This window comes from Lotus japonicus, chromosome 3 (genome assembly GCF_012489685.1).
Source record: "Lotus japonicus ecotype B-129 chromosome 3, LjGifu_v1.2".
Taxonomy (NCBI): Eukaryota; Viridiplantae; Streptophyta; class Magnoliopsida; order Fabales; family Fabaceae; genus Lotus; species Lotus japonicus.
This window is the reverse complement of record NC_080043.1, coordinates 67,299,079-67,371,167: the sequence shown is the minus strand read 5'-3', so window position 1 is coordinate 67,371,167 and position 72,089 is coordinate 67,299,079. Positions and strand designations below refer to the sequence as shown.

The following is a 72,089-nucleotide window of genomic DNA, read 5'->3' as shown; positions in this document are numbered from 1 at the left end:
TCTTTGATAAACAGTTTGTTTAGTTCCTTTAGGAGATCAAGGTTGATCGGATCCTAGAGAAGACTAAGAGAGTGAATCTTAGTGTGAGCTAAGTCAGTGTAATTGTTAGTCACTTGTAGGTTTCAAGTGCAGTTGTAACTCTTACCTGATTAGTGGATTGCCTTCATTCTAAGAAGGAAGAAATCACCTTAACGGGTGGACTGGAGTAGCTTGAGTGATTTATCAAGTGAACCAGGATAAAATCCTTGTGTGCTTTTCTATCTCTTATCTTTAGCACTTAAGTTCTCGAAAGATTTGTCAAAATCTTTAAGGTGGAAGCTTTATCTTGAAAACGTTATTCAAACCCCCCCTTTCTACCGTTTTTCATACCTTCAATTGGTATCAGAGAGCAAGTTCTGATTACCACACCTAACAGTGTTCAGTGATCCGGGCCGGTGTGAAAAACAATGGCTGCCACCACCAGTGAAACTCAAAGAGATGGTTACAATGCAAAGCCTCCTATGTTCGACGGTCAAAGGTTCGAATATTGGAAAGATAGACTGGAAAGTTTCTTTCTGGGTTTCGATGCAGATCTCTGGGATATTATTGTGGATGGCTACGAGCGTCTAGTTGATGCAGATGGCAAGAAGATCCCAAGGTCAGAGATGACTGCAGATCAAAAGAAGCTGTACTCACAACATCACAAAGCAAGAGCAATTCTTCTAAGTGCTATTTCCTATGAAGAGTACCAGAAGATTACAGATCGTGAGTTTGCGAAAGGCATTTTCGAATCTCTGAAGATGTCTCATGAAGGAAACAAGAAATTCAAAGAATCAAAGGCATTGTCTATGATCCAAAAGTATGAATCCTTCATCATGGAGCCAAATGAGTCCATTGAAGAAATGTTCTCCAGATTTCAGTTGCTTGTAGCTGGCATACGACCTCTCAACAAGAGCTACACAACAAAAGATCATGTCATAAGGGTCATCAGGTGTCTTCCTGAAAGTTGGATGCCTTTAGTGACTTCAATAGAGCTCACGAGAGATGTTGAGAATATGAGTTTAGAAGAACTCATCAGCATTTTGAAATGCCATGAGCTGAAGCGCTCAGAGATGCAAGATCTGAGGAAAAAGTCCATAGCCTTGAAATCTAAATCTGAAAAGGCTAAGGCTGAGAAGTCAAAAGCTCTTCAAGCTGAAGAAGAGGAATCTGAAGAAGCATCAGAAGATTCGGATGAAGATGAGCTGACTCTGATCTCCAAGAGACTCAATCGCATCTGGAAGCACAGGCAGAGCAAATACAAAGGCTCTGGAAAGGCAAAAGGAAAGTCTGAATCCTCAGGTCAGAAGAAGTCCTCACTTAAGGAAGTCACATGCTTTGAGTGCAAAGAATCAGGGCACTACAAAAGTGACTGTCCAAAGTTGAAGAAGGACAAGAAGCCAAAGAAGCACTTCAAGACAAAGAAGAGTCTGATGGTGACATTTGATGAATCAGAGTCAGAGGATGTTGACTCTGATGGTGAAGTCCAAGGACTCATGGCTATTGTCAAAGACAAAGAAGCAGAGTCAAAGGGAGCTGTTGACTCTGACTCAGAATCAGAAGGAGATCCTAACTCAGACGATGAAAATGAGGTATTCGCTTCTTTCTCTACCTCTGAACTGAAACATGCATTGTCTGATATCATGGATAAGTATAACTCCTTATTGTCTAAGCATAAGAAGCTGAAAAAGGACTTATCTGCTGTTTCCAAGACTCCTTCTGAACATGAGAAAATTATTTCTGATTTGAAAAATGATAATCATGCTTTGATCAATTCTAACTCTGTGCTTAAGAACCAGATTGCTAAGTTAGAAGAAATTGTTGCTTGTGATGCCTCTGATTGTAGAAATGAGTCTAAGTATGAAAAGTCTTTTCAAAGATTCCTAGCTAAAAGCGTGGATAGAAGCTTAATGGCTTCAATGATCTATGGCGTAAGCAGAAATGGAATACATGGCATTGACTATTCTAAACCAATTAGAAATGAGCCCTCTGTGTCTAAAGCTAAATCCTTGTATGAATGCTTTGTTCCCTCTAGTACCATATTGCCTGATCCTTTACCCGCTAAAGTTGCTAAAAACCCTCTTAAAAAGGGATCCTTCTCTATGTCTAAATATCATGCAAATATTCCTTTAAAATATCATGTTGAGACACCCAAGGTGATCAGAACCTCTGGGGTAACTAACAAGAAAGGACCCAGAAAGTGGGTACCTAAGGACAAGATTATCTATGTTGCAGATATTCTTGATAGCTCCACTGAAACACCAATCATGGTATCTGGACAGTGGATGCTCGCGTCACATGACGGGAGAAAGGCGTATGTTCCAAGAGCTAAAACTTAAGCCTGGAGGCGAAGTTGGCTTTGGAGGAAATGAAAAGGGTAAAATTGTTGGTACTAGTACTATTTGTGTAGATAGTAGTCCATGCATTGATAATGTGTTATTGGTAGACGGCTTAACACATAACTTATTGTCTATAAGTCAATTAGCTGACAAGGGTTATGATGTTATATTCAATCAAAAGTCCTGCCGGGCTGTAAGTCAAATCGATGGCTCTGTTCTATTTAACAGCAAGAGGAAGAACAACATTTATAAGATCAGATTATCTGAGTTGGAGGCTCAGAATGTGAAGTGCCTTCTGTCTGTTAATGAAGAGCAGTGGGTATGGCATAGACGGTTAGGGCATGCCAGTATGAGAAAGATTTCTCAGCTGAGCAAGCTAAACCTTGTCAGGGGCTTACCCAATCTGAAGTTTGCTTCAGACGCTCTTTGTGAAGCATGTCAGAAAGGCAAATTCACAAAAGTCCCTTTCAAGGCAAAGAATGTTGTCTCAACCTCAAGGCCGTTGGAACTTCTGCATATCGACCTTTTTGGACCAGTGAAAACTGAGTCTATAGGTGGCAAGAGATATGGGATGGTTATCGTTGATGACTATAGCCGCTGGACATGGGTAAAGTTTCTAACCCGCAAGGATGAGTCTCATGCTGTGTTCTCTATCTTCATTGCCCAAGTGCAAAACGAGAAGGCTTGTAGGATTGTGCGTGTCAGAAGTGACCATGGTGGAGAGTTTGAGAATGACAAGTTTGAGAGTCTGTTTGATTCCTATGGAATTGCACATGATTTCTCTTGTCCCAGAACTCCTCAACAAAATGGTGTTGTTGAGAGGAAGAACAGAACTCTTCAGGAGATGGCTAGAACCATGCTCCAAGAAACTGGCATGGCTAAGCACTTTTGGGCAGAGGCAGTAAATACAGCATGTTACATTCAGAACAGAATCTCTGTGAGACCAATTCTGAATAAGACTCCCTATGAATTGTGGAAGAACATAAAACCCAACATTTCTTATTTTCATCCTTTTGGCTGTGTTTGTTATGTTCTCAATACTAAGGATAGATTGCATAAATTTGATGCTAAATCTTCTAAATGTCTATTACTTGGTTATTCTGAGAGATCTAAAGGTTTTATATTTTATAATACTGATGCTAAGACTATTGAAGAATCTATTCATGTTAGATTTGACGATAAGCTTGACTCTGACCAGTCAAAGCTAGTTGAGAAGTTTGCAGATTTAAGCATTAATGTTTCTGACAAAGGCAAAGCTCCAGAGGAAGCTGAGCCATAGGAAGATGAACCAGAGGAAGAAGCTGGTCCCTCTGACTCACAAACTCTGAAGAAGAGCAGAATCACTGCAGCTCACCCTAAGGAATTGATTCTGGGCAACAAAGACGAACCAGTCAGAACCAGATCAGCCTTCAGACCCTCTGAAGAGACCTTGCTCAGTCTGAAAGGATTGGTGTCCTTAATTGAACCCAAGTCCATAGATGAAGCTCTTCAGGACAAGGATTGGATTCTGGCCATGGAAGAAGAATTGAATCAATTCTCCAAGAACGATGTTTGGAGCTTAGTGAAGAAGCCTGAGAGTGTCCATGTAATTGGAACAAAATGGGTATTCAGAAACAAGCTGAATGAGAAAGGAGATGTAGTCAGAAACAAGGCAAGGCTAGTTGCTCAAGGCTACAGCCAGCAGGAAGGAATAGACTACACTGAAACATTTGCTCCAGTAGCAAGACTGGAGGCAATCAGACTGTTGATCTCTTTCTCAGTGAATCACAACATAGTTCTACATCAGATGGACGTGAAGAGTGCCTTCCTAAATGGTTATATTTCAGAGGAAGTCTATGTTCATCAACCCCCAGGTTTTGAAGATGAGAAGAAGCCAGACCATGTGTTCAAATTGAAGAAGTCACTCTATGGTCTGAAGCAAGCTCCCAGAGCATGGTATGAGAGACTCAGCTCATTCCTTCTGGAGAATGAGTTTGTAAGGGGTAAAGTAGATACAACTCTTTTTTGCAAGACTTATAAAGATGATATCTTAATTGTGCAAATTTATGTTGATGATATTATATTTGGTTCGGCTAATCAATCTCTATGCAAAGAATTTTCTGAGATGATGCAGGCTGAATTTGAGATGAGTATGATGGGAGAATTAAAGTACTTTCTGGGAATACAAGTTGATCAAACACCAGAAGGAACATATATCCATCAGAGCAAGTACACTAAAGAACTTCTGAAGAAGTTCAATATGCTGGAATCTACAGTGGCCAAGACTCCAATGCATCCTACATGCATTCTGGAGAAAGAAGATAAAAGTGATAAAGTATGTCAGAAGCTCTATCGTGGCATGATAGGTTCACTTCTATACTTAACTGCATCTAGACCAGACATACTATTTAGTGTTCATTTATGTGCTCGTTTCCAATCAGATCCAAGGGAAACCCACTTAACTGCTGTTAAGAGGATCCTAAGGTATCTGAAAGGCACCACTAACCTTGGCTTGATGTATAAGAAAACATCAGAGTATAAGCTTTCAGGTTATTGTGATGCTGATTATGCTGGAGATAGAACAGAGAGAAAAAGTACTTCTGGAAATTGTCAATTTCTGGGAAGCAATCTAGTCTCATGGGCAAGCAAGAGGCAATCAACCATTGCACTATCAACTGCAGAGGCAGAATATATCTCAGCAGCAATATGCAGCACTCAGATGCTCTGGATGAAACATCAACTGGAGGATTATCAGATCCTTGAGAGCAATATCCCAATCTATTGTGATAACACTGCTGCAATCTCATTGAGTAAGAATCCTATCCTGCATTCAAGGGCAAAGCACATTGAGGTAAAGTATCACTTTATTAGAGATTATGTACAGAAGGGCGTACTTCTTCTGAAGTTTGTTGATACTGACCATCAATGGGCAGATATCTTTACAAAGCCCTTAGCAGAGGATAGATTTAATTTTATTCTGAAAAATCTGAACATGGACTTTTGTCCAGAGTGAAGATGGATCAGAACCTCTGACTATGATACTTCTTGATCAGAAGATGTCTAGTCCAGAAGGTAACTCAATCAGAGTGTGTGTACCCATTGGTACTGACTCTGAAGCTGAGACAGCAACACGTGTGTCAGTATTTCTGATGCATAGTTCCTTGTGCCCGTGTGACAGTCTGTCATGTTGCGTGTAGATGTGCTTCTCTCCTGTGTGTGATATGTGTATTTACTGTTACTATCTATCTTTAATTTTCAACCGTTGATTTTAAATTGCTTTTTGAATCAACAACGGTTATTTGTCAAAACCCACTATACACACACGATCTCCTTCACTTTCGGTTTTTACTCTCTCTCTCTCTCTTCTGCTATTTCAAAACCGCTTACCCTCGATTTCTCTCTCGATCTCTCTTCATCTTTCAACCTTCATCTTCTACCTAAACCTTCAACCTCTCCCATTACCATCCAGTACAACCCATTATCTTCTGAACCCATCATCCATGAGCAACCAGAGCCTAACCAAACAGAACCTGGACCCAGAGCCTCTGATCACTCTGTCCCAAGAGCATCAGAACGTCTGGCTCCCAGAACCACGGATACAGACTCTTCCACAGCCCTTACACCTGTATCCTTCCCAACAAATGTTGCTGACTCTTCTCCTTCCAACAACTCTGAATCCCTTCGAAAATTCATGGAAGTTAGAAAAGAAAAGGTGTCTACCTTAGAAGAATATTACCTCACTTGTCCAAGCCCTAGGAGATATCCTGGCCCTAGACCTGAACGTCTAGTTGACCCAGATGAACCTATCTTGGCCAATCCTTTACATGAGGCAGACCCTTTGGCTCAACAAGCTCACCCTGCCCCTAACCAACAAGAGCCTGTTCAACCAGAACCTGAACCAGAACAATCTGTGTCTAACCACTCCTCAGTTAGATCACCCCATCCTCTGGTTGAAACTTCAGAACCTCACCTTGGAACCTCTGAACCAAATGCTCAAATGTTTAACATTGGCTCTCCACAAGGTACCTCTGAAGCTCACAGCAGCAATCACCCAGCCTCTCCTGAAACCAACCTCTCTATAATTCCTTACACTCACCTCCGACCCACATCTCTCTCTGAGTGCATCAATATTTTCTATCATGAAGCCTCATTGATGCTACGCAATGTGCAAGGTCAGACTGACCTAAGCGAGAATGCTGAACATGTGGCTGAAGAGTGGAACAATCTGAGCACTTGGCTAGTGGCTCAAGTTCCAGTTATGATGCAGCTCCTGCATGCAGAGGGAAGTCAGAGGATCGAGGCTGCAAAGCAAAGGTTTGCTAGAAGGGTGGCTCTTCATGAACAAGAACAGAGACATAAGCTACTTGAAGCTATTGAAGAAGCCAAAAGAAAGAAAGAACAAGCAGAAGAAGCTGCACGTCAAGCAGCAGCTCAAGCTGAACAAGCCAGATTAGAGACAGAACGACTTGAAGCTGAGGCTGAAGCTCTTAGATGCCAAGCACTTGCACCCGTAGTTTTTACTCCTGCTGCTTCTGCTTCCACTCCAGCTCCTCACGCTGCTCAGAATGTTCCTTCTAGTTCTACACAGCCAAACTCGTCCAGACTCGACATTGTGGAACAACGTCTTGACGCTCATGAGTCTCTGCTGATTGAAATGAAGCAAATGATGATGGAACTTCTGCGTCGATCTGATAAACCCTAGCTTTAGGATCTCTTCGTTTTGATTTCTTTTTCTTTATCTGTGTTTTATTTCGTTAACCTCTGGCTCTTTCTTGTTAATCTTTACTTTGCTCGTTTGTGATTATCTATGCATATATATATATATATATATATTTATATATATATATATATATATATCTGACATTATGTTTGCAATTTTTTTTTATTATTATTCATCATAACCGCTTTTACATCATACATTTTCTTTCTTTTTCCTAAAATCCTAGAATGGAGGATCCCTCCTCATTCTTCTGCACTCCTGGCGCTGCTCTGACCTTTCCTTCTCCAGACGCTCCAGTGCATACTGGATGTTGTTGAGCCTGTCTTTTAGCTCATCCCTCTCCAGAATCTCTTCTGCAGTCTTGAGCTTCTTTTCCAAGATCTCTTTTTCTTCCAGCAGCTTTAGTTCAAGCTGGCTGAGTTCTTGCACCTCCTCCACGAAGGCGAGAAATTCCCTCAAGTCTCTCTTCAACTCTGGACGCAGGTCCTCCTCCAGCAGTGTCCGTGTTAGCTCTGCGATGGTTGTTGTACCCTCTGGATGCCTAATGTTGAGAAACAAGTCCTCCTCAAAGGCTTTCTTTCTCAGCTCCTCTAATGCGATCATGTCTGACGCCATTTTTCTCTGGTATGATGTTGTGAAGCTTACCCCTCTCTCCAACGCTTTATATAGGCTTCACTTTCTCTCTGAAAGTTAATGCTCCTACAGTTTCTCGAGGTTAAGTTCTTGGTAACTGACCCTCCTCTTTACTCCCTTGGCCGGTGGTAAACGTTCTTATCTTGCATTAACTCTTCTATTTATTTCGCCTAACTCTGATTCATGCATCGTTTTCATTTTCTTTAAACTTAGACCTTCTCTAAGGGGGAGTACCTTGTACTTCAAGCTAAGTTTTTCACACCCCAAGCTTTTTGCTTATGACAAAAAGGGGGAGTAAACCCAGTTTTTGATGTGTAAGATGTGTTAGTGTGATTTCTTTTTCTTTTGGAGAATTTAAGAGTTCCACCTTTATGACCATAGATGTGTTACTGGGCAAATACAAGGAATACATTTCACTTCTTCTGAAGTGATTCTAATTTGACTCTGATACCTTGTCCGTGACTCTGATTACTTATGCGCTCTGATTACTCTATTTTCATCTATGTCATAAGTTTTTCACTCTGAACTCTTATATCATTTAGCTCAGAATCTAGACTTTACTAATGTTTTCATCAAGTATTAGATTCAGGGGGAGCTAAGCTCAGAATCAAGCAGTGACTTGAATTCAGAATGAGCAAGATAAACTATTCACATCAGGATAAGTCTTGTTCTATATCTCTAAACTCTGAGTGAATTCAGTTTAATGTTTAAGAATTGTTCATCAAAAATCTTAGTTTTGTCATCATCAAAAAGGGGGAGATTGTAAGATCAAGTTTTGATCTAGTAGTACAACTCTATGTTTTGATGATTACAAGTTAACCTTTTGATATGAACAATTGTGGTACTATAACGTGTTTTTCTGAGTGTGCTATTCACAGGCTCTGACCTCAACTCAATCTCACACAAATCAGAAGCACTGTGTATAAAGAGCGACCCAAGCAACGCTTTCGCATTCACAATGTTCAGTATGAACAGTGGAAAAGCTTCAGAAGTTCTGAAGTTATACAAACTCTGATGTGGACTCAGTCACTGAAGATCCAGAAGGTCTGATAACCAAGAAACACTGTAGGCTCAGATATTCTGATGGTGTAGAAGACTCTGAAGATCCAGAAGCTGATTAGTGAAATTCTGATGTCCAGAAGCAAGATACTCTGAAGACCATGTACTTCCCTCTGAGTTCAGAATCAGAAGAAACAATGGTCAGAGGATCTGGGCTTTCCCTCTGACTCTGATCAACCGGCTTCACAAGTTCCAACATGAAGCTTTCTCCTGATCAGAAGTCTCCTAGGTTTAAAGGTCAAGTCGCTATCCAAGTACAAAAGCAACTGTACCTTCCTGACGACCTACCTAACAGTCTCAGACACAGCAGAAGCTGGATTTTCCAGAACTACCCTCCAACGGTAGCATTTCCCATGCAACGCTCAACCCTAATCCTTGGAGTATATAAAGAGGCTGAAGACTGAAAGAAGCGGCTAGAAGCATTCACATACGCGCAAGACAAATTCAAATTCTTCTAAGCTTTCTTTCATCTGAAATTCATTGAGTTTACTATTAGCTTTTTAGAAGCAAATCTCTTGTAAACAATTCTTTGATAAACAGTTTGTTTAGTTCCTTTAGGAGATCAAGGTTGATCGGATCCTAGAGAAGACTAAGAGAGTGAATCTTAGTGTGAGCTAAGTCAGTGTAATTGTTAGTCACTTGTAGGTTTCAAGTGCAGTTGTAACTCTTACCTGATTAGTGGATTGCCTTCATTCTAAGAAGGAAGAAATCACCTTAACGGGTGGACTGGAGTAGCTTGAGTGATTTATCAAGTGAACCAGGATAAAATCCTTGTGTGCTTTTCTATCTCTTATCTTTAGCACTTAAGTTCTCGAAAGATTTGTCAAAATCTTTAAGGTGGAAGCTTTATCTTGAAAACGTTATTCAAACCCCCCCTTTTCTACCATTTTTCATACCTTCACCTACAAGTGCGTTGTCAACGCACCTGCAAATGCGTAGGCCACACACCTGCAAGCGCGAACAAATTAAAAGAAACAAACAAAAGCAAAATCAAACAGACACATAAACATACTCAGAGCTTAAAGGATCCAAACAGAAACAGAAACATAATTAGAGCATAACATAACAATGCATTAACATAAGGTACCTTGTGCATTACATAACCATAATCATAACATAGAAAGCAAAGATTAAAGGTTCCAAGTTTTGTTACATCAACACAAACAGAAAACAAAATCCATATTCCTTCCTCTTTTTTCCTCTTCTTGGCTTTATCTTGTTCTTGTTCTTGTTCTTGTCCTACCCCCTCTCCTTCTTCCCATTCGCCACCAAACAAAGCTCGCTCTATCATTCGGTGCATCTCATGGTTAGCATCACAGATTTGAGATTCCTAAACATATCCTAGGGTTGTGGGGTTCACAATTACCAAGCTCAATGTCCTCAGGTCCTCTAAAATGGTCTGATAAAAAGTAGAAGACAAATGTAACACAATATTTAGAACACACATACCACAAAACAAAGAGAAAATAAACATAAACAAAAGTTCTAACTGACCCCGACATTCGATACAAAATCGGCTCTCATATCCGGAGAAATTATTATGGAGTGAGAGACCGCACGGTACCACAACATGTAACCATTGGTTGTATGCCCAAGGTATGTGGCGAGATCCCCCTGCTGAATGTGATGGCTAGCAAAGTATGCATACATCTCATCAACAACCTCACAAGATACAGATGCGGGTGGCAAATTAGGAACATCTTGAATCCAGCCAAATTGGCGCAAAACTTGCTCCGGCAAATGAGGCCTAACCATGCTGCTGTGTCGGATGAACCCAGTGTAGAGGCTGGTCTAGGGAAACTCCCTAGATGCTCTGTGTCGGGTGTATGGTGTCCAAGTCACCATGCCTGTTGTAAGGTCATCCAAAGCACACATTTTCTCATGGAGTTCCTTATTCCCCCGTTGAGGTATCCATCGCATAGCCCTCAACATATCTTCACTATAATTGAGGTTCGACCTCCTATCGAACACTGGGCAGGGAAAGTGCTCAAAGATCCAGGCCAGTACCCAAGCAAAATAAATTTGTACTCTTCAATGATTAAAAATGCACAAACATCAAAGGTAACAAAATCAACTTGTGTCAAACCTCTACTTGAAATAGAGTCATGTACCCTACACAAGCTTTCATGTAGTCCTTGCTTGCATCCTCCAGGTGGTCATAGAGATAGGCTAATGCAGCTGCTCCGCATGCATAATTGCCAACATTGGAAAGATTCTCGAACAACTGCAAGTAAGCAACAACATCAACCTTATTGTGGCTCTTGTCACAAAATAAGGTCATCCCTACCAAGCGCAGCAAGAATGCCCTAGCAGCTTGATCATCTTTGTTCTCATTTGCCTTGGCCTCTACAACCCCCAGTAGCCATGAGTAGCGAGCAAAAGGTCCATATGTCTTTTGAACCTCATCATATTCATCTCGATGAATGGCATATGAAAGGACGACGTCTAAAGATGCCACCTTTCTACGAATGTCGTCAACATGGCAGCATCCACATGGGGATAATTGCAGTACAGTAAAGACTCCAGACCAGGCCTTCGCACCACATGCTAAACACCAGCACTTAAGTACACTGCCGGACCCTGTAGATGTCGGCCATGGTAGTAAAATTTCAGCATATCCCCGCAAAGCTTCTTCTCTAGGGCCATGTAATGCTTCCATATTTGATTGGAAACATGAGTTTTAAAACTTTTCAGGAGGTCCAACTTATAAGGACCTCCTTTGAAGTAAAAACCAGCCTCAGATTCCTCCTCAGACTCCCCCTCCTCCTCCTCAGTCTCATCATCATCATTACGCTCTTGCACAACATGTTGAGGCTCCCTAACCACCACCCCATGTGAACGGTATGTGGCGGGATCCCCTCGTTGAGGCTCCCTAATCACCACCCCACGTGAACGGTTTGCTTCCTCCTCCCGCTTCTTGCGGTTCGACCTCGTGGGACGAATACGAGCGGGGGCTACAACGCCTGATTGATCCTCATCAACCACTTCTCTACATTTGATATTCAAGTTCTTTGTCCTTGGCGGCGCCTGAATCACAAAAAAATTCATTTCAGATAAATGCAGTCTGCACACGCAACGCACTTGCAGGTGTGTAGGCAGCGCACATGCTAATACGCAGTTGCAGGTGCGTGGCCTACTCATTTTCATGTGCTAATGAAACCAAAACAAGAGGATAATTGGGAAAACTAACCATGAATGTTGCACGGTGATGAATGCGGTGGTCTACATGGTGGCTGAAAGCTAGAGCTGGGTAAGCGGGTCGAAGTCCGCGGGTCGGCCCGCGAAACCGCGGACTAGCGCGGGCTATAGCCCGAAAAATAGAGGACCGCTAAAATGCGGGCCTACGCGGAGCGGGCCAGCGCGGGGCGGGTCAATGCGGGGCGGGCCTAGAAGGGCAAAAAAGGGGTAAGAGAGGCCAAAGTCCGCGGACCAGTGCGGGCCATAGCCCGGAAAATAGAGGACCGCTAAAATGCGGGCCTACGCGGGGCGAGTCTACGCGGGGCGGGCTTGTGCGGGGCGGGCCTACGCGGGGCGGGCCACCCGCGTACCCAGCTCTACTGAAAGCTGTGGTGAGCGTCGACAGCAGGAGGCAATGACACGGTGGCGGTGGCTTGTTGGTGGCAGTGAGAAGAGGAAGAAGAAGAAGAAGAACTTTGTGAAAGTGAAAATGTGTGAGTGTGGGTGCGGGTGAGGGATTAGGGATTTGAAATGTGTGTGTGTGTGGGGGGGGGGGGGGGTTGGTAGTTTTGGGTGGTTATGGGAAGTTTTTTATATTAAAGGGGTATTTTCGCACTTTTTGGGGGGTGGAATTAGATGATGGGAGGTGGCAATAACAATTACCTTCCTTCTTTTATCTGTAAATGGTAGATTTTTCCTTCTATTTCTTTACTACCCTTTTAAATATAATGGTTTCAATGGTTTTATTATAATAATTTTTAAAAATTTACAATTCAGTCTTAATTGTGTAAATAATGAACCGTAGGATATAAATTCTCTCATTTTCAGAGGGTGCCGAAGCAATGCCCCTAAAAATATGATTAATTCATTTTTTAAATAACATATCAGTCAATCTATGCTACATGAGAAATTTATAGAAATAGAAAAAAATCAAAATGAAAGAAAAGAAAGAAAGAAATTGACATAAAGTATAATTCCTACCCTTTTTTCAATTAAAATAACAAGGTTTGAATTTGAGGTTTGAGCTAGTGGAAGCATGCTATATTCGTAAGGTTTGAGGGTGTGTACAAACTATAAAGGAACTCAACTAGGTCTCTAACTCGATTCCTTGCGAATAGCATCCCCTTGGAAATGAGGGTTACTCATATTGTTCTGACATCTGGGGTCGCGAAGTTCTCTTTCCACTATTTTCAAGACTAGAAAAAATTAAGGTACGAGTTTAATAAAATGTTGACTCTTGGGGAGATTGATGAACACTATCTTTTATGAAATTGAGTTCTAGTTAATTATGATTAATGAGTGAGAGAGATTATGTTTCTGGGCAATTGGGTCTGTGTTTTCAAAAAATATATATTAATGAGTGAGAAAGTTGATGTTTTTTCAATTATATAATTTAGTTAGCTATATTATTTTTATTTTATCTCTTAAATGTTTGTCTCAAGATAATTTTTTTTCATTTGTGATAAATTGATTATTTATTTATTCTATTTATGTAAGACCCCGAATTTAATTCAAGGCCATTAGAGTCTTTTTGAGGGATATTATTAAATAAATAGTGTTTGAACTTTTCTCTAGTAGAGAAATATTGGTTGCCTTATTTGATTATCTTTTGGGTTAGTTTATTAGGGGATAAGTAAAGAAAAAACATATGAGAAAAATGATGATGCACCGATGGTGTAAAGTTTTTATACACCGTCAACCAATCAGATTTTAAGGATGTGTCACGTCAATTAATGAAATTAAATAAAAATAGAGGTTTTCTCACATCCTTGAAATCTGATTGGTTGATGGTGTAACATAACTTTACAACTTCGGTGCATTGAAATTAAACTCAAAATATATATGTATAAAACGTGGGATTCTAGTTGCTAATCAGATATGATCGGTTTTAAATGCTCCAGTTTGTCTGTTGAAATGTTGTTAAATAGCAACATTGTGTTTATACCAAGTCATCCAAGTATGAGCCAATATAGCAGAGTACCTACAAAATTTATGAAATATATCAGACTTTGTATATACTTGAGTTAATCAATAAAGAATTATTTAATGGTAAAGGAAATAGAACAAACCTTAAACCAACAACAATAATTTTGCATCATATGTTCATTAACTTATAATATGTAATAGTCATCCGGTTAACAACAAAATAAAGTTAGGTCATACTGAAATCAATTTGTATTAAAATAGTATAAAGATAAAGAACTAAGCTAATCACTCATATGTTCTAAAAAACTTCTTAGTAGACAACATTGCGCCTAGAGCTACCCCCATTTTCATCTACAATGATTACCTTCAGCACTTTTCTAAATTTCACCCTTAAGAGAGCAACATATAGCTATCCATGAGTAAACACAGGTCTCGGAAGGTAGAAACCCACATGAGAAAAGGATTGACCTTGACTCTTGTTTATAGTCATTGCGAAGCATAAAGTTATCAGAAATTGCAGTCGAGAGAATTTGAAGGGAAGATCAGAGCCAGGTGTTAAACTTATCCTTGGAATGTAGGTTATTTTACCCAACATGTTTCCTGATAAAACAGTTGCAACAATTATATATTGAGTAAGATGAATGACTCTCATTCGAGTTCCATTACTCAAATTTGAAAGGAAAACATAAAAAAAGAGGAACAACTATCTTTGAATGGTTTAATTTTAGCAAACTGAATGACAACAACTGCATTGGTCTTGTCTCCAGAAGCCAAATGTCCCAACACCTTTGCAACATAGTTGTCGAAAAATGCACACTCCAAAAGAACCCTGAACAATAATCCATAGTACAAAAACATTAAATCGTTTGGGAATCAAGGTAAAAAACAAAAACACAGTGTTGATAGTGTCTTACTCATTCTGCTCAATCTGAATGGTCATCTTATTTTGTTTTTTGCCATCCTTTTCGAATTCTTTCTCTTCGCTAGCCCTAGTTAAAATACCAATCACATATGGAATAAAAAAAAACATATTAAATGAAGTACGACAATAGACACGGTGTAAAACACGTTTAAAATATATTAAAGAAACAGTTAATACACACACCTATTAAATATGATGAATCGGGGTTGTTGAACACGACATCATTTAAAGGTATCAAAGAGTAAAGACTCATGTTGATTGGCGCGTCAACAACCAACTGCACAGAGGTATTAAAATGAAAATTGATTTTGTATGCATGGGAGGTTGTTTTGAAATCTCCTTCGCTTTCAGACACTCCAAAGAAGGAAATTTTGTAAACGCGTCATTTGGTCAGCAAAGGCTGAAACTTGTATATAAGTGACTTCCTTAGAGAAGCGTGAATCTTACATCCCTGATAAAAAATTAGGCAAAAATTAGAATTCCAACATACTTTGGAGATAAATTGTATCCAACAGAAAATAGGATCTTATTTCTACCTTTGCATCCATGAGAACTAATTCATCTATGAGTTGTAAAGTGGAGTTAGTTCTCATGGATGCAAAGGTAGAAATAAGATCTTATTTTCTGTTGAATAGTTTATCTCCAACGTATGTTGGAATCCTAATTCTTGCCTAATTTCTTATCAGGGATGTAAGATCCACGCTTCTGTGAGGAAGTCACTTATATACAAGTTTCAGGCTTTGCTGACCGAAGGAAGAGTTTACAATATTTCCTTCTTTAGAGTGTCTGAAAGCGGACGAGATTTCAGAACAACCTCTCATGCATACAAAATCAATTTTCAGTTTAATACCTCTGTGCGATTGGTTATTGATGCGCCAATCAACATGAGTCCTTACTCTTTGATGCCTTTAACTGATGTCGTGTTCAACAACCCTGATTCATCATATTTAATAAGTGTGTGTGTATTCATCGTTTTTTTAATTTATTTTAAACGTGTTTTGCACCGTTTCAGTTGTCGTACTTCATTTAATATGTTTTTTTATTCCATATGTGATTGGTATTTTAACTGGGGCTAGCGAAGAGAAAGAATTTGAAAAAGGATGGCAAAAAACAAAAGAAGATGACCATTCAGATTGAGCAGAATGAGTAAGACACTATCAACACTGTGTTTTTGTTTTTTACCTTGATTCCTAAACGATTTAATGTTTTTGTACTATGGATTATTGTTCAGGGTTCTTTTGGAGTGTGCATTTTTCGACAACTATGTTGCAAAGGTGTTGGGACATTTGGCTTCTGGACACAAGACCAATGCAGTTGTTGTCATTCAGTTTGCTAAAGTTAAACCATTCAAATATAGTTGTTCCTCTTTTTTTATGTTTTCCCTTCAAATTTGAGTAATGGAACCCGAATGAGAGTCACTCATCTTACTCAATATATAATTGTTGCAACTGTTTTATCAGGAAACATGTTGGGTAAAATAACCTACATTCCAAGGATAAGTTTAACACCTTCTGACTTTGGTCTTCCCTTCAAATTCTCTCGATTGAAATTTCTGATAACTTTATGCTTCGCAATGACTATAAACAAGAGTCAATATCAATCCTTTTGTCATGTGGGTTTGTACCTTCCGAGGCCTGTGTTTACTCATGGACAGCTATATGTTGCGCTCTCAAGGGTGAAATTTAGAAAAGTGCTGAAGGTACTCATTGTAGATGAACAAGGGGTATTTTCAAACTCCACGCGCAATGTTGTCTACCAAGAAGTTTTTGAGAAAATACGAGTGGTTAATTTAATTCTTTATCTTTATATTATTTTAATACAAACTGATTTCAGTATGACCTAACTTTATTTTGTTGTTAATATGATGACTATTACATACTACAAGTTAATGAATAATTGATGCAAAATTATTGTTGTTGGTTTAAGGTTCGTTCTATTTTCTTTACCATTAAATAATTTTTTATTGATTAACTCAGGTATATACATAGTCTGATATATTTCGTAAATTCTGTAGGTACTCTACAATATTGGCTCAAACTTGGATGATTTGGTATAAACACAATGTTGCTATACTTTATGATTTATCTTACACAATCCTGATTTGTGCTACTATCACATTATTTTTTCTAAGATTAATATGTGTTCTGAATGCTTTATTGGTGATTCCTTATATCTATTATTTGTGCTATTGTCTTCAAGTTCATGGAGAATGTGAAACGAGTTCCCGTTGATCTGCACCAAGATTGATATATTTTACTAAGGGAAAAAGACCTTTCAATACAAATTTGACTTATCAAAAAAAAAACTAAGGGAAAAAGAACTCGCATAATCACGCTCATGAAGAATGTTTTCTCTTTTTTTCACTGTAGATTAACTTAGCTATTGTTTATTAGCCATTATTAAAACCATACTCCAATATGTTTTGCAGAATTTGAAATTTGGTTAACCAATCTTTTTATTAGTTATTCAATTGTACGAATTTTAATCTATGCAACAAGTGTTTCAATTTAAGACTTTTTGTCCACTTTGGTCATCATTTCTGACTCTTCTATTTTATTTTGTTGTTTATTATATTTTCAATGATCAAAGAATTGATTGATGTATCAAATACAATAGACATATTCTCCGTACAACGCACGGGTAAAAAACACTAGTATCCCTAAAAAAGACTCAATTTATTTTTAGTGAAAAAAGCCAAACTGTGAAGCTTGATTTTGTGGCTCTTGACAATGTCAAGATGAATTATTTGTCTTTGATATTAGATGCTGAAATGCATTTAGATGCAAATTGTCATGGACATGAAAGAAGGAAATATCACATCTAACCACAATTAACCAAGTTAAAGCTAAAATTATGATTTTTCTTCATCACAACCTTCATTTAGGGTTAAGAATGAAACACCTTGTAATAAAAGATCCACTTGATATTTGGAAAAACCTGAGAGAGAGAGAGAGAGAGAGAGAGGGGTTTGACTATCAGAAAACATTTATTTTGCTCAAAACTCTTTATGAAGAGCTGCATTTGCGTTTGCAATATTTCAAAAATGTAAGCGAGTATAACTCTGCTTTAGTTAGAGTCATTCTCAACTAAAGTTGTGTGGAGAAAACGTTAGTAAGACAAATATATCAGAAAAATATTCTCCACTTTGCATGCATCTAATGTGGTCTTGTAGCAACAATATCGAGAAAGAGGTTTCAAAAAACTCTGAGTTAATCTTTTATCTTCCGTAGAAGAACAAAACAATGAACTTCTCATGAAAAATCATCACTCTCGACCTACTGGTAGTGCTCCGACCATTTCATGAGGTGAATGTAAGACATCTTTTTTATACTAATGAAAAGCTTATTGATGGAGCACTTCAAGGAATGAATCACTATCGATAGGTTGGATTTCATGAATTTTTATGAGAAATTCATTGTTTTGTTCAGCCACGATAAGGCAAGAGATTAACTTAGAGTATTTTTTATAAACTTTTTTTTGATATTATTGCCATATGAGCACATTAAATGCATGTAGTTTTTTTTTTTTCTAAAATGCTTGCATCACTAACATTTTCTCCACACAACTTTAATTGAGAAGTGATTCTAAATAACACAGAGTTATACTCACTTACATTTTTTAAATCTTGCAAATGCAAAAACAGTGATTCACAAAAGAGTTTTGAACAAAATAACAGTTTTCTAATAGTCAAACCTCTATCTCAGATTTTTTTAAAGATCAAGTGTATCTTTTATTATAAGGTATTCAACTTTTAAACTTTTTATGAAAATTGGGACAAATAAAAATCATAATTTTAGCTTTAACTAGGCTAGGTGTAGTATTTTCTTCTTTGATTGATCTCCAATACCATTTGGATCTAATTAGCATTTCAACATCTAACACTTAAGCCAAGTAATTCTTCTCAATGATGTTAAGATCCACAAAATCAAGCTTTGCAAGGTAAGGTTCGATATTTATTTACTAAAATAAATTAATTAATAATCATTTTACCATAAAGGAAAATAAATTATCATGAGACAAACATTTAAAGGATATAATAAAAAAAATAACTAATTAAATGAAATAATTAAAAAATTAAACAACAATTAGTAGTCGAAATTCGCATCATAAAACTTAAAATCATATACCCTTTAATTATAAACCATATAAGAAAGATGATAATGAATATATTATTAAAGATTCTAATCAAATATTCTTCACTAGAAACGAACGGGGTTAGTTTACTAATAAAGTGGTCCATATATATATATATATATATATATATATATATATATATATATATATATATATATATATATATATCTTTTCCCTCTTCTTTAAATCTCTCATTTTCCCTCACTCTCAAACACGTAACTTCTTCATGTTCCTTCTATTATTAAAAAAACAAACTACTTTTCTATTACTAAAAAATAAACTTGTGAGTGTGAAGAAGTTTGCTAAGGATAACAACATATTTTTTGAATTTCTCTCGTGTTGTTTAATCATATTATATAAACTAATAAGTGGTCTAATAGTAAGCAAACTAGACATTCATAAAAGTTAATCCATAAGTTAAAATTCCAAAAAGACATTTGTGAAACATGTAACCATTTCCTAAACAGGGTGCGACATTCGTCAAACAAAAAAATTCACATGATATAGACCAACCCATGATTAATAGGATTGTTGTCAAAGCTTAAGATAATGTTTATCAGTTTCCAAATATGATTACTCAATCCTATAAAATATGAGTTGATGTAAATCATATGATTCTTTTTACGCATAACTGGTTCGAGAAATAGTTTTGTATATCTCTCCAAATAAATGTCTTTTTTGAAATTTTAACTTTTGATGTAAGTCTTACGAATGACTAGTTTGCTTACTATTAGACAAACACCTTGTATGATCTATATGATATCATTTAACAACAACTTGTGATCACAACAATCATCTTATGGTTTTAATGCTTTTCAACTCGTATATTTGTGCTTCTAATAGTAGTTCCTCATATGCTAAGCAAAATCAAATGCTGGGACACCTTACGTACCTACACGACATGTTCTTAACCTTTGAAATATTTAGTGGGTGTTTGGTTTTGTTTGGAAACACACGCATTCATTTATAAAGTGAAATCTCACTTTCCCAAGCATCAAATATGAAAGTAAAAGATGGATTCTTGTTCAGTTGAGTTGAAAACAACTGAAAAACATACATGTTTTATAGTAGAAGGAGTAGACGCCAAAGTAAGGACCAGGACTTATTTTTAAATTTCTGGTGAATGATTTCATGCTTATTCAGTATTGGATTAACTATCAATAAATTTGTCTTTTTTTTTTTCTCCATTGATTACAAAAAAACAATGATCTGGTCCGTGATGTTCAAACATACCAACAAATATGAGAATCATACACTAGAAATAAGCATAAAATCATTCAACATAAATATTGTGCCAAACTAAATTATAGTAGGGAAAAAGATTACTTGGTTAATGTAAAAAGAAGTCTTGATCCTTACTCTGATGTGTGTTGCTCTTTACTGTTTCTATCTTCTACTATTTCCAGTAATATCGACATGTCCCTGCTCTCCTAAAAAACTTGAATGTGTACGTGTACGTGTACGTGTATATTCCTTGTTGTACGTGTATATTCCTGGAAGAATGTAACTCCTTTTCCCCCTCTTGAATAACTTCTCCTAATGAACCAAGGTTCAAAGTTGAAACATTGGCTCTGTGTGTTTCCTGAACTCTCATCAAACGTGTCTTTCCACCATCAACTCTCTTCTATTTATAATTGGCCCCCTAGGGTTTGTTGTTACTAATTTGTTAAGATTTATATTTTATTTTGAATTTTTATAAAAAAATGATAAGTTTTGATTTAATTTGAAAAATTATCCTCGAATCTTATGATCAAACCGGACCAAGATTCATTCACATAATTTTCTAATTATTATTATCTCCTTCTAATTATTGTTAAACAAATAATCGAATAAAATTAAAGATTAAATGAAAAATAAGTTGGGCAAAATTGGGCGCTGACAAACCTAATAGTATAAGAATGATCTTATTATTTTCAAAAAAAAAAAGAATGATATTATTAAGCCTGATGGAATAAAGTCTAACAAAAATTTAATACTATCAAACATTTAGTTATTGTATAACATGTGAACCAATTTATTTTTCCCATATATTTAATATCGGATTGGTTGATATTGAATTTTTTTTTACACATGTTAGTTCTTTTTTTTTTGTTTAACCACATGTGTTCTCTTTGAAAAAACCATGTTCGACCATAGTGTGGTAAATGCCAAACTTCCATACTTCCACATATCAAAACTTTCAACTTCCACATAAGTTGCCAATATCATATTGGTAACTTCCACACTTCCATATAAGTTGCCGATATCAATATCAGTGACAACTTCCACACTTCCACATGCACACACCAGGGCCGGTCCTATGCCTGTGCAGGCAGACCCACAACCCAGGGCCTCCAAAAAGAAGGGGACATTTATTGGGCCTGTTTTATTTAATTTACTTATTGGTCCTACTTTTGAGACATTCATCCAAAATATTTAATTATTTTCAAAAAATTGCTGCTAGTGGGACTAACACGGAACTTCATGGAACCAAACAACAAGCTTTACCACTGATTTGGTTATTGGAACCGTTTTTTAATTATTATATGTTAACTTTATATAGCATTTAATTTTTATTACAATTTAAATAGATAATGTTCTTTAAAAAAAATTTATTAGGGGTCCATTTTTTTTATTTGCCCATGACCTCCAAAATGTCGGGACCAGCCCTGACACACACACTCCACCAACCATGAGAAAGAAAGAAAACATAGGCCAACGTGCAAAGAAGAAAGGGCATAAATTAAATCAAGTTTTCGGCAGCACTCAAAGGTGGAGAGAATCAATTCTCTCTAACGGAGAAGCGACCAAGAGTTACTTCACGGAGATCCACATTTAGAGCTAAAAAAGATTTCCAAAATAGAGCACCCACACATCAATTTTTACTCGAGATTCTTGTTTGATGCCCTAGACTCGATTCTCAAAGAAGAGGACGCAGAACCAAACAACAAACACACTCAAAGTCTCCCCAATAGTCCGTCTTCTAAGGATTAAACTCTTGACTCGCGTTTAAACAACCACTTTTAACCACGAAAGGTTCTCGTACAAAATTAATGTAATTTTACAAAAATTGTCACATAAGAGATAAGACATGAAATAACTTATTTAAATATATATTTTTCGCTTGCCGCTGGTTTTATGGTGGAAGCAGTACCAAACAAGGAAACAGCAGAGGTAGCAGAAGACAAGGTTAAGAAATTGGTTTCTCGATGGATTTTCTTCCTCACATATTCGTCTCTACAGCAATCATCATTCTCTCCCTCGCAATCGTGCCTCTATCTCATTTCCATCCAACCTTTAACTGTAAGTCTTTAAGCAAACCAACTCTTACTATAAACAACTAAGAAATGTAACAGGGACACTGCAACTGTTGATTTATTTTCGTTTACGAGCTGAAAATTCAATGAATAGCATAAAATTATGATTTGTTTCTTTTTTGTTTTGAATTCTTGTTTTTTTGTTTACAGATTTTTTGGCTTGGAAGTCACCATTGTCTCAGCCAGTGGCCAGTTTGGTTTTAAGGAATGGGGTGATATTTACCAGTGATGACACTCTTCCATTTGCAGAATCTATGGCAGTGGCCAATGGGAGGGTTCTTCGTGTTGGCAACCATTCATTTGTCCAGGTTTGTCCTTGTTTTGCTGCTAGCAGCATCACTTCCCCATTTGTTGAAAAATTGAAAAAGAGCAACTTTGATTGTACCTGGTTGTTATTGTTGTTTCTGTTCATGTATGAGGCTTCAAACTGCAAACTGGTTCTGACCCAGATGTGTTTTTCAACTTTTTTGTAGGAATTGGCAGGTTATGGAACTCAAGTGTTGGATCTTGGTGGGAAAGTTGTGGTTCCTGGGTTTATTGATTCCCATGTGCATTTCATTAATGGTGGATTGCGGGTTAAGAATATTCCATTTTCTGAATTATTCTTTTTCACATTCTTACTTGCTTTAGTCTTTTAGTTTGTTTATATTTTCTGAAATGATCATATGGGCATGTGGTAAATTTGCTTTAAACGTTTGATAATCATGGGAATTTTCATAAGAAGAGACTTATTTAGAGCTGCTAGCTATTAATCATGTTCAGTACAGATGTGAGCACATCAGAAAGTCGAATTGTTTGAGATGAATGTCCGTTTTCTGTAAACTAGGAAGCTGGAATCATTTGAATATTTGAACCTAATCTTTCTTTTACTATCCAAAACTTCCTGAGTGTAAACCTACAAAATGTTTCCTGTTTTAAAATCGTATCAGTAGTTGCAGATGACTCAGGTGAAACTGAGTGGTGTGAATAAAAAGGAAGAGTTTGTCAGAAGGATCGAAGTTGCAGTACAAAGTAAGCCTTGAGCTTCTGCATGCTTATTTCTTAGTTTTGTAGGTGAGATAATTTACACAAAATTTGTAGTTCTTGAAGATGATCATGTCTCAATCCAACTCACGTTCTTGTTTGAGTACTTGCCCAAATGCAAACTGCGTTGCATTTTTCAAACATGATTGAGGTTCCAAAGTTAAAATTACCTTCCAAGTATTATATTGATGCAACTAAAATAAGGTTGATGATACTTGTTGCATTTCTATGTGTCAAAGCATCTCTTTGATTATTAATTCTTAGTTTAACTCCATCAAATATCTAAGTCTCATCTTGCCTTTTCATCTGGTTGAAGTTTAATTAAGTTGGCTAGTTTTACATGTTGCTTGTTAAAGATAAAACGACTAATGACTTCTTGGAATTATTGCTATTCTTCTTTCTCCAAGTAAGAACACTGAAAAAGAAGGCATGAAAGCAAGTGGTTGAATATGCACAATTATGTCCATTAAATGGGAAATATTACATGGAACTGTTTTCAAAATGGACTCACTTCTGAATTACGATATCTGATGTTTACTCATTTCATACACTTTTAACTTTAGGCACAAAACATAGTTCCTGGATTTTGGGTGGTGGATGGAACAATGATCTATGGGGAGGAGATCTGCCAGCTGCTTCTTGGATCGATGATGTTACTCTTAACAATCCTGTGAGCCTTATCTTTACTTATGTTCTTCTCATTTGAAAATATTCATTCACCGCAATGTAATCTTACTTGAAGTGAACAAGTAGGTTTGGCTATCAAGAATGGATGGTCACATGGGCTTGGCTAACTCAGTAGCATTGAGATTGGCTGGGATTACAAATTTAACTGATAATCCTAGAGGAGGATCTATAGTGAGGACTTCCAATGGAGGTAATTACTTATTATCTTTGTATTGAAAGTTCTGATCATTCTAGCTGATTCATTGCTTTGTAGATAGAATGACGAAGTGAATTTATAACGAATATAAGGGTCTTTCGGTTTCCATTTTCTTTTTCCATTTTTTTTTTCTATTTTTGTGCAAATCTTTGACAACAGAAAACCAAATGAAAACAAGGTGGCAGGTTTCTAATTAAAACTGAAAACAGAAAATGAAAACAAGGTGGTAGGTTTCCAACTGCAGGTGCTGGATGTTCCTTTTGGCAAATCCAACTCTTTAATTGACCATGTTTCATTGTGATAATAAAAGCTATGATTTGGACAATGGAATTTTAATAATATCAATTAGACCATTGACGAGTCTCCGCCAAATAGCTCAAACTTTTCTAAGTTACTCCGTGACGTGGTTTTAAAGCTTCTATGGCCAAGTTCTCGTGATTTATGAGTTCAATCCTTGTGGCTCCCCCCCTATTCTGAGTTAAGTTGAATTTTACTCAAGGTGAAGAGGGCTTATGTATTATTCACACCTCAAGCTCAAAGAGGTCTTGTTTGAGGGGGCACTTTGAGAGAGTGTTGGTCTTCGCTACATTAATTATATACATGAAAAAACACAACCCTATCATTTTATTCTAGGAATCAAATCAAATCCCTTAATTATATACAAAATAAATACAATATCAAATCTATATGAGGTGATATGCTCTAAAACACGAAAGTAGGCAACTAGAGATATTCAGAAGTACTCAATACACACACACACACACACACAGGCACACATATATACCATTCATGAGCCTCTATCTTAAGCTTTTCGGAGACTTGGTCCTTGACAAACAAATTATCTTGTCCTGTTTTCATTCCACGCCAACCTTTATTGGCATTTCACGTGGTATTTTCTTACCAGGTTATCACTCTCTGGTTTGTCAGACCGTGTCATGTATTTTTCTGATGTGGACTGCATGTTTTGGTGCTATGTTATTTTCTTTACATGAATTTATTCCATCAATGGAAAATGCTAACTGCCAATGTCATTTCAAATATTTTCTTTTTGTTCTCTATTAGCTAAATTGGTAAAGTATAATTAGATGTTTGATTGGATTTTTGGCATCATGCAGAACCTACTGGACTGCTAATTGATTCTGCAATGTCACTTGTGATCTCTCAGATTCCAGAGGATTCAGTGCATGATAGGAGGGAGGCATTGCTTAGAGCAAGCAATCTTGCCCTAACAAGAGGGGTCACAACAGTTGTTGATATGGGAAGATATTATCCTGGGGTTTCAGCAGATCTTTCTTGGGAGGATTTTTCAGGTTTAATCTAAAAGTTTGAGTTCTATTCATAGCTAATCTATTATTGTATTAAAATTGATTTTTTATAAATGTCATTATGTTTCTTTTCATTTTGTATATCAACTAAATGCCAACTTAGTCATAAAGGGAAGACTGTTTAATTTATAAAAAAAGAACTGATATTAGCAAGCAGTTTCTACAGTACCAAATATTGAGCTATACTTGAAGAGACCCACTTAATCCATTCAAATGCTACATAAAATAAATTAATGGTTTAATTTAACTACAATGAAATTAGAAGGTTTACATTATTCTGTTGCAAATTTCATTTGTGCAATAACTTGAGTTTATCTAAATTATATTACTTAATATTTAAATTAATTAAAAAAAGGAGTAGGACACATAATGGATGATATAATTTTCATCTGACTGATACAATTTTAAAGAGTAGGAAATAATGAATGATATAGTTTTAATCTGCCTGATACAATCCTAAAGCCAAGGATAAATGCCTTTTCAATTGTGATTGACATTTTCTGCTGATTTGTAAAAAGGCCTCATTCTTTAGCATGGCTGACTTTTTTTTAAAAATTGTACAGACGTTTATCAATGGTCTAGTTCTATGTCAAAGATGAAGATTAGAGTGTGTTTATTTTTTCCAATGGAGACATGGTCACGTTTAGTGGTATGGCTCCTGTCAGACTTATGATTTATAGACTCCTTAGTATATTTTTTTCTGCCTCAATTCTTAGAGCTTATTTTATGGCTCTTCTTTTCTACGTTTTTGCCTTGTTTGCAAATGAAATTCTTCATTTGTCAAGGGAAAATTTGAAAAAGGAGAGAAGTATCGATTGTATCATGTACTATGCTATCTATAAGACTCATTGCCAACGTTCCTCACACTGTTCAATGTGTGAATCTTCTCACATTGTCCAATGTGATATGAATCCAAATACGTATAGAACCTTTGAACCCATAACAAGTTGTGTTCACACCGTAAGAAAGATAAGAATCAGGTTTGGTGATCCATTCACCCTTGAGTACAAGAAACAAGGATCCAAAGTATCGAGGATGCCACAAGAATGACAAAATCTTGATGACTGGAAGAAATTCAATGAAGTGAACCAAAGAAGCTGAATTTCATGAATAATGTCATATTAATTTGGAATACATATATATGCAATTTAGCTTTTGTAATTGCCGACCTTGTGACTTAACTAGATATTTAATCAACTCAAATATCCTTGTCTGCACTAAAAATTAACTGATAAAACAGGACTAATTGAAAAGACATGACTAATAGACTAAACTCGTCCACATACAATAACGGATCTTAAAACATTATTTTCAGCTCAAAATAACATGAATAATCTTGAATTCAAACAGCCTATATGGTCTATGACCCAAACTCCTTAATTTGAGTGGTTCTTGCCCAAATCTCCTTCAACAGCTCTATCTTTGGCACAGATGAGTCTAAGGACATAATTAAGCTCAAATTCAGAATGGAGAGAATTTTGTTTAGCCCAAATGTCTTGAACAAGTGCATTTAATACTTCCTTGATCCTCTTAGGCTTTAGCCCTTGCTCTTGTAATTGGTCCACTTGGAATTTGCGAAGGATCTTTCAAAGAGATTGACTTAGCTTGTTCCAGCCCTTGATTCACATCACAATGTGATAGTTTATGCAGTAGATTGTTTCTTGAAAGAGCTCCCTTTAGAACACTACGATGATAGAGTCTAGTGGGTGCTTGCTTTACATGTTATTCTTGTAGTATTTAGATTGAGAGGAACTGTTGAATTTCAGGAATATGGGACAAGTTATTGCATGTGTCTCGTTTTCAGAGGATAATTTACTTAAGGAAATTCTACCAGATGATATATATATATATATATATATATATATATATATATATATATATATATAGTTGAGATTAGGGGTCCTGCTAAAATAATTTATCTTGTGTTACTTTTTGTTCAAGTAGTTTGAGGACCGCCGTGCCTCATATTTTGACTTTATTGGATAATGGCAGAAGATTAACTTTTCTTTGAACTAGGTGATTCAGACTAAGAAATGTCATAGATTTCATACCGTGTTAATAAAACATAATTGTTATACAGCTTAAAAATTAATAACTGGTATACATCTGAAATAAAGCATATTCCACTGTATGACAGTTTCTAATGAAAATTATTAGACCCTAGTTGTTATCCTGCAAGGATTAAAAATCTCTTTTTATACTAAAGCTGTGGTAAGACCTAGGTGGCTAGATATCAATATTTATTGAATTATGTTGATTCATAATTCAGCTTGTGCTCTCCTCTGTCTCTCTTGTTGCAACTTGCAAGTGCATAGTATCACATGAGTACTTGATAATTCTGATTTTATTTTAAAAAAATTACTGGAATATATTTATTTTCTATGCAGTAAATTTTAACACCTTTGTCCTGAAGTCTCATTTTTCCTACTCAGGATGTGATTAACAAAATGGGCCATACCTTGAGCGAATGGATTTATTTGGGTGGTGTCAAAGCTTTTGCTGATGGATCTCTGGGTTCCAATAGTGCATTGTTTTATGAGGTGAGATCAAGCATTCATATTTTCCATATAAATTCTTTCAAGTTACACTGACATAAGAAGTGCAGTAGATAGAAATATTTATTATACAAACTCAGATTCTGCCTTGACCCACTATGGAACAAGGTTAATCAGTCTTGTACAATTGAGAGAGGAATTCGAGAGGCTCCTGACAGTTCTGACTCACGAAAACAACTCCTCTAATTCCCCCTGGTACCAGTATACATGATAACTGCCTTTTAACCTCTCAGATGAACACCTCCCTATCCAGCCCATTTCTCCTATGTTTTCTAACATAGACTCTGTTAATTATTGGTTTGCTAACGAAATAACTTTTTTTTTTAAATCTACTTATTGTCATCCATTTTCTGACTGCCTATGGGTTATAGGTGACAAGGAGAATTAGAGAAACGGGATTTAGCTCCTAGTTTAACCATGCTCATCTAATCATGCAGTTGTCATTGTGATTAACTATGGTATTTCAAATTTTTTAGCCATATATTGATGAGCCTGACAATTATGGTCTTCACGTGACTGAACCTGAAGCTCTTCTCAACATGACGTTGGAGTCAGATTTAAATGGTCTACAGGTGATTTCTTCTTTTGTTATTAGCTACCAACTTCTTATTTGTTTATATGAAATTTCAGTTATGGACTGGCTGCCTTCCTGTTGATTATATCAGGTTGCTATTCATGCTATAGGGGACAAAGCAAATGACCTTATCTTGGACATATATGGTTCAGTTGCTTCTACAAATGGAATGAGAGATCGAAGATTCAGGGTAACATTTTAGCAAAACAATGGAAAGCTTCAATAATTTTCCATTTTACTTGTTGCGATCTGGATGATGGGAAAATTTTGATTCAGTGCTATATATTCTAATTAAATCATTGTGACATCAAAGAACTGAAACTCTGCTTTCAGATTGAGCATGCCCAACAGTTGGCATTTGGAACTCCAGACCGATTTGGCAAACAACGGGTTGTTGCTTCCATGCAGGTTTCTCATGATCATTATCTTGTGGCTTTTTTAAACTATAATATTAAAAATGATACTAGAATAATCACTAGAGTGGCTACATTGTGAAATTAAAACGAGAGGGTACCTGACCTATCTGCTCAACCCATTAATCACCATGTCTCTCTTTTACGATGATTATCTCATTTGGACTATACTGAGTCTATTTTGTAAAAAAATTCTAGTGTCTTGCTAATCTCAAGAGCATAAAGGTAAGGAAAATAAAGTCATACGAGTATCATTCGACCTTTGATGCTGAAAGTCGGAACTGTTTACAAACACATAAAAGGGAAACTATCATAATAAGAGTCGCAAATCTGAAGAACAGATATTTTCTAAATCTACCATCCATACGGGGCTTAAAGGTTCATTCCTAACAGCTCTGGGGAAAAAAGACCAATAATTGTATACAGTTCTGTTGCGTCAAGAAAGTGGATTTTCCAAATGTTTTTTTGCAGAAGCTGATATTTCAAAATCCTAGTACTTTGCATTGTTATGAAACCTCTTATTTTTACTAGTCTGTGATCCCCAAACTAACCAGTCCCTTCTCCTTGCTTCAATTTGGCGGATTATTGGCCTCACCTAAAAAGTACTTAGTATGAGCCCTTTTAAATGGATTATGTCCACTCCATGTATTATATGTTTGGGTAGTACAAAAATGTTCCTTTCAAGGTTTGTAATTTTTTATTGCCAATCATCAACAGCCAGACCAATTATTGGATGATGCTGAATCTGCAAGTAAAAAGCTTGGCAAGGATAGAGCTGAAAAGGAGTCATATTTATTTCGGTCACTCTTGGATAGCAATGCATTATTGGCATTTGGTTCTGACTGGCCAGTAAGCATGTCACATTTATCAGCACTCATCACTATGCACATTTCCTGATTCCTTAACATGAATTAATTAAGAGGTACTTCGCCATTACTATGTCTGTTTTGCAGGTGGTAGACATCAATCCCTTAAGTGGTATTAAGACAGCAATGAGAAGAAGGCCTCCCACTTGGGAAAGTGCATGGATTCCATCAGAGTGCATTTCTTTAGATGATGCGATAAAGGCGTAAGCAGCATTAAAGCACTCATGTTATTCTGATTTTACGTTCCTCATTAATATCTTGCCTGCTTGTGGGATTAGAGCTACTTTTGGTGGATCCTGGCAAATTTTTACATTTGTCAAACAAAATAAGAATGGTTTGTTTTTCCGTTTGCATTAACTTTGTAAACTTAATTTCACAGATCTCAAGGCACAAACAGAGTAGTAGGATTTTGTTGGGTTGAGTTCAGCAAAAATCAAAACACACATACGTAGTCAAAATATCCATGGCATTAGGTTATGATGTTGATGCCTTGCTCATCTGTACTAAGAAGAAAATAGAATTTAGAGAGACATGAGCCCATGTTTTTTAGGAGTATAGTAATAAAACCGTATTTATGTGTTCTGTGTGATTGCATACTCAGACACTAAAATTCTTGCATCTAACATTTATGTGCATGCTGATAAGCAAATGAAGGATAAGATAATATATTGGATGAAGAAGAGGGAATAAGTTACACAGGGTCTGGTAATTCGAGAACCAGCCTCTCATTTAAACATCACAGCAGAAATTCTGAATAATAAAAATCACACACACCTCCTACTTAATAACCCACCCCTAGGCAGTTTTAATAAAACATAACTAACATAAACTGTTATTATACTTACTAATAATAACTCACCCAATTCAAATAACTATTCCTAACTGCCGTGTGCTAGTTGTGTAGCTTCTCCTGGGCCATTAGTGGCTGCCACGCCACCCCCTATGGTGGTGGTTGATCCCAATTTCTTCTTTCTGCGGCTGTAGACATGGATAATTGGGGTTCTCCCCCTATAACTTGATTTCTTCATATAACATTATTAGTAATTGTATTGCTAATGTAGTAATGTGTAATCTCTAGACTGCTTGCTCAACTGATTGGAGCTCTTCACTTTTTTTTTTGTCAAATTCTACTTTCGACATCATATATATGATTTTCTTTTGACTATTTGTGCATTGATTCTAAAACTCTATCTCCTTGACAGTTACACCATTTCTGCTGCTCGTGCAAGCTTCCTTGACAAGGATCTGGGGTCCTTGTCTCCGGGGAAACTGGCAGATTTTGTCATATTATCGATGGATTCATGGAAAGACTTTGCTGAGGAAGCATCTGCATCTGTTGAAGAAACATATGTTTCTGGTGTGAGAGCATATCCTCGAAGTTGAAGTTCTTCCATCGTTAGTTGATCAAGATTTTCATACTGAATATGTGGACGCAAAGAATGGTGGTAGTGGCAGTTTTTCGGTTCAGATGAACTCAAGGGGCTGAAGGGGCACATCCGATATAGCAAAGAGTCAAAATTTTATGGCAGCCTCAAACCATAGAAAGGTATTGTTACTATTGCAATGTTTCAAGAGGTTTTTTTTTTATAAAAGCAATTTAGATTCAAATTATCATAATGATTAATGGTGCTCCCAGAGATTGTTTCTTCAATACCAGCAGTATAACGTTTTAAGTTGAGCTTGAAAGTGATATCATCACTCAAAATATCGGTTTAGTTAGAATTGGATGTCATATGCAATGACTGTATTCTGTGTTGGCAAGCACATTTTTTAATTTATTTATCCAAGTTTATATTGTCATTTTAGTTTCTAAATTTAAATATTAGTTTTAACATATTCTTGGCTTTAGTGAACACATGAATAATACTAGCAGCGCAGTTTTTATGTATTTTTAACACATTTTTTATTAGATAAAGTTTATGTGGATCTTATTAAATAAAATGTGGTTTCAGGTGTGACCGTATAGTTTCACTAATATATTAGAAAGAGATTAATGCTAAGCATATGAAAAATGTGATGGTTTTAAACGAGGTCAATATCAAGAGACATCATGTTCCCTGATCCCTGAAAATGACCATACAAACACACAATTCACGTAAAACCAATACCCAACTTCTCAACTTGTTAATAACAATGATTTACATAGGTAGTTTCTTTAGGCCACTTTTGGGTTTGGTTGGTTTCCCAGCGTCTTCTATCTCACTTATCATGCATTGTGTTTCTTCTTATTCGTTGCCCATCATTTGGAATGGTATTCGTTTGCCTTCTTTTAGTGCTATTAGGGGGCTTAGGCAAGGTGACTTGCTCTCGCCGTAGTTGCTTATTCTTTGCATCGAACAACTTGTTCTTATTCTTTGTGTGAGGTAGTATGGGTAGGTGGAAACCCGTCGCAATTTCTCAAGGGTGTCCCACATGCAACTTCTCATTTATTTTTTGACGACGATGTCTCCCTGTTTGTTAAGGTGGATGTAGCTCATATTCAGGTGGTTTAGAGGGTGCTTGAGGTTTTGTGGTGCTTCTGGTCTTAAAATTAATTTTGTGAAGTCTAAGACAATGGCATCTTGGTATTTGGGTGAGGCTTTGGAGGAGAGGATTGTGGTTGTTACTTTCATACCTTTTACTTCTAATATAGGCAAGTGCGTGGGCTTCCCTACTCTTCATGGTCATGTTATAAAGGATGCTTTTGCTTTCATTGTGATCGAGTGGACTCAAGCTTATTGTCTTGGAAGAGTAACTTGGTGAATAAACTTGCCCTTATCACTTTGGCTAAGTCAGTTTTGTCCGTTATTCCTATTTATGTCATGCAATTGAATAAACTATTTGTGATAAAACGGATGTCGTTACACGTCGTTTTATTTGGGGTAGTTGCAACCAATTCGGGTATTCCTTTGGTGGCTTGGGCTAAGATGACGTGTCCTTGGAAGCAAGGGGGCCTTGGTCTTCAAAGTGCAAGGATGAACGTCGTGTTGTTGGGCGTACACTTATAGAGCTTGATTCAGCGAACTGATAAGTTTTGGACTTAGATCATGACTCCTACGTCTACTGCTGAAAGCGATTTACTAACTTGTGTGGACAATACAAGCTCTCCTTTATGGATATTGGTTTTAAAAGCTAGAAATGTGTTGCAAGATAGTTTTAATTTTTTGTTTGGTTGTGATGATTCATCATTTTGGTATTCCAATTGATTCCTTCGTGTCCCTTAATGTGAGAAGGTTTTGCATGTTGATATGCATGATTCGCATGTTATGTTGAGGGATGATTTCCCTTCTGGTCATTTTGATGCTTTTCAGTTATTCACTTTTCTTCCTCCTAATCTGCCTCATTCTTATCTTAGTTCCAACAAGTTCATTTTTGTGTCATTGTTTAGATGGTCAGCAAAGTGCTTGATTTTGTTCGTTGGTCTTCGGGCGCAAGCTTCTCGTGCTTGAGAGTATTCACTTCTTTGTTTGGAAAACTACTCATGACGTTGTGCCCACCTTTTCCTTATTGTCTCGTCGCAGGTTAACTCTTTATGATACTTGCAAAATCTGTTCTACAACTCTTAAAATGCTCCAACGTTGTACTCGTGACTAGGACTTCGGTGTCCCGAAACAATTCTTTGGGCATGCAATTGGAGGTTGTCGGGATTTTGTGGTACAATATTGTGATTTGAGATATCGTTTGGGTTCTTGGTTATGTTTGTCGGTCACATTGGTGTAACTGATAGCCTACATGCTAAGATGTTAGCAGTTCATAACGAGTTGGATGTTTGTTGACAACACAATTTTAATTTAGGCAAACTGGTATCTTTTATGATTCATTTTGTGCCTTTTAAATGATATTTGTCATGAGTTTCATAATTATGCATATATTAGTAGTAGGATTAAAATAATCTCTTAAGTGTGATTGAGTTGTGTCCTGCCATCATTTGTTTGACAAGAGTAATGATGTTGTGAAATTTTTGGCTAAGTTTGATACTTCTTCTTTGTCTTCATTGATGATTTGGAAGGTTTATCTCAACAAGATTTTTCACCTTTATTGTCGGTAGATTCTTAAGTATTGCATTTGTTACATTGTAATTTTTTAGTTTTAAACAAAATAGAAAATGAAATAATTTGAGCTTGAATTACTAACAATAAGTGAGAGAAATGAAGAAATAGGATAAAAATTAAACATATAATAAATAATGTGATAAAAAATATTTATAAAAAATAGTGAAAATAAGACAAAAGAGAAAAATATACATAATCAAATCAAAATGGAAAACTAATAAATTTTTTTTAGATAAGCATGGAAAACTATTAAGTGTAACTTGAGCTGTTTATCTTTTTACTGATCCGAACACATGTGTAGAAGGCGAGAGATTATGCCCACATCAATATCAATCCAGTTGGCTAAAGACTAAAGTACCGAACATGAAAAAGTGGTATCCAACTTTGAGGTGTCTAAAGGCTTCTAGAGTCATAGGCCTAGCTAGCTTATAGGGTAGAGTATAGGGTAGGGGCTATTTATTTGCTTCGAATAAGGCAAATCTATGACGCAATTATAGAGCTAGCTTAGGGTGTCATCATTACCACTCTCCAACTCTACAATCCAATACTAGTTGTATAGATTGTAGGATGGTCCCTTTGCAACCTTTTTCACGTTGTTGCTTTAACTATTACTGAAGTACTGGAATTATTTAGCTATGTTTGCCAAACTTGCTAACCATGTCCCCAGTTTTAATAACATGTCGTTGCCACCCTTCATTCACAACATCCCGCCGTATGCGGAAATGGAGGACAATATCTTTGAGTTCATTGTATTAGGATTTCCATTAGGAGCTTAATTCAACTCTAAACTTAACTATTAGCATGACTGTTTACCAATTGAAAAAAAAATATGCATGGGTAATGTAAAGTTATTTTACACCGTTAATTAATTAAATTGTAAGGATGTGTTATGTTAATTAATAAAATTAATTAAAAAATTAGATATTCTTACATCCTTGAAATCAGATTAGTTGAATATGTAAAAAAACTTTACATTGTTAGTGCATAAAAATTAAACTCTTAACATGTTTAGGGGGTTGGAAAATGTAAGTAAAAAGAAATACTATATTCAAATAAAGATACTATAAGATACAGAGACGGATCAATAAATTTAATGTCGTGGGAGCAATATATACATGTAAACTCGTAATAAAAAAAATAACATATACTATAAGAAGTGATGACATTTTTTACCAAAAGGGATACAAGTAAGAGCATTTTTACCAAACGGACTATAAAAAACTACATGCTATTACTATCAAGTGAGGACATTTAGTAATGTGTGACACAAGTGAGTACATTTTTTACTAAATGAATCGTTTAAAACCACATACTTTTACTACTCAATTTTTTTTTCTGATGAGTTTTGTCAAAATTAAGTGACGGCATTTTCTCTCATAGCTCCTAATATGAATCCGTCATTGATAAGGTAGAGGGAGAGCTAAGGTGAAACTCACCACTTTTTGCGATCTCCCCAAATTACGAAGAAATGAGGTGGAGAGTAAGTTTTTTTTTTTTTTTTTGCCAATTTTAACTATATACTGGGGATTTAAAACCTTTAGAAAAGTGTCTATCTAAACCACTAGAAATTGTCAAAGTTGAATAAAATTTAATTGTTTTTTAATATAAAAAGTAATTTTCTCTCTTTCTCTTTTATCTTTATCATAACAAACCAACCACCTATAAAATCTACTATATTTCTTATTTATTTCTATCTACTCATCTTCCCACTTCTCTCAAGGTAGAACTTGCTCAAAATGAATTAAGGAAGCAATGTTATTCGAGTCGAAAATATTTAGATCATGGTAGAACTTACTCTAAAAAAAATCAATTATGTATTACTTGAATTAATCACTCATTCATCAATTTTAACTACGCCGGATTATTTAATTTAAAAAGAATGAATCTCACTTTTCTAAAATAAAAATATAAAAGTAGGTTATTAGCTATCTTTATATTAATGAGAAGAGGTGTACAACCAACACACTCTTTTAAAAATTGAACATATTTTTCTACATACTTTCAATATTTGGTTTATTTTTAAAAAGTCACAATGTGTGCCTCACTTTTTTAAAATGTGTTAGCTTTTTAAAAAATAAATCAATAACATATAATATGTTGAAAAGTGCATTTAAAAAGTGCATTCATGTAGCTATGTAGGGCTATCGAAGTGAGCCAACCCATTGCGGGTCTGGAGGCGAAGTGGGCCAAGCCAACCCGATAATTTATAAACTATATTTTTATCAATTCAATTTATAAGTATGTATTTAGATGCACTTTCAACTTGTACCAAAAAAAAAAAAGATGCACTTTCAACCAACATTAACACATTTTTTAATGAAAAAATACACATTTTTTTTAATGAACAAAAAAGTTTGATTGAATGAATGAATTTTCACATCAACCCAATATCAATAGAAACATACCCTAAGTGAGTTATATGAGTTGACTCGGCTATAGAAACACTTTGACACTACATATACTTCAAATAAAAAAATTTGCCACTTTATGTGAGTATGAAACTGCCACGAAAATAGATGTCAGGATAATACCATAGTTTAGTGCTAGTGGACAATGGTACAAAACTTTTTTGTAGCCCAATTTTAGAGATCTACACATTCCAGTTCAAAGAAGTAACTTAAAGATAAACACATTCAATTAATAAGTTTTAAAGAGTATTAACCAACCATTTTAAAATTAAATCTTTTAGTAAACATTTTCTATCTTAAGGCAATTGGTTGGTTTTGGTGGTCTTATTTGTAATGTTTTAACCTCTTGGTAGGGTGATTTTTTCGGACTCATCTAATAGGTGTTGTGGCTCACGGCTGAGCTGATGACCATCAAGTTTGACATTCTCTTAGTTTGGGAGTTGAGTTTTCAACATGTCATTTGTGAGACAACTCGTTTGATGATATCTAGATGTTAGATTCTCCCCCTTTAACTTCACACTTGGGAGATAGTTGATATTTCTACCCGGTTGTGGCTTATTAGTTTCCTACGTGTCCTACATGAGACTAATATGTGTATTGATAAACTTACTTCCTTAGATTTGTGATTTCCGTTTTATCTCCAAAACTAGTCCTTATCCCCGATTAAGTTGAGTCATTTACTTGCTTTATATTGGACAGAATAATGTTTCTTCCACACCTCTTTTTAAGGTGGAATGAGGAGATAGAAAGAAAATAAAAAGTTAGAGAGAGAGGAGAGAGTATGAGATGTGATAAATAATAAGAGGGGAAAGATAGAAATAAAAAGACGTGGAAATAAAGTGTTTAAAAAATGACGTGTGTATATATCATTATTGGATCATACATTGTTTGCTCATTTTTTTTGGTTTGTTGTTTTTTGTGTTTAATTCATTTATTAAAAAAAGTAAATACTACTCATTAGCCATGGTTCAGTTGAAATTGCTTATTGGCCACGTAACTCCAACAACCATAATTACCCCTTTTCCAAATCAAAGAATTGAATCTGGAAGTGGAGTTGTGGTGTCAGGAACCAGTAGCTAGTAGCAGTGGCTTTTTCTCCCTATTCTCAAACCTACTCTACTCACTCACCTAAAGACACAAACATATAACCAAATCAAATATTGCACATCACACAGAATCTCAATCTCAGAGTCTCTGTTCACATTTCATTCCCTCCATCAATACATAATTAAGCCTCAACATTCAACATCTTTTTCCCAAAATCCAAAAACCTCAGTCTCACAGACCTTGTTGCTGTTTCCATGAGCATGTTAGGCTTTAGAGACCTAGTTTTCATAGCTCCAAACCCTTCTCAAGCCCAACCCTTTTCAGCAGACCACCATGCCAACCTTCCTTTACCTTCATCATCATCATCAGCAGCACTCAGCGTTGGTCTTGGCATTTTCCCACTCCTAACCGCCACTCCTTGCATGCCACAACCTCAACCTCAACCTCAACCTCAGAGCAATACCAATGATAATGTTCATAATCATAATCAAGATTGTGGCAATGGCAACAACAACCCCAGCTTCTGGAACCTCAAGATGTGTCCACCACAACTGAATTCATCTGACAGAAAAGCAGCGATGATTATCAACGTGGAAGAGGAAAACGGTGGTGTCTATGGAAGTGACTACAGAGTGTGCCAGGATTGTGGAAACAGAGCAAAGAAAGATTGCAGCTACAAGAGATGCAGGACATGTTGCAAGGGGCGTGGATTTGACTGCAACACTCACGTGAGGAGCACGTGGATCCCTTTATCTCACCGACGGGAGCGGCATGCGGTGGCTGATGGTGGTAGTGGGGGTGACAGTGATGGTGGTGGTGCTTCTTCTGGAGCTAAGAGGCCAAGGTCATCACAGAATGCTGGTGGTGCTACCTCTCACAGTTCCACCGCCACTAATGCTGCTATGTCAAGGAACTTAAGCTTAGATACTGCCTCTTGTCACCAAGGTAAACCATTTCCTCTTCTCTGTGTTCAAATTTCATGTGACACATGAAAAATTTGGTACATGCTTGATGCTTTCTCTTTGTGCACATTTAATTAGTAGATGGAGTCTTTTAAAAATTTATAGATACTAAGAGAGAAACAAATATAGAATTATATACTTAATCAATATTGAAAGAATTGTTGGTTCAAATGCTACATATGCAATGCAGTAGGGGAGAGAGGAGTGGGTGAAGGGAGGGGGACATGCTGCTACCTTGGCCCCTCAAGCTTTCCAATTTTATTTTATGTATGTGAGCTGTAGAAACCATCGTAGGCATGTCATATTTTGTGATCATGTTCCTCCCCGTCTCAAATTCCTTCCTCCGCCACTGATTGCATGCTTAATTCCTCTTAATTAAGGTTTCACTTTCAAGTCATATATGTAAAAAAACAGACCTGGGTTGCTGCAGTCAAAATAGGGAGCAATCAGCTAATTAGAAAATCGAGATCAGACGGTCTATAATTAGTCATAATAAATTGGAATTAGAACATGAATTTCAAATTTCAACCGTTCAATCTCCATCCAATAGCTACATTTGATGACTGCACTGACTACATTATATTTTGACCACCAAATCCAAGTCGTGAAAAAACCCCACTGAGAGAGCTAGTATCACTGAGAGATGGATTATCTCCTGTTGAAGGTTATCTGTGTTACACACAAAAATACACTTCATGGTTACTTTTTTAGTTCCTTGTTCTCTATAATGGTGGAAGTTGATTAATTTTTTTTGTATTGAATTGCAGATGCTGGTTTCAAACAGTGTTTACCTGGAAATATTCGTGCACCTGCTGAGTTTAAGTGCCTTAGAGTGTCTGGTATTGGCAATGGTGAAGATGAATTTGCCTACATGGCCACGGTCCGCATTAGCGGCCATGTGTTTAAGGGGTTTCTGTATGATCAAGGGGTTAGTGGGAGAAATGAAATGCCTTGTGTTTCAGAACTGCAATTGGGAAACAATGGCAGTGGAAAGAGTAACAGGGAATGTGCTTCTCCAATTGGAGTTCCAACCAGTGTTTTCCCTGCTTCTGCTTGCTGAGATTGCCTAAAGGTAAAAAACTCACCAAGCTTAGCTTAAAGTATCATTTTGAACTCCATTATGTATGAGAAAATAAAATTGAATTCTACAAGATTGTAAGCGTTCGTGTTTAGATCAGCTTATTTTCTCTTAGAGTCAATTCGGGCTCTCAGAAACTAATCACGTAAGTTTCTTCTTAGAATTAATTATGTCTTAGGATATATCAATTGTAAAAGGGTTTTCAAATATGCCCTTAGTCTCCAATGAAAAGGAAATCAGCTATCTGGTTGTTGATAAGAAAAAACTTAGAAGATTCTTGAACCTCATCATTTTACTGAGTGAAGTAATGGTAATTTTAAATCAATTCAGGGAATAGGTTTCAGTTTCTGGCACCTTGATGCTCTATAGAATGTTCAAAAAGCACAGCACAAGACAGGGAATAGGTTTCAGTTTCTTGCATAGGATAGAGACATTTGATGTTGCATTGTTGTGGGATCTTATCTTCAATGCTTAATTAAAGTTTTAAACTAATAGGCATTTAGCCATTTAACAATTTAATTGCACCAAAGTTTGAGTTTGAGCTTGTACATGGAAAGATTAGTAAGTATGAATGAGAGTTCGGTAGAAATATAATGTTTTGACTGTATTTTTTTTTGAAAATGTTTTGACTAATTATTGTTTTTGAAAGAGCCAATCATATTAAGAGAAACAAAAGAGGCCATGGGCAATTACATCATAAGCAAAAAAAGGAGAGATCTTCGAAGGTGCCTCTTCAATCCAAACAGAATTAAGAAACAAAGACGTGTTTTTGGCTAAGTAATCAACAACCTGATTATCAGCCCCACGCACAAATGAAAGCGAAAAAACTAGGAAAAAAGCGACGACAATTCCTTCCAACCCTAGTGATTGGGAACTTAATCAAACTAGTGATATTTTGGTATATTGTAGATTTCACTCATTTTTGGATAAATTTGGGATCCGCCCATCTACTTCAAAATTTTGGAGTGTGAAACACAAGGATAGCAACAAGAAAATGACCATTATCTTTCTGCAGTTGTGTAAAAATATGAACTAATATTGATCAGGTTGCACATGTATAGTTAGTTTCTGGAATTATGATCCACGAAGAAGAAGCAGAATTGAGGGGTTCAATGAACATTGATTGATGTTTTCTGAAAATGTTGATGGAGCTAGATAATTTTGTAAAATTATTACAAAAGGGGACACCGGTGGCTCGAGGGACCATGGAAGTGAAGATTGAAGCTCCTTTTTAGATCATTTACAATGGTTTGTTGAGAGGGGTTAATTTTGGTGTTGAACCCTTGCAATGGTTTGTTGAGAGGTGTTGAGAGATGATGTGGTGGAGAGAGATGATGAAATCTCTCAACATGTTGAATCTGCCAAGGCTGGGGACACGTGGCGCCTTTGGAGTGGTTCGGACCAGGCGCGTGCAACTCACGCGCCGACAAGGCGCGTGAGGCGTCAGCACGCGGAGAGAGAAACTTCATCTGATTTTGGATAGGGACGCGTGTCAGCTTTTGATTGGTTGTCTGAATTTTTATCATTTTAATCTTTTGAACTCAATCATTTTAGGGTTAATCGTCTACTTGATCCCTGTCTTTGTCTCGCCGTCTGAAATTAGTCCCTCCCCGAAAAATTTGAAAATCTAAGTCCTTGCGTTTGGAAAGTGTGTGGAGCAGGTCCTCGCCGGAGTTGGGAGCTCCGGCGAGTGATGAATTGGCTAGCTGACTGGGATAAAAATGTTGACGTGGATTTAAAATAAAATAAAATAAATAACACATCAAAATTTTAATTGAATTAATAAAATAAAATAAACAAAAAACCTTCCTAATGATTAAGTAAACAAACTCTTCATTCCAAATCAATTCCAGAAACATGCCCACCTAAAAAATTAAAAACCAAAATACAAGATGAATTCATACTTTTCCAGGAGAACAAGTAACGCATGAAACAACAACCTGGTATCATCAAGCTTGCCACCACAGTAACAGAATCCAACATCTCCTTCATCTTCTTCCCACTTAAAAAACAACCCAAACCCAAATCTAATTTCAAAACATCTTCATCTTCCTCTTTTAACACTTCACCGATTCAAGGGAGTATTCCAAGCCCTCAATTTCGTTCCTTGCAACACCAATTGGACAAGGTTTGGAGTGCTCTCTGATGCATTCGTTTCTCTTCCTCATCACCTCACTGCAACATCACACACAGAGGAAAGAAACACCCCCACCCAGAAACCCATTCCAGATACCCATCTCCACCTTCTCCTGCAACCCAACCCCACTCATAACCCACCCCTAATTAACCCAAATCACCCTCTTCATCATCATCATCATCATCATCTTCTACCATGAACCCTAAACCCAGCCACCTGCAACCTCACCCTCTCCCCCAAACCCCAACCCGCTGTAACCTCACCCTCACCTACCCCCAAACCCCAACCCTGCATTTTACACTCCTCTGCCTCTCTTCTCGACCATTAAACCAACAACCTTGAAGCCACCTTCCCTCCTTCAAACCCAGCCACCACCACCCAAACCCGATCGCCCAGGGCACCTTCACCTGCAACCCAACCCCACTCGTTACCTACCCCCACCTTCACCTGCAACCCACCCCACCTTCACCCCTACTCGTAACCCACCCCACCCTCACCCGCAACCCACCCTTGAAACCCATCTCGACCCAGAAGAAGGGGAAGAAGGAGAATGCCTTCACGATCGACTATGTCGCCAACAACGGCGGCTCCAAGCTCGCTGTCCTCAGCGACGCCACCGGCAGCGAGATCGAGGAAAAGTACGGTCTCGTCTGCGAGCTCGGGAGAGGAGAGTTCGGAATGACGTATCTCTGCACGGATAAGGAGACCGGTGAGGAGTACGCGTGCAAGTCGATTTCGAAGAAGAAGCTGAGAACCGCCATCGACATTGAAGATGTGAGGAGCTCTGTGAGGGCAGAGCTGGGTTTGAGAGGATGAGAAGATGAGAAGAACTCAGAAGGTTCTGGGTTTGAGAGGAAGAAGCAATTGATTTAGGGTTTTTTCTATTTTTATTATTTGGGGGAAATTGATTTTTTAGTTAGATTAGGTTAGATTTGTTAATGAATTTAAAATTAGTTCATTTGATTAATAAATATGACTTGTTATTTAGTTTTTAATTTTTATTTTTTTTAAAGCCACGTAAGCTTACTAACACAGTCAGCATGTCATATCATCACTCGCCGGAGCCCTAGGCTCCGGCAAGGACCTGCTCCACACACTTTCCAAACGCGAAGACTTAGATTTTCAAATTTTCCGGGGAGGGACTAATTTCAGACGGCGAGACAAAGACAGGGACCAAGTAGACGATTAACCCATCATTTTATTGCAAAAAAAAATTTCTGGAAATTTTTTTTTAACCAAAGTTCATGATTTTTTTTTCCTCTATAAATAGAGACTTGGTTCGTTTGATTTGGACACAGAAAAAAAAAACCAAAATTTTCACTATTATTATTATCTTTCTATTAGCCTCTGTTTTGAAATGGAACCCAACAATTACCATTTCAACACCCAGAATTCTTGTTGAGGATGAACGAGATTTATATTCTCAACGTTGGACCGATTTTGAGCAATCTAGGGAAAGTGGATCTAGTACACTGCAACCATACTCGACCGAGGTGTTACCCGCTTTTGCAAATCATGTGCGTGCTAGATCCGAGTTGCGTGATCCAAATGTTCATCACGAACTGCAAGCAGATCTAGCGAAGCACATCTGGGCAAAGTTTGGAATGTTTCCTCATTGAAGATAATTTGTATCGTACTAATTACGTCATTTGTGTGTTGTGTGCTTAGTTTGTTGTCTTGCATTTTAAGTTAAGAAAATAAAATAAATTATTGTGTGCTTAGTTTGTTGTCTTGCATTTTAAGTTAAGAAAATAAAATAAATTATTGTCTATATTTAAAAAAAATTAAATTGTTAAGTGTTTATTGTTTTAATTTAATTTAAATCGATAATTGTAATTTTATGTAATCATAGAAACAAAAATATAAAATTAAATAAAAATATGAAATAAAAAAGTGGTGGGGTAGGGTGTTGAATGAAAAACCATTGGAGTGGGTAAAAGTTGAATGAATGTTGAATTGGAGAGAGAAAATGATGTGGAGTGTTAGGAAGATGAAAAGTGGTGTTGAAGGTTGAAAATCATTGTAAATGGTTATAAAAGGAGCACCCTAGTATTGGCCCTTAAATTTAATATACAGATGATAAATTTATAATAATAAATAAATGATTAACCATTCCTCTTCCCTTCAAAAATCTCCTCCCAACCTGACTCTGGGCAATTACCAATCCAATCTGTTCATACAACGGACTTGATTACATCACTAGTTTTGTTCAATGCATTTAGGTCAAAGTTCAATGTGTTTGTTTTTGGTCAAAAAAGTTCAATGTGTTTGTGTGTCTCTTGCAACAATGTCAATGTTTGTTATGCTCACTGCGTGCTGGACCAGGCCCACTGCTCTCTTTTTTTCCAACATTAAGTTTGTTACCCAAAAATATATTAGTCTAAGTTTTTTGATTTCTAAAAAGGTATTCTAATTTGACCAAAAAAAAGTGATTATGAATTTAATATTTGCCAAAAAGGAGTTTTAAAGATATACTAAGGGTGTGTTATTTTCCAAGTGTAAAATAAAACCTAACAGTGTGTTTGTAAGTTCTTAGGAGAGAGATGGAGAAGAGGGTAAGCTCTTCCCTTGATTTTGATAAATATAAATTTAAAAGAACAGAATAAAACTAGAAACAACAACTAGAAGAACTACCCAAACGGCAACAACTGGAGAACCTCACTAGGAGGAGGGTCCCTTGTTTATAAGTTCCAAATTGGTCTAAACCCCCAAATTTGGGGGAACTCCACAAAACTCTAAAGAAGTGTCTTGGTCTTGGAGGGGTTTTGATAATTTCTAAAACCCTTCCCCTCTTTTGAAAATCTCTCGAATCAGAAGAGAGCTTTTCATGAGTCCCCATTCTCTTCTGTCCAAAACTCAACTCACAAACATACTCCAAAATATCAACGTCTTTTGCCCCTAAATCATGTCTCCATTTTTTTATCGCATTGATAATAAATTGTCATGTTAATTAAAAAGTTCATGAGTGAGATGATTACAAATTTTAATATGATTTTTAATTGGATATTGTTTAAAACACCTCCATCACCTCAAAATACAGCATAAATTTTTTTTTGTTAACAACAAAAAATATCCTTCTCCTCACCATCCCTTCATTCTCTCCACCCTCAACTAGAGAAGAAGAAGATGATGATGATTCTCTTGTTCCACTTCATTTGCATTAGTTAGACCTTTGAAAACTCTAAAGCAAAATGCCAGTTGTTAGAACAAAGTCACCAAATTAGCAATTTGCCAATAAGACATTGGGATAAACAAAGATAATCAAATGAGGTTGAGTTGTGTTTATAAAATCTTTTCAAAAAATATAATATGGGGGCACTATCTTGTATTGTCTTGTACATCAGATATGGGCACTATAGCCGTGTGGATCCTCATCATGTCACAAGTAACAATATAGATTGAGAATGGTGGAGTATCCTCCCCTTGTGTGAATAATTGTACAAAGAAAATAATCGGTTCTTGCCTCTCAGAAAAATCACCAAGAAATGTTCTCTCATGAGCTTGCCTTTGACTCAGTTCAAGCAATGAAAACCATCCAAACAATTTGATGCTAAATAAAATCTTGTTCATTTCACTCTAGCTATTCAAAAAATAAAAAAATAAAGAATGCACCTAAGCTCCTATTTAGGTTATTCTATTTTTTTTACCAATATATTAAAATTGCAAAGTTGTGATTACGAACTTGTTACCAACAAAGATGTTAGTTTAGTGGAAGTAAGTCAAACTCCTGTAAGCCAAATTCCTGTAAAAGTGATGATACAAGTTCAAATTATAGAAAAGCCATATATTTGAAGAAATTGTCATTGTTTTCTCAATGAGATTAATATTGTCCTAAAATGGAGTGGAGAGATTTGTCAAAGACAAAACAAAGAGTTTTTAGAGAATAAAATAAAGAGAGAAATTTAAGTTGTAAATAAATAGTTTTTAATTGACAATTTTTTAAAATGAAATAATAAATTAGCATAAATGTAATATCCTAATTATTTATTTTATGAGATTTACTAACTTGCTTCCACTTGATTGGTAAGATGAGTAAGCTATCAAGCTATATCTTTAAATTTATTATATTGTATACTCCTAAAGATATGAGTTACTAACTTACTGATCATAAAAAGTAAGTGGAACTAAGTTTGCAATCATCTATAAAGAAAAAGTTCTCAATCCTTTTTAAAGGGGTGTTAAGTGACTCCCACTTATTTTGTTGAAGGAGTATGTTATCAAGTTATAACTTTGAGTTTATCATATATTCTTAAAAGCGTTGCTTGTTAACTTACTATTTCTAGAGTACGTTAACCACATCATTATTTATTACCATGAATATTATATAATTATCTGAATATAGAAATAAAATATTTTCCTTCATTTTTACTAAAAAAACCCTCCCTCGCCAACAACGGATTGAGGTTCTTTATCGCCAAATGATGTCTCATTTCCTGTTTCAAATAATGAAATTATGTCTTGTCAATTAAAAAATCCACATATATGACATTTATAACCTTACAAGAGTGATATGAGGAGAGTGAATCTACATTCCCTAACAAGGGACATAAAAGCCACGGCAAGCATTTATGCAGAAGGCAGCATTCCACCAAATGAGGTCTTAGCAAACGTTTTTGGGTTCAAAGGCGTTATCAAACTTAAATCACATCCCATCCGAAGGTGTTAAGGATGATCCATAAATTTCTATACATAAAAATCTTAATACCCCCAACCTTAACTTAGCTATTACCTAAGACAATATAAAAAAACCATTACAAAAAGAATAATTTTCCAATGTTTTTTTACCCTTTTTCTGATTCATTTACAATTGGAAGAGGCTGAACTCTTAACAACACTGATCTACACTACAACATACATTAGCTGTGACTATAATTAACATAAAATTAACAAACTTTAAGGGGGTGAAAGATGGAAGGGAAAATGAACAAAAAATTCAGAACCTTATAAGTGTGTAACCCCTCAATCACAAAAAATACCCTCCAACTAGTGTGGTTTGGTGGTGGCCATTCTGGTATAAATATGAATGATCATGTTAGTGCTGTCATTTACTTAATGTCAAAACTAACCCTCAAGTTTTGTCTTCTACAAAAACTTTGAAGATGAAATCACGAAACCGTCTCGCGTATAGCCTTGGATCAACAGCAGAAATCGAGGTTGGATCATATTGGAATGATTTGTAAGCATGCTCAAGCTTTTTACTAATGTCGTAGTCTTGTAATATGTCTATTATACCAAAAAAGATTATGATCTCGTATAGCTCCCCGGTTGGTTCTCCAACCAGCTGAGGAGTGTCAACACTTTTTCGCGCAGTCAACTCAGCTCGTGCTGGCATGTTTATGCCTAATTGAATCCACCTGAAACATGAAACAAAATTCAAATACTTTCAAAAAGAGTAACCAGTCTTCACAGAAGAAAATCAGTGTGATAGTGAAAGCTTTAGTATAGGTGCAGAATCAGCATTTGTGCAGATCTTAGGGGTCACAAAAAGGTGGAGAAAATGTGAAGTAAAAGCATCAACAATGAAATCAGAGGCAATGCTTGATTTAGAGGAAATTAAACTGTCACATCAGAGTTAAATAGGATTACTACATGAAAAGTAACTGCACAACAATGCTTGGTCTAGTTTGAATTGGTTACAACTTAGCTATCAAAACCAGAGTTATTAAAAATTTAAATCTTGTGTCATGATATGTTGATAGGCTATACCGATTAGGATCTGCTACAAGATGATCCACATCCACCCCAGAAAGACGAGGAGCTCCATCATCAAAGCTACCACCATTACCTGCAATTAATGTTAATGTATTGAGAAAAAGATTCATGTCATAGAACAAAATTAAGAAAATCCATCAAAGAGAAGTTATAACCAGTTGGGGTTTGAGCGCCTGAACTGTGATCCCCAGAAGGTGTATTGTTGCCATTACACGATGTTCCTCGAAAGTGAAGACCTACCAACATACTATAATCCATAATCCTCTCTTGTTCAAGAAAATCACAGTCCCTATTCACTTGCCTGCATGAAGAATTGACAGAAAATATAATGAGGTTTTATTGACATAGTGCTAACAAGATGTGCTTAGTGAAACAAAAACCGGAACAATGCAGTGTCCTAATTGGCACACATTCAGAGAGAGGACAAGAAGTGATTAAGTACCTGCAGAATTCTTGAAACCAAGACTTCTGCAACCGGAATATATAATTTAGATCAAGGTCCTTAAGTGTTGTTGTAGGCTCTATTTCTGCCTCAGCTTTATCAGTTGTGCGGCCAAAAGTTGAACCTTTTAAGTCAAATCGCCTATGGATTGCATATTGTGAACAGAATAGATTTCCCATGATGACAAATCGGACCTGAAAATTATCAATTGCAACAAGTTATAATCTTTTTCAGGGAGGTAAAAGTAGAAGAGCTTACATAAACCTCAGCATTACCTTCTTCTGTGAAGCTCCTGTTAGTCTAACACAATGGAGGCCAAAGAACTTGGTGACAAGGGTGTTCTCAAAAGCCCGAACGTGTTTGTAGTAACCAGGAAGCATTCTCAAGAAAACCTGCATTGATTTTATGTAGTCCTGAATGAAATATCTTTCTGCAGATTGATCAAATGACCTCTACAATGAAGTAACAACTGAAAACTACCATGTTAAAGAGGCCTGTAGCAATGGAAACCAATTTAACTGATTGAAAAGCATAATTTCCAGAATATACAGTGATGTTCTCAAATAACAACCAGTTTCAGTCCAGTACAGTTCTGAAAACTCGGGATTATGGGTGAAACTCTCTAGTTCTTGTCTTCTTGACAAGCTTGACAAGCAAGGTGATGACAGGGTATAGTTAGGAGAATAACAAAACCTCAATGCTTATATTATATCATATGTAACCAACTAAAAGGGAACTCACTTTAACTTCTGCTTTCTTCATGGTCTTTATCATGTATCGGTCATCATTTGTCAAATAAAAAAAGCTTCCACTTTTTCCAGGGGACGAGAGTTCTCGAAGGGCATCGTTACCACATAATGATAACATGTAATCAGCTGGATCTACTTTGAACAATTTTCTTAGAGCCCTGCAATTATAAATGCTATGAACCATCAAAATCAGCGAATTTGGATAAGCAAATGAAGTTCTAAAGAGTTTTCTGATATATGATCATGAAAGTTTTGCCACTACGACATTCTAGAGAAATAAAAGACCATCTTAAAAGCACGTCATCAACCTCTTTGTGCCTCAAAAGAAAGGTTATAAATTTACAAAAGCAAACACAATAAGTTACAAGATTCTGATAAAAAAAACATAGTTAATCTAGTTAACAAAAAAAAAGGATCATTCAGTCCTTTAGATTTTGTAGAAAATCTTACCTGAACACTACCGGACAGTAGTCCTTCCATCTAAACTCACAAGATGGGTGAGGCGGTGTGTGTTTGGATCCTTCTGGTGGAAATTTAGTCCATACTTTTTCTTTGGGATCAAATGCAGAAGACTTCAGATCAAGAGATGTACTTGGAGCAGGTCTTCCAACAGCATGTCTGTGCTATGGCACAAGAAATTAATAACCCAGCTGTTAAAATTAGAATAATGGAAAGATATTTCATTCCAGAATGCTATATTCCTCAATCACACCATAGGATGTTAAAACAGAACCAATTCCTCATCCTAGAACATACAAGCTATCAATCTATCACTCAAAAGGAAAGAAAAAATGAGGAAAATGCTAAATGTTTAACTAGATGAGAAGAAAAACGTGAGCCAATAGGTGGAAAACAAGTATGATCAGTACCTGATACCTAGCTGCAGATTAAGCATGAGGTCATAGTTCTTATGCCCTTTGGATATGGTCTCACCCTGTCTCTTTGGAGCCTTTAATCTCAAATTTGGCACTCTTGGAACAGAATTACCAACCTGAGGACTCCTTGAGACATCTTCGCAACTGTGATTACTTAGCCTTGCATCCACGGACATTCGCCGCGGCCTTCCATTCTTAGACACCACTGCCTCCTCTAACCCAAGCATGTTGGAAGTCTTGTGTGAAGGATAAATTGACACCTTCTCACAAGGACAAATACAGCAATCATTCAAGTCTGTGGAGAACAGCTCCTGAGGATCCCATTCCAAATGGGTATCAGAAGAACCAGAAGGATAATAAGTCCCACTTTGTTCCTTTGGATCTTTGCTCCAAACCCCAACATAGAAACTCCCATCACCCCACCTGAATGTGCCATTCCCTTTTGGCAACCCCTCTTCCCAACAACCATCATATCTATTCCCATTGCTCCACATCAAGGTTCCATTCCCATAAAACAACCCATTCCTCCATTGACCAATGTAATGGTTACCATTCTTCCATTGGTACCTCCCATGTCCATTCTGCAACCCTTTCTTCCACTCCCCATCATAGAAATCCCCATTGGGATAACTCTGAGTCCCTTGACCATGTCTCAAATCCATCACCCAACAACCTTTGTAGGTGTCCCCTGAAGATCCTGTGTAAGTCCCTTTACCATCCATGTAACCACTCTTGAAATCACCTTCATAGGTAGCACCACTAGGCCAGCTGAACCTCCCTTTCCCCATTATGCTCCCTCTCTGCCATTCACCAACATACATACACCCATCTGTCCAGAGATATTTCCCCTGACCATGGGGTGAATTTTCAATCCATTGGCCTGTGTAGAAATCACCATTGGAGAGAATCTTCTCAACCTGGTACACCTCTCCTTGCCTTGGCTCATCATCATCAACATGGGCAACAGACATTGGTGAGAAAATGCTCTTTGCCCTCTTCTTTGGACCAGCTGAAATGCGAACTGCTGCTTCCCAAGCCTTCACAATGCTGGTAAACTCTTTGTTCATATTCTTCTCCAACTTTGCTCCACCCTCCCCTCACACACCCCTCACCTTTGCCTATTCACCTTCACCCATCAATACCCACATCAAACAATAGCTCCCAATTCATAAAACTCTTCCTAAAATGTAAAATTGCAGAGAGCATTTCTGCAGGAAACACAGGAAGAAGAAGAAGAAGAAACAAGCAGAATGCAAATCAGAATTCAGACCAAACCCAATGACAAGTTTGTTTCTTTTTCCCAGATTTTGGTTCCTTATTTGGTTCTGCCTAATGGGTTGTTTCAGATTTTGAAAGATTATGGTGCTGTTAGATTGACAGGGAAAGCAAAAAGGTTGGTTGGACTTGGAACCAGTAACTGGCTTTTCTTTTTTTCTTTTCCTTTTTTTTTTCCTCTTACATGTTTTTAATTTAATTTAATTTTCCTTTATTTTATTCTCTTCCTTTCTTTTTTCTGCTTTTTGTTTTGTTTTCTTTCTTTAGACCAAAGAGATTCAACTCATCATTCTATGGATTCCGATTTTGGCTCCTAAAAGTACTAGCAAACTAGACAATTGGAGGAATGAGAGGGATGAGGGTGAAGAGGATGTTATGTGAATGCCATTTTTAGCAAGTTACTCCTAATTTTAGTTTCTTTTTGATAAAATGTTGAGTTTTGCCTTTTAGTCATAGAGTTTTTCCCCCCTTAACCTTTTTGGAACTTGGAACTATTCATGAAAAAAAAAATCTTACCGTTTTTAAAAAATTCTTACCAAAATTATTTTGCATGGGTGTGGGTGTGTTTTTTATATAGAAATAAACTCTTACAAACATAAAATATAAATGTGGAATAGAATGATTTGTCACAAAATAAGAGAGATTGGAAATGGAGGGTGATTTGGGTGAATTGCCATTTTTATCTCCCAACCTTTTAGGGGAACGCCATGTTATTGCATTCTTCAACTAATTAAAATAGCTAATAAAACTATGAAGTGAGTATTTGCATTTTATGTGGAGTTGAATATTAATGTGTTTTCAGTTCAATCCTTCAACTTGGATCCGTTGGAACAATGCTTTAAAATTTACAAACGGGCATTGAGGGTGGTTGAAACATAAAAAAACACACACATCTTAGTATTTAACATTAACCAATATCCATTTATTTATTTTTTGACAGTTGAACAAATAATTTCATTCACTTAAAATCAAAGGAGGTACATCAGACAAAATTAAAGGTAACAAACTCTGTGGACACTCCTCCAACCACACATAACCATGGGTAGTGAAGACCATTTTAGCTAAAGAGTCAACTACTGCGTTACATTGACGCCTAACAAAAGTTAGCTTACAAGAAGCAAAATTAGAAACCAAAGTCTTGCAATCTTGAACCATCCCTGACAAGTAGGAAGGGTTTTCTTCACGTTCATTCCAAGCATTACAAACCAGGAGGCAATCACTTTCTACACAGACCGTATAAAATCCAAGGTCCAGCGCCAGCCTCAATGCCCAGCCAAGGCACCACGCCTCATCAAACAATGGAGAGCCAATATCCCTGCACTATTTAGTGGTAGCTGCTAAGACCTCCCCCTTCCAATTTCGTGCCACAAATCCGCAACCAGCACCCTGGCCTTGTTGAAAAGAAGCATCTATATTAATCTTTATGGTCCCTTGGTCTGGGGTTTCCACCTAGCTGGTTGGTTCTGCTGCGTGGGAACAGGGCTACCTGAAGACGGGTAAAATGGCGCTGCTTGGCTATCATCCAACTCCGGAGCCAGGTTTTGTCGTGCATCCTCAAGCACCATGGTTTCCGGGAGCAAAGTATTGGTAAATACCACCTTATTCCTGCGGTTCCAGATATCCATTTATTTTAAAACTGGGTAATGATATAGAAAAATGCCCATTAGGCTGCGCGTAATCAGGAAAAATCATTTGTAATGTTTTAATTATTGCCGGCTTAGATCGTTGGTAATGTATTTAGGATTTTTTTTGTCGGTAACTTATTTACAACTATTTATGTCAATAATTACCAAAAGGAAGGAAAAGAAGTGCGAGTAAGAGAGTTTGCGTTATGAACGATTTTAATTGTCGATAAGCTACCGGCTCCTTTAATGAATTACGTGTTATATTTATTTATAATTGATTCTTTCCTTTTATTTTGTGGATTAACATTATCAATTAATTAGAATATATTTTGTTTGGTCATTAATGTCAATTATATGAATTGTTAATTTAATTCTTTCATATTATTATGATGGATGACAAATTAGACTTTTGTTATTAATTTTCATTTATATGATGTATTAGATCATTTAACTTTATCTAATGATGTGATGATGGTCTCAACTGTCCAGTAACATAGAAGTTGTTATCTCATTTAGGTAGCTTATTCTGAAAATTATACTAGGCCGTAAGAGCAATTTCATCCTTTAGTACTTTTCACTTCCATTCTCTGATAAAACAACATACAAACTCATTGATTTCTCAACCATGCTAAGTACAATCTGTTCATCATGACAATCAACGTGCTATAATTTATGTCTAAATATTTATATGAATTCTTAGGATCATTTTAAGTATAACATCAAGTATATTTTCTCTGAAATCTATATACATTATCAATGTGTGTCTATATATATATATATATATATATATATATATATATATATATATATAAACAAGATAAGTGTGGAAAAATATCACAAATATACATGCACGATGTCTGTTTCCTCTAGCTCTTAAACCGTGCAACAAGCTATGGTCCCGATCCGAACCAAAGAACGCAGGCAGCTCTGATTTTCAGACGAGTTGATTCCAACCCTAAATATTCGTGGCCCCACAAAAGCAAATAAATGTGACACTTGTCATTTGCTTTCATACAGCTCAACTTGATTACTACCACATTATGATTTTATGACTATACGGATCACCAAAAACCAGAATGTATATTAAGGAACAATTCTCAATCACTAATTCACTACTTAAATAATGGAGTATGACTCTCACCTTCCCAATTTATTTCGATATTTAAAACTATATGATATATCCTGGAAATCTGAGGAGAATCTTAAAGTTGAGGATCGAAGATGATACAAAGCACTCTAAAGCAAATAGCATTTCTTTTGTCTCTACAAACCGTTCAAAAATTTAATTCGATCTCATTGCTAAATCTATCTTCCCATTAAGTTGAGTTTAGTAGAATGATATAATTCAGTTAAGAATCAATCTGAAAAAAACATTAATCTGAAAGTAATTAAAAACTAAAAACTGAAATAAATTTTGCTTTTTAAATTTTCAAAACTTAAAACTCACAAACAAATCCCAAACATGGGCTTAATAAGTGGTTCATTCGGTCTAATAATCCGAGAGAGGTCGGTGTGAGTGATATTAAGAGTCATATGCAATCATGGCAATTCTAAACCATATTTCAGGGTTTTAATTTTCAAAATAGTATTGGATCAACACACACACATATATATAGAGGACTAATTAACAATTAAAAAAACATTAAAATAGTGTTTAATATTAATATCATTATAAATTAATAATAGAAAACAAAAATATAGTAATGAGTATAACAAACATAAAAAGTCTAATTGTGACTGTTACAAATTAATCATCATATTATATCATAATGAGAGATCAATGAAATTCCATATCAGTGTTGTTCAACTTAAATTGAATATTCTCTATGAGCTCGGTTATAGTCAGCCAAACTCTAAACTCCATGTTAAGATCTTATTCTTTTGTGATTAAGTATTTATAATTCAGTTTTAGGTACTTCAATGGGATTCAGTTTTAATCTTATCCTACTCAAAGTCTCAAACGTAACTATCATAAAAATTTGTTTCTTCGTATAAATTTTTTTCTCAAATCCATATATGTCATGGCCGGCATTTGAAGTTCTTTTAATCCTTCACACGACTTTCCATTTTTCCTTTGGAAAATAATAAAAACGATCGTGAGGATGGTTACTCCTATATTGGCATGCCATTATATCTTTTTAATTTATCATAAAGAAGAAGAACCATATATTTATGATAATTAATTAAAGGTAGTGGCGCTGCGGTAACCGGTAACCAAGCTACGTGTCCACATGAAAATCATAAGCCTATAAAACAACGCACTATTAAAATCGAAGACCCCATTTCCAAGTCCCAATTAAAAATGTGTCTATCATTGTCCCCTTTGCTTTGTTAGGTCAAAGTCATTAAATAATATTATCAACAAATCTCAGCTCAGTTGGTAAATTGTTGAACTTCCTAAACATTTAGTATTAGATAAACAAAGTATATGAAAAATAATTTGTTTTGAGAGATCTATTAATTCATGTAACTTTAGGGTCTTTAAGAATTAAATCTTATGGTTATCCGTTGAGAGATATATTAGTGCATACCAAAAAGGACATTAATTAATATAATTAATAGCTCTAAACAAACGTGTTGTGTCAATGCCATTGTGGTTCATTTTTTAAGTTAGACATAGAGGGCTTGCATTGTCAAAGAAAATGCAGGCAATTTGTTGTTGAATAGGATCACACATAGCCCACAAGTCCTCTAAATTCATTTTTGATGTCAACAATGTTAGGGTGTTGTCTCCCATTGAGGTTGCTGATGTCAGAGACAAAATAGCCTTTTGTCCAGTTTCTGTTTGTTTCATAGGCTTGAATCCCAATCTTGCTTTGAGACAAGACCATAACCCGTACCTTAGGAACTATGGTCCCCCACTGTCTTGCTTTATATACCATGATGGCTAGCTAACACACTAATTAACTTCATCACTTGGATAACACATATATTTTCTTTGCCACTATCAAGGATTTGTCATGATGTCAAATTTTGTTGTCAACAGATGGTGAAAGTTTCTAAGATATACTATCTTATATGTTCATGTACAATAATGTATTAGAAATTGTACTAAATTGAATGAATGTGGTGGTTTCCTCGTTTGAGAATAAATTAAGTACTTGATGTTTGATTTGTCTAAACTAGCACTATAACTTTAGTGGAAGATCAAGGTTGAGATGGAGATTATATATCCTATCTATGGTTGTTTCTATGATTTCAATTATGGCTGTTTATATGATTTCAATTTCTCATTGTGCATCCAAATATACAACTATTATAACATGTTTTGATCATTTTATCTTTTCAGAATTAATTTCAACATTCAAATAGGTTTATTCCTTTAATTAACTTTATTTAGAATTAGTTATAGAAATAAATTTCAAACATGCAATTCAATTTAAAAATAGGAAACAGGTGAGCCAATCATATCTTATGTGTTTGTTTGTGCTGTTACGAAATTGAATAGGCTTGATCGTGATGAAATCACTTTCCTTAAAGTATTTCAAGCACTCTCTGAATTTAGTCTTAGAGTTTGGATGTAGGAATACCCAGGATAATCAGCCTTGATTCGAGTTTGCACAAGACTAATGAAAACTCGAAATGCAGCGAAGTGTTTTTTCTGGAAAACAGAGGATATGATTGTGTGTATGAATTCTGAATATGCACTGTATTTATAGGCAAAAAACAGAACAATGTATAAGGTTGCGACCCTTCATATATTGTGTCTGTTACCAACAGATATGTCTGTTCCCAACAGTCGCAAAGTTCAAAATCAAAACGAGCAAAAACAAACGGACGTTACGGCAACCGCGTCGCCGTCGCCGCCGATGCGTCGTGCTCAAGTGCCTCAAGTGTCGTGCCGTCTACAAGCCGCCACTAGCGCCTCTACGCCCACGCCGGTGTCGCCGCGACACCGGCGAGGGGTGGTGTGAATGAAACAAGTGACATAAAAGCTTGGGACCACCAAACCATGCACATGTGACACTATATCCTCTCTTTGTCTCTTTGTTGAATGGTTGACATTTAATGATATATAAATGCTTTGAATAGTTACTTCACTTTCTATGTGGGACTTCATTCAAATCCATTCAATGCAACACATTTATCATTTTAGAACACTATGTAATTATTACTCTTTGAGTAATTATTACAACATGTGCTTCTTTTGTAAATAACGCCTCTATGATCTATGTCATGTGGTCCATGATCCCCATATGTAGGAAATACGGGTCTTGTAAAATTTTAAAACAAGACATTAAATTTTTATTTGAATGAATGATTTTTCTACCTAAAAAATTCATCACACATTTGAGAATTAAATTTCAACCTCAAAACCATTGGCTACTCAATCCATTATGCATTGATAGATTATTCCTCATGCACACAATATTCAAAATATTCATGCCTCCTTGTCATTCACAGGTTTTTATCTTAAAAAACACTGGCTTCCCCTAGGGGAATATGGCTAAGCGGAGCGAAAAGGGTTTTCCATAAGACGAGAAATGAAAACTATTAGTCCCACAACACACATGGTTTGTGAATAAGTGATTGTTTGATAATGAATTGAGTATTTCATTTTTATATAGATAAGATTTTTTTTTTAGTTTTATTTTCTTGATTATATATGAACATGTCAAGTGAACATCTCTTGCAATTTTAGCCTCATGGCCGACTCTAAATTGTAGCCTCGGTCTAGTCGATTTTAAGTTGACATTAAACATGTGGTGTAGTAACCGATGCCACCATTATGCAGTTAGTGCAAATGCATTAATTTAAGACCATTTTAATAATTCTTTTATCTATTCCATCCATCTAAATCATTTATTTTTTTGAAATCATTAGTGATACATTATATGGTACGGTTATTTCATTTTTTTTTATCATATCTTACAATTGGTATTTAACATCAAAATAAAATATTTCTACAATTCTAATATAGTGTTTCCACTTTTTACATACAATACATAAAATAAAACACGAGAATATTCCTATAATTCATATATAGTGGTTTCCACTTATACATACAATACATCAAAACATGAGGATATTCTTATCATTCCTTTATAGTACTCCATACTTTTGCATACAATTAATCTCGGCTAAATTAAAAAGTAAATGAGCAATAGATTACTAATCGGTTGAGATCTTTCACTTGCCATATATTGAGTGTCGTTCCTATGTATATAGTGATGGAACGCCCCTTTCCATGTAATGTGGGGTACATTTCACTTTGCAGGCTCGTTTCACAAGCTACTTTGGTTACACTTTGGCAAACCAACTCATAGCATATACACAACCTAACAAAATAAAGTAAAAACAAATTAGCATTCTAAATCTGTTAAGAAAACTAAAATCCAGAAATCAATTTAAAATTACAAATGTACATGTGTCAAATCACCCTTAATCTTGAATGTTACTTTGGGTAAACCAACAACATGTTCTATTTGAGATAGATCTATCACAGACAGACACAACCTAGCAAAATATGACTAGAAAAGTCATCAAAATAAAACTCATTATGGACAAATAAAAACATAAGTAGGATAAAAAATAATAATCAAATCAAATTACGTATACCACCAAATATGGTAGAAGGTATTGAATACTATAACAGTGAGGAAGGGGACAACCTACGAAAAAAGGATGTCACCCAACAGTAGCATTAGGGCGACGACTCAACAATGGGGCATTGGGAGTGGGGAGGCCGGAGAGGGAAAGGCCAATGAAGTCGATGAAGTTTGCGGATCTAATGGCCAAGGGTGGCGGAGGAGGAGGGAGAGGGGAAAAACAAGTAGCTTCGCTGGAGATAGGGTGACAATAGCAAACAACGAGGGACAAGGGTGGCTCATAGAGACATAGAAGAGTGAAAAGGACGAGCGAAGAACAAGGGAGAAGGGCGGAGGAGAGTGATGACAAGCACCAAAGGAGAGTGACGAGGATGAGCAGCTGAGCAGGGAAAGGAGCAGTGGATAGAGGAAAACAAGAGAGAGGACTAGAGGAAGAGAATAGAGGAAATAGTTTTTTGGTAAAATGTTGGAGAAAAAGACTTATAAGGAAGACGTCGAGTAGAAATCTTGGCCGACGTTATCTTTCCCACCCACGAAGTAGGTCGATACACATGGAGTTAGCGTCGGTCAGAGCCGACACTAGTTTGGTCGATGAATGTAGCGTTAGTTCGAAGGCACTGCCATTTATATGTGGGTGAACACTGACTTGACCGATGATTTTAGCGTCTAGCCATTTGTGGTGGTCAAGCTGAAACCAACTTAAATGAATAGTATTTTTATATTTGGGTCGGTTTGCCAATAAAAACAAGTCAAGTTTGGCGTCGATGTCGTGACCAACGCTAAATTTGGACACTAAATCCAGCCATTAGTGTAGCAGGTGTTGTTTGAACTGCACAAAAATGTCAACTTATGGATCCTAAACTATTAGCAAATGATGCAAGTCATTCCCAAATTTGCATTAACATGTTAAATTTATAACACCTAGATTAGTTATATTAGTTCTTCTACTCTAGAAATTAAATATGAAAGGAATATATCACACAATAAGGAAACTTAAAATAAAAATTTACATTACATATTGTACTACGGAAGATGAAGATTTGGATTCAAATATGGAGATAGGGTTTGGGGCTCGATAGTTGGGGCTCGTAGCGTAAGGTGGTGGATGCTTGCTCTTGGAGCTCATGACCTTGACAAAGAAGCGAGATGCGCGGGAGGGGCATCGTCTTGGAACTGATGATATAGGTAGAGGATGGTGTCACAACGAAACCGATGGTGGTCGCATAGGGTGGCATTTGCGATGAATTTGGTAGAAGAGGAAGAGGATGGCGTCATGGGGGAGGCTGAGGGAGGCATATGGAAGAATGATGGAGATGACACGAAGGAGGGGGTGTCACGATATAAGTGATGGTAGAGGTGAGGGAGACGAGGTAGAGGTGAAAACGTGATGAAGGTGAGGGTGTCACGACGAAGTCAAAGGGTGACAAGGTGGCAGAGGCAGAGGTAAGGTGGTGGAAGCAAATGTGGCGGTGAAGGTGAGAGTTAGAGAGGGAGTGAGGGTTATGGGATGATTGGACGGTCCCAAGGTATTTGAGGATGAAGACGATCGTGCAAGTGGCGAAGGTGGGGAGTTCCGACAGAACTAGTGTAGCTAGAGAGGGGAGAGGGCGACTAAGGGAGGAGGCAAAGAGTTTATAGGTTTGATGCAGTTCTTAAGGATGATGAGCCAGGAAAAACCGTTTATGCCAACATTGACCGATGGCAAACGCTAAGTTGACTGATGATTTTAGCGTCCTTCGTGACCGACGTAATAGCAGGTAAGCTGACGCTAACTGGAATTTTTGTTATGGTTTGTGTTAGTTTAGCCAACACTAAAAATAAAAAGTAGGCCAGTCAAAGTGAGTCAGTCAGTCTTACTTAACCTAGCTCACTACGAGTTAGAAGAAAAGGGAGCAATGTCAAGCTAACATACTTTTCTGATTAACCTTTGGAATCAAGACTCGGTCAACCCACCAGTTCTTGGTGGTTAGGTGAGTCGAGTCACTTTTATTTTACAAAAATATAAATTCACAAAAATTTGTAAAAAGTACTAGAAATTAGAAAAATGTTTATTTTCCAATGTATTACAAATACTAGGTGCAGTTGGATCACTTTAGATTTTTAACCCTCAATTTCAAGTTTATTGTTAAAAATTAGTATTTTTTTTAATTCTAAAGAAGTAATTAAATGTGACTTATAAATAAGAAGAAAATTAATACATTGAAACATCAATGAGACCATCTATGACAAATTTGAGCCTATTGTTGGAGTGACATAGTGGAACGCTAGACTCTTCACAGTTTACGGGCTCATGAGGGGGTTGAGAGTTTATCATCCACACATTAAATTAAGAGGCTAAGAGTATAAGTGGTTTAGAACATCCTCCACATACATTCACCACATACACGTGATTTTTTTATTTCTTAAGAATAATATTGTAGCTTATGTGTATACATGCTAAAACTACAATGTGAATCCAAACATTTTGTTAATTAGATATTATGAAAATATTTCTATCCAAACTATAAGGAGATTTATTCACCGTTTATCTTAAAATAGGTGCTAACATTTATTTAATTGATGTTAAATGGTAGTCAACTATGTTTGAATATAATTATTACCTGTGTAAATTAACGTTAACATTCAATTTCAATTTAATTTAAGACAAAAATTCAACAAACTCTTAAAATGAAATTATATTCTATATTCTCACATCATTGATCATACTCAACTGAATGAACTGATATTAAAGACACAATTATTTCACTTTCAAAAAAAAAACACAATTATTTCACCTGCACGAAAATCTGGTAAACCGGTTAATTGATATCTGAGCAAAAGAGAATGAGAGCAGGTGTGACATTTAATGACATTCAGATTCTGAGAATTTTGGAGATGATAAATTAAAAGAATGAAAGCCAAGTGTCAAGAGAAAGTTTGTAGCTGATAGCTGACATGTTCCAACAGATTTGGAAACTGGTTCACCTCTTCCCTTCACTCTGCCTTACCATTAATTCTATTCAACTTTTTTACCACTTTACATTTGATTTGTTTTCTAATAATGGTATTCTTTTGAAGAATAAGGCAGAACCAGATTCTGGGGTAGCAATAATAAAAACTCTCTTTGTGAAAGGACATATTTTTAGTTTACCAACCCCAATTAAGTAGCATCAATCACCGCCGTAGGCAGCCGCAGATGGCAGGGATCATAGGGCGGCGGAGCAGTGGCAGTACCCCTAGCTAGCTAATAACAATAACATCACCACCGGATGATTCAATCAAATTTGATAGAAAAGAGAAGGTTGAGTGGAATCTACGGTAGAGCTGAATAAGGACACAGAATGATAATTGAGGAAATAATAGAGTGAATGAATGGTTGTTTTGGTCAATAATGGCTCAGTAACGTAAGAGAGTGTGGGGGCACTGTTACTACTTGGCACCTTATGCAGCATTTGAAACTAGTGTACTATTACTGTCTTTATTGGAAATTGTTGATGCTATTTATTGTTTTGGACTTTGGCCGTATCTATATCTCTAACTTCAAATTTGCTTCAAAATGAGTTGTTTTTGGAGATCAATGCAAAAGCATGGTGAGGAAGATATTTTTCTTAAAAAATCTCGTGGTTTTTGATGCAATAATGTTTTGTCAATGCGTTTTGAGAGTATGTAAACCAATAAAGATAGATAAAAATAGAGAAAAAATAACTCATATGATCTTTGAGAAACTTCAAAAAAAAATAACATGATGTTTGACACCACATCTTAACCCAAAATCTTAAGACATTAGGTTTATGGGTCCATCTCCTTGTGACTCTCATTATTACCTTGACTTTTCCAATATGAGACTTGACTCTAACACTTAATTCCAACAGAAGTATTAAGGATATTTGTGTTTCAATTTACAACCACATAGTTTATGATTTCAAAATATTGAAAAGTTCCTTTGATGGGTGGAAGGTTGGATACTCGTTTGTATAATTTTACCTTCATGATTTATATTATACTATTTGGGTATTTGCCTCAAAATTATTACAAAACAAGTTTAATATCACATTATTTCAGCTTAGGTAGATGTTTTGAGTTTAAGTCCATATGTGAATGGGTAGAGAGGAGTTTTGTTGCTCACAATGATCATGTCCAACTCAAAATTGCAAGATTAATCAAATACAAAATAAAATTAAATTATACTTCGAAACTTCGATCTCATGCCGAATCAAACATAAAATAATTACTTAGTCCCACCTTGGATACACCACTAATTATGAATTGTGCTTTATTTTCATGAATGATGATCGAATTCTAATTTTGTGGTGAAGAAACGTGGTGAAACAACTACCACATCACATCTTGTGGTTAAAAAAACACGAGAACATCATTTCAATCAGGTTAACAAAGTGTTATATCCTCTTTCACGTTCACAACCTTTTAATATCACATCCCATTATCCGAGGCGGTTGAATTACATTCTCCTTCAAACTCAAACACAACCCTAATCCGTCCTTAATTTCTTAGGTTACAATTCATTGTTTGGTTCAATTTTTAACTGAAAATTTCCGGCTTACCAATGTCTTGAGTATAAAATAATTTTCACGAACTGACACGTTGAAGTGCTTTTAGGTTAATCAACTTCTACTTGTACAGCCAAAACTTGATTTTGCCTTTTTGGTAACACCTAACTAAATCTTTGTAGGGTGGAAGAGGGACAAACATAGTCTATTGAATTGACTTTCACATTAATTAGGTCAAATCCAAGGTTGAACTCCATTTTAGTTTGGGATGGCAAAAGAACTTTGATAGCTAGTACTACTTCTTTTTTAGAGTAGGAAATTGCCGGCAATACAATGCCATAGGACGAGAATGTTTTCTTTCTAAACAACAAATTTTGTGTAAACAACTTTGCATTATTTTTAACCCCAAAATCTTGATTGTTATGCACACGTACTTTGCTAATGTATTAAATAATTATAGCTACTGTAATACTGTTAAACCTTAGGATTTTATATGGGATGATAACAATGACAAATTGACAACAGTAGAATCGTGTGAGCTTTATTTTATGTTTCAACATTGTGTTTGTTATTGTGTTTATACTTTTCTTTGTCCCTATCGCATGAGCCTTTCATATTGCCCTAATTTTTTTTCCTGAAAGTTAATTTGGTTACTTAAAAATTAACGATCTTAAACTAGTCCATCATTTTTCTAATATCGAACAATATTTTCTCTGTAAATACTAAATAGTAACTTTTGGTTTATTTTAACAAAAAAATTGAATCATTTGGTTATAAATGCTTCAGAACGTTCTTAATACTTAATAGAACTACCTAATGAAAAAGATTATTCGGCTAATGAAAAACCAGGGAGAGGGGGTAATTCCAGTAATCATCTCATACCCTGTTTTTAGTAGCAAGATAAAATGAGCCCGCACATGATTCTTTAATGATATGAAAAACCAATATCTTTATTGACTCAAATAGACCGCCTTTATGAGGGGAAAAACTATCCCTACCAAGTTTATCACAACTATATTCACAAGCTCTCCCTACCTTCCAATTGTTTGTTTCTCAATCCATATAAAAATGTTGATTATTTTTCATTTCAAAATGAGTGCTAACGACATTTTGCACTTTGTCAACATACATTGAAACATAGCCTAAATTGTATTAGTTCCAAAAGTTGTCTGAGGATTGGAAAAACTGAGTCCATTTCTCATAAAGATATTGGTATTTTTTGGGTTAACAAAGAGATTGATATTTTTTTTGTTCAACAACATTGGTTTTTGTTTATTGTCATGAATGATACAAGAAACGTAGTAGGGCCCAAGGTCCGAATGGATAAAAAGCAACAAATAGAAAACAATATTGCAAGGTCCAACATTGAGTGGGCTGGGCCGGACCTGGGTATGGTCCGAATGGATAGAAAGCAACAAATAGAAAACAATATTGCAAGTATATTGTGATTCTACTCGAACTAGACAAAACCATTATGTGTAAGTAACATTATACATTTCAGCCATAATATGTCAAATGATGATTAGTGTCATTTTACTAAATAAGATGTGAGGATTGGTCTCATGAATGTGAGGATTGAAAATAATAAAGTGTATATGAAAATAAGATTACCTAATATGATTTCAGAGTTTTAGGGGATTAGTCTCATGAATGTGAGGATTGATCTTAAGTCTTAACATATTCCTCTGTAGATAAACTAAAATTTCAATTCGATGCGTACAAATGGGATAAGACGAAAATGAGTGAGTTTTTTTTTTTTTGATAAAAAAAATGGGTGAGTTGATAAGTCTCACATAAGAGTCAGGTTGGATTTTTTTTGGCAAAAAATTCGATGGGCTGAAAAAATAAAATCTTAGCTTCCTAGAGATCAACATAGCCCAGTATGAAGTATCACAAGTCTGATATGGGTTGGGATGGGTTGCTGGCCTGCATGAGTTAAAACTTTTCTATATGGATAGTACTAGGATGGAACATGCATGATCAATATATATTAGAAAAGAAGAACTCCCATCAGACCAATTTGATGAAGTTGTAAGATCAAGATTTGGTCATGTGGTACAACTCTATGTTTTGATGATAACAAGTATTTATTTGTGGATGAACAATGATGATACTCTAACGTTTGTCTTGAGTGTTTTGACAAACAGGTTCTGATTCTGACACCAGAAGATATATTCATCAGAAGATCTGAAGATCAGAGGATCTGAGGATCAGAGGATCTGAGGATCAGAGGATCAGAAGATCTGAGGATCAGAGGATCTGAGGATCAGAGGATCTGAAGATCAGAGGATGAGGATCAGAAGATCTGAGGATCAGAAGATCTGAAGACCAGAAGCTCTGAAGGACCAGAGGCTCTGAAGGTCCAGAAGCTCTGAAGGTCCAGAAGCAGAAGTTACGAAGGTCAGAGGATCCAAGCTTCCCTCTGACTCTGATCACCAAGCTTCACAAGTTCCAACACGAAGCATTCCTCTGATCAGAAGTCATTGGTTAAAGACAAATGTCTCTATCAAGAAGTACAAGAGAAGTGTACTATTCTGAAAAGCCTACCTACCAAGGTTCAGCCACAACAGGTTCTGGAAGTTCCAGAAATGCCCTCCAACGGTCATATTCTCTCAACAGAAATATCCTTTGCACCTTGGACTATAAAAGGCTGAAGAAAAGAAGAAAGCTAAGAGAGAGAAACCAAGAGCTGCAATACAAGAAAAGATTCAAGCCTCTACTTTCTTCATCTATTCTTATTTAGTTTACACTCAGCTTATTTTAGAAGCAAACCTTTGTAAACATCAACCTCAAACAGTTGTTTGATTTTCCTTAAGGGACCGGGTAGGTCAGTATCCTTAAGAAGAATAAGAGAGTGAATCTTAGTGGTGATTCCTTTAGGAGATCAAGGTTGATCGGATCCTAGAGAAGACTAAGAGAGTGAATCTTAGTGTGAGCTAAGTCAGTGCATTGTTAGTCACTTGTAGGTTTCAAGTGCAGTTGTAACAATAATCTGATTAGTGGATTGCCTTCATTCTAAGAAGGAAGAAATCACCTTAACGGGTGGACTGTATTAGCTTGAGGGATTTATCAAGTGAACCAGGATAAAATACTTGTGTGCTTCTCTCTTCTCTCTATCTTTATCCGTTGCACCTTCTATCTCAGAGAAACCGAAAAGATTTACTTTAAATCTTAAGGGGAAAGTTTTTATATTCAAAACTCTATTCAACCCCCCCCCTTCTAGACGTTTTTCACACCTTCAATTGGTATCAGAGCGCAAGTTCTGATTACCACACTTAACAGTGTTCAGTAGATCCGGGCCAGTGTGAAAAACTCATGGATTCCACCACTACTACAAGCAAATATCAATACAGTGCAAGACCACCTATCTTTGATGGTCATAGATTTGATTTTTGGAAAGATAGAATCAAAAGCTTCTTTCTTGGCTTTGATCCTGATCTCTGGGATATTATTGTGGATGGCTACGAGCGTCCAGTTGATGCAGATGGCAAGAAGATCCCAAGGTCAGAGATGACTGCAGATCAAAAGAAGCTGTACTCACAACATCACAAAGCAAGAGCAATTCTTCTAAGTGCTATCTCTTATGAAGAGTACCAGAAGATTACAGATCGTGAGTTTGCAAAAGGCATTTTTGAATCTCTGAAGATGTCTCATGAAGGAAACAAGAAAGTGAAAGAATCAAAGGCGCTGTCTTTGATCCAGAAATATGAATCCTTCATCATGGAACCCAACGAGTCCATTGAGGATATGTTTTCCAGATTTCAGTTGCTGGTAGCTGGAATTAGACCTCTCAACAAAAGCTACACTACAAAAGATCATGTCATAAGGGTCATCAGGAGTCTTCCTGAAAGTTGGATGCCTTTAGTGACATCAATAGAGCTCACGTGAGATGTCGAGAGTATGAGTTTAGAAGAACTCATCAGCATTTTGAAATGCCATGAGCTGAAGCGCTCGGAGATGCAAGATCTGAAGAAGAAGTCTATTGCCTTGAAATCAAAATCTGAAAAGGCTAAGGCTCTCCAAGCAGCTGCAGAAGAATCTGAAGAAACCTCTGAAGATTCTGATGAGGATGAGCTGACTCTGATATCCAGAAAGCTCAACTGCATCTGGAAGCACAGGCAGAGCAAATTCAAAGGCTCATCAAAGGACAAAAAGTCAAAGAAGCATTTCAAGACCAAGAAGAGTCTGATGGTGACCTTTGATGAATCAGAGTCAGAGGATGTTGACTCTGATGGTGAAGTCCAAGGACTCATGGCTATTGTCAAAGAAAAAGAAGCAGAGTCAAAGGATGCTGTTGACTCTGACTCAGAATCAGAAGGAGATCCTAACTCAGACGATGAAAATGAGGTATTCGCTTCTTTCTCAACCTCTGAACTGAAACATGCTTTGTCTGATATCATGGATAAGTATAACTCTTTATTGTCTAAGCATAAAAAGCTGAAAAAAGACTTATCTGCTGCTTCTAAGACTCCTTCTGAACATGAGAAAATCATTTCTGATTTGAAAAATGATAACCATGCTTTAGTGAATTTTAACTCTGTGCTTAAGAATCAAATTGCTAAGTTAGAAGAAGTTATTGTTTATGATGCCTCTGATAGTAAGCATGAATCTAAGTATGAAAAATCTTTTCAAAGATTCCTGGCTAAAAGCGTAGACAGAAGCTTAATGGCTTCAATGATCTATGGCGTAAGCAGAATTGTAATATATGGCATTGGTTATTCTAAACCTTCTGAAGTTGCTCCATCATCCCTTAAGAAAGGAACTTTCTCTATGTCAAAAGATCATGCTCAAATTCCTTTATATTATCCTGTTGAAAGACCCAAAGTTGTCAGAACTTCTGGGCTAACTAACAAGAAAGGACCCAGAAAGTGGGTACCTAGGGATAAGATTATATATGTTGCAGATATCTTCAATAGGTCCATCGAAACTCCAACCATGGAACCTGGACAGTGGATGCAGGCAACACATGACGAGAGAAAGACATATGTCCCAAGATCCTAAACTTGAACCTGAAGGTGAAGCTGATCTTGGAGGCATCAGTACAGTAAGATTTGGTCAAGGAATCATTGGTTTTTGATAAGAACCCCTCTGTTGATATTCTGAACGCTATTCATGGTAGAATTAATGATAAGCTTGACTCTGAAAAGTCAAAGCTAGCTGAAAAAGCTTGCAGAGATGAGCATGACCGTTTCAGAAAGAAACAAAGACTCAGAACTTGTCAAACCAGAAGCAACAACATCAGAAGATGCTACTACAACTTCTGACTTGCGTCCTCATAAGAAGAGAGGGTTCCTAGCTTCTCATTCTGAAGTATCTGAAGATGAAATTTTGTCCAGAATGGAGATGTCACCAGAACCACTTCTGCTCTCATCAGAAGATATACTAATCAGAAGCCAAGTATCCCTTGGTATTCCTTCTGAGGGGGAGTATTTCGTCTTATGCTCTTACTATTTTTTTTCCACCTTCATTCTTTTTGCTTATGACAAAAAGGGGGAGAACTAATAGTATCTTGACAACTCCTATATTATTTAGCTCAGAATCTAGTTACTACTAACGTTTTTATTAAGTATCAGATTCAGGGGGAGCTTAGCTCAGAATCAAGCACGAGTCTTGGATTCAGAAGGAGCAAGATAAACTATACACATCAGGATAAGTTTTAACTCTGATACCTTATACTCTGAGTGTATTCAGTTTATTTGTTTAGAGTTGTTCATCAAAATACATGGTTTTGTCATCATCAAAAAGGGGGAGATTGTAAGATCAAGATTTGGTCATGTGGTACAACTCTATGTTTTGATGATAACAAGTATTTATTTGTGGATGAACAATGATGATACTCTAACGTTTGTCTTGAGTGTTTAGACAAACAGGTTCTGATTCTGACACCAGAAGATATATTCATCAGAAGATCTGAAGATCAGAGGATCTGAGGATCAGAGGATCTGAGGATCAGAGGATCAGAAGATCTGAGGATCAGAGGATCTGAGGATCTGAAGATCAGAGGATGAGGATCAGAAGATCTGAGGATCAGAAGATCTGAAGACCAGAAGCTCTGAAGGACCAGAGGCTCTAAAGGTCCAGAAGCTCTGAAGGTCCAGAAGCAGAAGTTACGAAGGTCAGAGGATCCAAGCTTCCCTCTGACTCTGATCACCAAGCTTCACAAGTTCCAACACGAAGCATTCCTCTGATCAGAAGTCATTGGTTAAAGGCAAATGTCTCTATCAAGAAGTACAAGAGCAGTGTACTATTCTGAAAAGCCTACCTACCAAGGTTTAGCCACAACAGGTTCTGGAAGTTCCAGAAATGCCCTCCAACGGTCATATTCTCTCAACAGAAATATCCTTTGCACTTTGGACTATAAAAGGCTGAAGAAAAGAAGAAAGCTAAGAGAGAGAAACCAAGAGCTGCAATACAAGAAAAGATTCAAGCCTCTACTTTCTTCATCTATTCTTATTTAGTTTACACTCAGCTTATTTTAGAAGCAAACCTTTGTAAACACCAACCTCAAACAGTTGTTTGATTTTCCTTAAGGGACCGGGTAGGTCAGTATCCTTAAGAAGACTAAGAGAGTGAATCTTAGTGGTGATTCCTTTAGGAGATCAAGGTTGATCGGATCCTAGAGAAGACTAAGAGAGTGAATCTTAGTGTGAGCTAAGTTAGTGCATTGTTAGTCACTTGTAGGTTTCAAGTGCAGTTGTAACAATTATCTGATTAGTGGATTGCCTTCATTCTAAGAAGGAAGAAATCACCTTAACGGGTGGACTGTATTAGCTTGAGGGATTTATCAAGTGAACCAGGATAAAATACTTGTGTACTTCTCTCTTCTCTCTATCTTTATCCGTTGCACCTTCTATCTCAGAGAAACCGAAAAGATTTACTTTAAATCTTAAGGGGAAAGTTTTTATATTCAAAACTCTATTCAACCCCCCCTTCTAGACGTTTTTCACACCTTCAGAAGTGTCGCTCTCAGATTAAGTGTTAGTGACGTGGCAGCACCAGGTTAATTATCATAAAAAAAATTCCACGTGCCATTTTCTGGTTAATTCTCATAAAAAAAAATTCACGTGTTATTTTATTTTGAAACCGAATTTTAAAAGATTTGCCCTAATTATCTAAGATTTACCTAGATTACTCCTCCAAGGTTAATTCTCACCGCTCCTTTTCCACGTGTCATTCCATTAATTTTTATGGTATTTTTATTGAATTTTCGGATTTTAATTTAATTCAGAATTTTATGAGTTTTTATTGTGATTTGCTAGATTTTGGTAGTTTTTATCTATCTTTAATTAGTACCTTCTTAAATTTTAGATTTAATTAGGATTTAGATTGTTTATTTCTTGATTTTATCTATCTTTAATTAGTACCAATTTATCCATGTGTCATTTCATTAGACACTTTCTCCTATGTTGACACGTGTAAATATATTTAGTAAAATTTTAAAATTTCTAAAGTTACTTTTTTTTTTAAAGCAGAAGATATTATTAGAGATCATAAGCCCATGAGAACAAGCCCTCTCATAGAATACTTAGATGTTTGTTATAGTGAAAACTCAATTATTTTCAGGAAGATGAAAAAAAAAATTATTTTTATGGTTGGAAATATTTTCTCTTAAAATTGCATACTCAATTTAATTGATATGGTTATATTTTAGAAATTAGTTACAGGTAACGAGTCAATTACTTTTAGGAAAGTGGAAAAAAATAAAAATGCAAAAGATTTTCTATTTATTTAATTTTCAATTTTAATATCATACCAGAAAATTGAAATATTGTAAAGTGTTTAAAAAAATATTGTAAAGATTTTCTTTTAATTTAAATAATTTCTAGAATATGATAAAAAATTGAAAGTCCATACAATATTTTACCTTTTTGGTGGACCATGTTCCTAAAGAATCATCTTCCTCCAACGGAATACGCATACAACAGAAGCCCTTCTGTTGGCTGGGAAGATAGGGAGAGATAGAGAGGGTTCGAAGGAGGAGGCTATACCTCTGCGTTCGCGGCGGTGGTCGGAGTTCAAATTAAGGAGGTGGCCTGCATGAAGGAGATGGATCTGAGGGGATCTGAGGCTCTTCCTAAGTGGATCACTCCATATGCTTCAAATTAAGGTATGACTCCATATGCTTCAAATTTTAATCATTTTCATTTGATTATTTTTCTATTAGCATCACATAATTCTTTTGATTGCAGCAGCAGTGCACAAGTGTGTCACCCTAAAGGTGATTCACAAGTGTCGGGGTGTCGGTGAGGTGTTCCTATGGGCAAAAACGAGGCAAGCCTTCAAATTTTGTTGAACAGAGATGTGAGTGAATAGTTTTTAAGGTCTAATATGAGTTCTTGGTTGTTGACTTCTTTTAGTGATTATTTGGTATCTATTCTTCTAATTAGTTACTTGATTATGTTGTGTCTCATGCACCTTTTAATGTTTATGACTATTTTTTTTCAGAATGATCAGAAGGACTCTCTGTAGTTTGGAGAGCTGGAATGACTTGCAGGTGTTGGCTCACAGTTTTCAACTTTTTCTGCAAATTGGGATTGTTGGTGATAATCTAACTCAGTAAAACATATACATCTTTGCATTTTAGGCATGAATCTTCATCTACTTCGTATCATAGTATTTGTTAGATCATATTAAAACAACTATCTTCCTTAGTTATAATTTTTAATGTATGTTTTGCTTCCAATAAATTATAGCGATCAAGCCATCAAAATCCTTTTGTTCTTCTCCTGGTAAACTAGGCAACATGCTGAATTGAAAATCATGCAGCAAGCCTATTCACGTTTCATTCATAAGGGTTAAAGATGAAGTATGAAGTAATCAACTAATAATGTTGCTACTTTTATAGTTTTGGCATATGTATACAATAGGCTTATTCATAATGTGTAGAAACCAGGTCAAAGCACAAGTTCAGGTTTATCCTTGCCCACCATTTTAGTTTCAGTATCCAACAAAAACCATCAATTTTCACAGCTCCAGGGAAAATTTTCCAACAGAAAGTGTGGTTGTGCTTCTGGGCGTAGCTGTAATTAATAGTATTTCTGGGCGATATTCGTCGTAACATCATAATATTATTAGTCAATCTAAAATTAGACTGCACCTTCCAAGAGATAAGGAAGTCCAAAGTTTGAGATATGGAAGAGATAAGTCAAGTGAGAGCCTTCCTGTGAAGGAACCTCAGCTACACTTATGATGTGTTGAATGCTGGCTTCTATATACAGTGGTTTTTTTATGTGCTCTGAATTTGATTCTATTTCTTCTCTTTTCCATGTTGTATTATTTTCATGCTGTATTTTTCTCACTTGAAAACTTTAGATACAAGTATTGCACTTCCCTTTATTACATCTCCTGCACTTTCCTTTTTAGGCTGCACTTCCCTTCTATATGAATGTTATTTGTTTCTTTTAGTTTAAATATGATATTTAAACTAAGTGGATTTAAAGAAACCTTATGGTTTTTTCAAACTTTTAAACCTTAGATTGAAACTTTGTTAAATCAAAGTTCTATATGTAAGTATAACCCAGACTTTTATTTGATAGTATGAGATTAAACTGTCTATTTTAAAAAAACTTTAAAAAGTTTTTAAAAACAATGATTCTTTCACTTATCTAGCACGCTCTTCACAACCTTATGCACAGCAAAGTCCCTGCTGAAAATCTCTTCACGCATATGACTTTGTTCTTCTATGTTGAATATTTTTCTGCTTTTATACTTAAATTTCAGGGTAGTTGATGGAGCATGAATACTTATAAGAGTTCATATCCAAGTGATTTGTGGAGTGGGACATGAACAATGACCACATGCATATACACAGGATGAGGACTAGACTGAATGACCCCCTAAAGGGAATTAGGGTATAATAAAAGGCCACAA

At 36.2% G+C, this 72,089-nt stretch overlaps 3 protein-coding genes across 5 annotated transcripts; 2 read left to right on the top strand and 1 right to left on the bottom strand.

Moving 5' to 3' along the window:
* The first annotated feature begins 22,025 nt into the window (after positions 1-22,025).
* LOC130745421 (protein LONG AFTER FAR-RED 3) lies at positions 22,026-33,639 on the top strand. Of its 3 annotated transcripts, XR_009021746.1 has the most exons (16): positions 22,026-22,189; positions 22,354-22,511; positions 22,677-22,778; positions 23,142-23,214; positions 23,790-23,896; positions 23,980-24,103; positions 25,225-25,419; positions 25,998-26,083; positions 27,867-27,974; positions 28,466-28,561; positions 28,655-28,753; positions 28,897-28,971; positions 29,694-29,825; positions 29,930-30,045; positions 31,045-31,388; positions 33,210-33,639. XR_009021746.1 is itself a non-coding variant. In XM_057597651.1 (15 exons), exons 1-15 carry the CDS (start codon positions 22,096-22,098, stop codon positions 31,223-31,225), a joined length of 1,746 nt encoding a protein of 581 aa, XP_057453634.1. In that variant the 5' UTR covers positions 22,026-22,095; the 3' UTR covers positions 31,226-31,642. The 3 variants fall into 3 exon arrangements, 2 of the variants coding, with proteins under 2 accessions (XP_057453634.1, XP_057453635.1); XM_057597651.1 differs by lacking the exon at positions 33,210-33,639 and having other exon boundaries at positions 31,045-31,642; XM_057597652.1 differs by lacking the exons at positions 23,142-23,214; positions 33,210-33,639 and having other exon boundaries at positions 22,677-22,767; positions 31,045-31,642.
* Positions 33,640-37,319: 3,680 nt separating this feature from the next.
* Positions 37,320-39,702, top strand: LOC130745420 (protein LATERAL ROOT PRIMORDIUM 1-like). The gene is made up of 2 exons (XM_057597650.1): positions 37,320-38,273; positions 39,058-39,702. The coding sequence occupies exons 1-2, from the start codon at positions 37,583-37,585 to the stop codon at positions 39,348-39,350; spliced, it is 984 nt and encodes a 327-aa protein (XP_057453633.1). The 5' UTR covers positions 37,320-37,582; the 3' UTR covers positions 39,351-39,702.
* A 6,666-nt stretch (positions 39,703-46,368) lies between these two features.
* Positions 46,369-50,818, bottom strand: LOC130745419 (phosphatidylinositol 4-phosphate 5-kinase 6-like). The gene is made up of 8 exons (XM_057597649.1): positions 49,278-50,818; positions 48,859-49,026; positions 48,401-48,566; positions 47,935-48,051; positions 47,660-47,853; positions 47,373-47,518; positions 47,212-47,290; positions 46,369-46,859 (listed from the first exon to the last, which is right to left on the bottom strand). The coding sequence occupies exons 1-8, from the start codon at positions 50,348-50,350 to the stop codon at positions 46,574-46,576; spliced, it is 2,229 nt and encodes a 742-aa protein (XP_057453632.1). The 5' UTR covers positions 50,351-50,818; the 3' UTR covers positions 46,369-46,573.
* Between the last annotated feature and the right edge of the window lie 21,271 nt (positions 50,819-72,089).

What these genes read in the sequence shown, in the direction of transcription:
- LOC130745421 (XM_057597651.1), top strand. Translation starts at nt 22,096, where the DNA reads ATGGATTTTCTTCCTCACATATTCGTCTCTACAGCAATCATCATTCTC. An exon ending in ATGTTACTCTTAACAATCCT is followed by an intron (nt 23,897 to 23,979) that starts GTGAGCCTTATC and finishes GTGAACAAGTAG; the next exon opens with GTTTGGCTATCAAGAATGGA. An exon ending in TTAGATGATGCGATAAAGGC is followed by an intron (nt 30,046 to 31,044) that starts GTAAGCAGCATT and finishes TCTCCTTGACAG; the next exon opens with TTACACCATTTCTGCTGCTC.
- LOC130745420 (XM_057597650.1), top strand. Translation starts at nt 37,583, where the DNA reads ATGAGCATGTTAGGCTTTAGAGACCTAGTTTTCATAGCTCCAAACCCT. An exon ending in TACTGCCTCTTGTCACCAAG is followed by an intron (nt 38,274 to 39,057) that starts GTAAACCATTTC and finishes ATTGAATTGCAG; the next exon opens with ATGCTGGTTTCAAACAGTGT.
- LOC130745419 (XM_057597649.1), bottom strand. Translation starts at nt 50,350, where the DNA reads ATGAACAAAGAGTTTACCAGCATTGTGAAGGCTTGGGAAGCAGCAGTT. An exon ending in AATCTGCAGCTAGGTATCAG is followed by an intron (nt 49,027 to 49,277) that starts GTACTGATCATA and finishes GCCATAGCACAG; the next exon opens with ACATGCTGTTGGAAGACCTG. An exon ending in CTTGTAGCAGATCCTAATCG is followed by an intron (nt 46,860 to 47,211) that starts GTATAGCCTATC and finishes TTCATGTTTCAG; the next exon opens with GTGGATTCAATTAGGCATAA.